Source organism: Chaetodon trifascialis, chromosome 23 (genome assembly GCF_039877785.1).
Source record: "Chaetodon trifascialis isolate fChaTrf1 chromosome 23, fChaTrf1.hap1, whole genome shotgun sequence".
Lineage (NCBI taxonomy): Eukaryota > Metazoa > Chordata > Actinopteri > Chaetodontiformes > Chaetodontidae > Chaetodon > Chaetodon trifascialis.
Window position 1 is genome coordinate 13,670,381 of NC_092078.1, and position 70,415 is coordinate 13,740,795.

General features: G+C 42.9%; 7 protein-coding genes and 1 pseudogene across 13 annotated transcripts in view; 5 read left to right on the forward strand and 3 right to left on the reverse strand.

The window, feature by feature from the left end:
* Positions 1–5,304: 5,304 nt before the first annotated feature.
* wrap53 (WD repeat containing, antisense to TP53) lies at positions 5,305–18,206 on the reverse strand. Its single transcript, XM_070992778.1, has 11 exons — positions 17,985–18,206; positions 17,058–17,515; positions 16,720–16,912; positions 15,684–15,779; positions 14,859–14,967; positions 12,809–12,897; positions 10,402–10,625; positions 8,926–9,137; positions 8,345–8,448; positions 8,022–8,165; positions 5,305–7,272 (listed from the first exon to the last, which is right to left on the reverse strand). Exons 2-11 carry the CDS (start codon positions 17,338–17,340, stop codon positions 7,047–7,049), a joined length of 1,680 nt encoding a protein of 559 aa, XP_070848879.1. The 5' UTR covers positions 17,341–17,515; positions 17,985–18,206; the 3' UTR covers positions 5,305–7,046.
* A 4,228-nt stretch (positions 18,207–22,434) lies between these two features.
* gigyf1a (GRB10 interacting GYF protein 1a) lies at positions 22,435–45,087 on the reverse strand. 6 transcript variants are annotated; one of them, XM_070992945.1, is made up of 25 exons: positions 44,833–45,087; positions 40,823–41,439; positions 40,656–40,719; positions 36,984–37,113; positions 36,704–36,799; positions 36,392–36,509; positions 35,463–35,571; positions 34,822–35,021; positions 31,863–32,092; positions 31,565–31,685; positions 31,251–31,436; positions 29,912–30,066; positions 29,652–29,817; positions 29,280–29,446; positions 28,483–28,586; positions 28,123–28,223; positions 27,954–28,027; positions 27,669–27,806; positions 27,099–27,314; positions 26,752–26,972; positions 26,375–26,532; positions 26,008–26,174; positions 25,467–25,511; positions 25,169–25,313; positions 22,435–24,143 (listed from the first exon to the last, which is right to left on the reverse strand). In XM_070992945.1, the coding sequence occupies exons 3-25, from the start codon at positions 40,688–40,690 to the stop codon at positions 24,076–24,078; spliced, it is 3,150 nt and encodes a 1,049-aa protein (XP_070849046.1). In that variant the 5' UTR covers positions 40,691–40,719; positions 40,823–41,439; positions 44,833–45,087; the 3' UTR covers positions 22,435–24,075. The 6 variants fall into 6 exon arrangements, with proteins under 6 accessions (XP_070849046.1, XP_070849045.1, XP_070849048.1 ...); XM_070992944.1 differs by having other exon boundaries at positions 25,467–25,514; XM_070992947.1 differs by having other exon boundaries at positions 29,223–29,446.
* On the forward strand, positions 44,566–48,602 carry LOC139351184 (endonuclease domain-containing 1 protein-like). Its single transcript, XM_070992950.1, has 2 exons — positions 44,566–46,696; positions 47,221–48,602. The coding sequence occupies exons 1-2, from the start codon at positions 46,256–46,258 to the stop codon at positions 47,839–47,841; spliced, it is 1,062 nt and encodes a 353-aa protein (XP_070849051.1). The 5' UTR covers positions 44,566–46,255; the 3' UTR covers positions 47,842–48,602.
* A 1,432-nt stretch (positions 48,603–50,034) lies between these two features.
* LOC139351812 (endonuclease domain-containing 1 protein-like) lies at positions 50,035–51,081 on the forward strand. The gene is made up of 2 exons (XM_070993818.1): positions 50,035–50,310; positions 50,468–51,081. The coding sequence occupies exons 1-2, from the start codon at positions 50,035–50,037 to the stop codon at positions 51,059–51,061; spliced, it is 870 nt and encodes a 289-aa protein (XP_070849919.1). The 3' UTR covers positions 51,062–51,081.
* Positions 51,082–52,359: 1,278 nt separating this feature from the next.
* Positions 52,360–53,774, forward strand: LOC139351813 (uncharacterized; annotated as a pseudogene).
* A 555-nt stretch (positions 53,775–54,329) lies between these two features.
* Positions 54,330–55,208, reverse strand: ufsp1 (UFM1-specific peptidase 1). The gene has a single exon (XM_070993513.1). It carries the CDS (start codon positions 55,103–55,105, stop codon positions 54,368–54,370), a length of 738 nt encoding a protein of 245 aa, XP_070849614.1. The 5' UTR covers positions 55,106–55,208; the 3' UTR covers positions 54,330–54,367.
* A 526-nt stretch (positions 55,209–55,734) lies between these two features.
* Positions 55,735–58,001, forward strand: LOC139351031 (zona pellucida sperm-binding protein 3-like). Its single transcript, XM_070992663.1, has 8 exons — positions 55,735–56,031; positions 56,245–56,372; positions 56,509–56,612; positions 56,735–56,912; positions 57,026–57,143; positions 57,366–57,457; positions 57,628–57,746; positions 57,913–58,001. Exons 1-8 carry the CDS (start codon positions 55,735–55,737, stop codon positions 57,999–58,001), a joined length of 1,125 nt encoding a protein of 374 aa, XP_070848764.1.
* Positions 58,002–67,747: 9,746 nt separating this feature from the next.
* epoa (erythropoietin a) overlaps positions 67,748–70,415 on the forward strand; it is a 7,657-nt gene continuing 4,989 nt past the window's right edge. Inside the window, exon 1 of one of the 2 annotated variants that reach the window (XM_070993655.1) lies at positions 67,748–67,863. In XM_070993655.1, the coding sequence (XP_070849756.1) occupies positions 67,785–67,863 (79 nt within the window). In that variant the 5' untranslated portion in view covers positions 67,748–67,784. Of the gene's footprint in view, positions 67,864–68,178; positions 68,309–70,415 lie in introns of those variants that run through there. The other variant, XM_070993656.1, reaches the window with a different exon arrangement.

The following is a 70,415-nucleotide window of genomic DNA, read 5'->3' on the forward strand; positions in this document are numbered from 1 at the left end:
GACCTCAGACAGGAAAACATGCACCCTGATGGGAATGAAATTCACACGGAGGGTGGTACAGAAATGCGTGTGTGTGAAGATGTGGGTCGGTGTCAGAGCACGGCACCCTCGCCCGCCTTGCAGTTGATAGATCTCAGCTGCACGCCTTTATCCTTCAGCATCTGTCTGTCCCTGTGAGCTTCCTCCTCCTCCTCACACGTATACACACACACACACACAGAGTGCTGCGGCAAAGACTCCTCCGCTGCCAACACACACACACATCCTCGTATCTTCCTGTGGCAGAGAGAGACGGGGGGTGCGGGGATTAAATGAGGACAGGTGAGGGGTGGTGCAACATGTGATGTGCAGATCACACATATGGATCGTACAGAGCGACTCGCTGACTCTGCATCAGTAAACAATTTGTACCTGTCAGCTGATCTCCCTCACACACCAACCTACATTTGCATACTTAAGCAGCCTGTGTGTGTGTGTGTGTGTGTGTGTGTGTGTGTGTGTGTGTGTGTGTGTGTGTGTGTGTGCTTCTTTCGCCATCCTTAGGAGGACTTTGCATTGACTGCAGACCCCCTCTAACCTCTGATGCCAGCCTGTCTCTTAATTTATCTAAATCTAGCTGTAATTCTACCCTTAACCTCAAATCTTAACCTAGAAGAACCTTAACCTTGCAGCCGCATAACACAGATTACACTGCATGACTTGCAGGTACAAGTGAGTGTGTTTCTATAGTCACTGGCCAGACATCCTCTGTACAGGAAGTAGCTTCTCATCTTCATTTCAACCTTCCTCCAGCTACTAAGAAGAATAAATTTACACTTAGAACAGTGCAACAGTACAAAAGTGACATCATGACTCATAGTACGCCCAAGCCTAACCCAGATATACTGCTGAGCTGTGTCCCCTAAGCAGATTTTGAGTATGTGGTGTGTTTGCAGAAAAGTGACAAAATTAAGAGCACTCAAAGACAAGCACACGAAATCTGCTTTTTTTTTTTTTTTTTGGACACAATTTTGTCACAGTGGAATGCACAAAACTTGAGAAGCTGCTCACACCTGGAGGAAATTCAACAAACATTCCACCACAGGAAACAAGAAGGAATTAAGTATTTAGATTGTGAAGCTTAACTGGAAGAGGCGTTCCAAAATCACGTTTCATTGGCGGCCTTCTCTCTCATCTTGCAGCTCCTCAGATCATCCCTTCGGATGGGTCCCAACCTCCAAGTGCTCCACTGCTGCACACTATGACAAGTAACATGGAGTCGGGACACAGCACTGATTTTCAGTCAGACATTAACAGCAATTGCAGTTAATTGTATTTATCTTGTGTCCCAGGAGTGAAACCAGGTACTAAAAGACTGGCACTGAAATCACAGGCACGAGTGAACCCATTTACTAACTTAAATCCCTGAATTCTAACCTTTAAGTGGCCTCTTATGAGGTGTAGGCCACCCACAAGGTGTCTGCTCAGGAGGATCTTCCTCATCTTCCTACCTTCACGAGGACATCAGGTGCAGGAACACACTCACAAACACGTACATCTTTCCTCGCTTGGACTTTGGCCTTCATATCCTCTGCGTGTCTTCCTCCCCCTCCGCTGCCTCCCTTTTCATTTGAGCAACAGGGCACCTCCATCCTCCTCCTAATCTCCTCCTCCATCTGTCTCCTCAGTTCCTAGCAGAGCTCCTCCGACCTGGCCCTTTGCTCCACCTGCTCCCACCACTCTGCCTCCAGCCCTCTTAACCGCTGACTCCTCCATAAACCTCCCCTCCAGCCACTGTGGAGAGGAGAATGAGGGAGGGAGGGTGGTTACGGAAAGGTGTAAAGAATGGACAGAAGCTGGGACAAGAGTTGTCCATGCAGCCTGAGGGCAGGTAGAAGGATGGATTTCAGCTCCTGCTGCTCTACCTTTCCCCAGAGTGCAATTACTCAAGCAATTACTCTCCCTGGGCATCACACACCCCACTAAACCGCCAAGATCACATCCAATCTGTCAGGCCCGGCTGGGATACTGGATGCTTAACATACTTCAATAGGCTCACCCTCATGATAACTAGCTATGGGGATCGCCAGAGGGAATGTGTGGAGAGCAGGATGAGATGATGAGAAGAGGATGAGGTGAAGGATAGAGGGACGGTACGGGCACACATGCAAGCAGGCCAACGTGTCTTAAGTTGATATTCTATATGTATTACAGCTTATGCATTCGTGAGCGAAATACCAATGCAGAGCTACTCTCTTCTGCCTGTCAGCCACAGTAGAATACGATGATACGACACATCTTTTCTCTGTGCTAATCTTCCCAGCTATTTCAGATAGATGTCCATGTGTGTGCCTCCACATCTGGAGTGAATAGAAGAGGATCAGACTCCACGGTGAAATGAAACCTCTGGTGCTGTGCTTTTCCCTGGCTTCAGAGCATGTGCAGGAATACAGGTGCCAATTATTTTCACATCTAATGTAAACCAGAGAACAAGGACACGTCAATCACCGTCGCTGCCTTTTGGAATGGAAATGGGTTGTATTCATAGGAACGCGGCTATTTTGGCGGCTGATGAAATGGGCTGGTAGGGACTTATAAAAATATCCCTGCAGATTCAGGCTTTGTAAGGAAAACCTCAAGTCATCTGAACTTCAGACTGGTCTGTCTATAATGAGCAGAAAATGTGGCGACGTGAACATTACATTCCACTACAGACTGTGAACAATAGGGGGGTTTCATTTTTGATACATGCTCATGAAGACATTGACTATTCGAGCGCCTATCCAAACTGGTGTTCACAGAAGAGGCCACTGATCATCGGCAGGTAGGAAATGCAAGTAGCCTGACACTACAGGAATGCAGAGACGCTGCTAAAACAAGACCGTCTGCAGCCATGCTGATGGCTCTGTGAGGCTGCACTCGTGCACGGCGAGCTAAATGCTAACATTTGAATGTCAACAGGAAAGTAAGTCAAGCAATGGAAGCCATGCTCACCAACTTAGCTTACCATGTTAGCATGCTAGTAACAAAACAGCTACATTTTAACTAAATTGTGCAGATTGGTTGTTTAATCTAGTTAAATTTTAGGAGTCGTCACATTTTTTATGTGGAATCTTAATTTGCAATGCGTAGCTGTAGCAGTCAAGTGAATGTTGTGCAGAAAACGGTGCACTATTTCCATCTGAAATGGAAATAAACTACAAATCACATAAGTGCAGTACATAAGAGGGGTAGGCTGCTGTGTTACTTTTGGACTTCAAGTCAGGAAGCTTCTTCTTCTGCTCTGTCAACACCTGGTCTCTCAACTTTGTGAAAGCTGAAACTAAATTCTTAAAAGCCGTCCTGTGTGACCCCAACCTCATGCTGCTCCGACCGGGCTCAAACAGGATGAAAACCTGCCTCATGTCTGGGATTTCAGGGGCTAACACTGGAAGATAATCCCTCCACCTTTTGGTGTTGGAAATAGGCTGATGACCAGGATGATGACTGATTAAGTGATAGCAGGTAAAGCCCACTATTGCTGTCAGTGCAACCTAATCTGGGAAGCAATGTTCAACAAGGCACACAGAAAATATGCAAAGATTTTCTGATGGTACACCTTGACTCCACATCTTTTTGGTTGAGGTTGAGATCTGTCTGCCTGCTTTCCATTTTGTTCAAGCTCCATTTTTCCTAAAAGCCTGACCTAAAAAGTGAGAGGTGTAGCACATAACATAGCAGCTGTGTATATGCAGCACATAACCCATTAAGCCTGAAGAAAACTGAATGCAACAACTCCACTGGTGTGTCAGAGCCGGGTCAGAGTGAAGCCCTGTGCTAAGCGCCTGCCAAACACATCCAAAGCCTCCCCAAGATAAAGGAGCCGTCCCTTTGACATTTTCAGAAATGTCATGTATGACAACCTCTAAAAGCTACAGCAAATCTGTTCTCCCCGCTTCATGTTCTAAAAAGCCTTTTCCCTTTCAAAGGCAGCATGAGAGTGACAAACCAGAAAGCGGTCTAGACATTTTAGCATCTCCAACTTCAGAGCCGTGCGCTCCTCTTTTCCTCCATGCTAATTCAGCCGGGGTCACACCGCTGAGTGTTTGCTTGAGTGCTTCGCTGTGGGATTAGGAGATTCAACAGGCAGACAGCCATTTGAATAATTGTTTTCAAATGTCTTTCTTAATATCAAGATCCCATTACTTACTATTCTGCACACTCTCTGGTGATGAGCGCTGGTACTGTTAAGTTTGTGCGTGCGTCTGTCTAATGGAAGGCACTTATGCAAGGCCATGGAGACTCACTCAGGACGCGATGTAAATGGAAGCACAGAACACAGAAACACACAACACTTGATGTGGATTGGCTCATTAACTGCACAAGTGGAAAGACTGCACTGCAGCCACCTTGGAATGAAGATAATGGCTCTGCTGTCATCTGTGTGACAGCAGTACGGTTCGGCAACATGGCTCTCCGAAGGCAGCGCAGATACACATACAAAGATCATTCTGACAGATGCTTTTGAAGATAACGATTGCTCAATGTTATCTCAAGAATTGCACTGCTGCCAAGGTGGATTAGCCTCTGATGGATCATTAGACAATGGGACTTGAGCACTGAAAACCACTACATTTAATACTGAAATCAATACCTATCATATGCAATTAGCGTTTGCTTGCAATAATAAAATGTAGAATACTGAAAGTCTGAATGTGCAATAGAAAGCAATGAGTTAGACAGTAAAAGGTAGTGGAAGTACAGAGGTGTATGATAATCCTCTGTAGGCGACCCCCTTTCACATTACATGTAGTAATTTCATTCTTTCTTAATATACAAATTCGGATTACAACAGGTTTAAAATTTAAAAAAAAAAAAAAAAAAGTATACTTTTTGTTCAGAGTTCATGCTCGAACACTTTGAGCCGAGCGTAGCTGCATCCGCTTTCCTTTGATCACTGCCAATCAAGTGACTGGACATGACTCTCACAGTTCATACGACAGAACAAAACACGAGCTGCCTGTGGATCCTGCCACTGTCTTTGTGTCATAACCAGCAGCAAGGCGCCCACAGGTGACCAACACCACACACACACACACACACACACACACACACACACACACACACACACACACACACACACACACACACACACACACACACACACACACACACACACACACACACACACACACACCTTACTCTGATATTTATATTTGTATCCAAAAGCAGACTGTCACACACACACACACACATACATTATGGCAAGTCCAGACCATCAGACAAACAAGCAGCAATCACTACACCGCTGGATTATCTATAACACTTGTTTGGCTTTTTTTTTTTCTCTGTTCCCAATTTTCCTTCCTGTTGTCTTGCTACCTACTTTCCTCTCTCAGGGCGGAGACGGTCGCTAAGCAACCGGCACAACACAACAGCGCAGCTCTCCAACTTGGCTCTCCGCTCGGTGTGCCCCTGTGGTTTCAGACAATCAAATACATGAGTGTGCGCGCATTCGTACAGAATGTGTGTGGGAAAGGTGAAAGCTATGAATAGTTTCCATCTCACAAGCAGAAGCCAAAAGTCCCTTTAGCTTCTTAAGAGCTGCCTCTTGACTTGGATGTAACATCATCTTGCATTCATTGGGGATTTATGACAGGGCATCCAACTCTGGACTGCCTGAACCAGAAAGGACAAAAATGAATAAGGCTGCGAACCTGTGATGAGATATGCTTTTAATTCACTCCAGCTTGAAGAAAACCACTAGAAATCCACCTGTTGTTGACACAGCCATCCAGCTGGAGATATCCTTACGCTTCCTGGTAGAGCAAATTTGTGTCATATTGTGTGCTAGTAGCTACACGATTGTAAGTATAATTACTTGGCAAAAAGTTGGAGTTCCAAGACGTGAAACCTGGATCAGCACAGGCTTCAAAATGAATCGATTCCTCAGTGTCTAAAAGTTACAAGGCATAGCTTGGAGAAACCCTACAGCAAAGCACACCCCACTGATGGCAACACAAGCATTGAGCAAATCACTGAAGTACATTATTTATGCAATTATTCAAACACAGTGTGTTTTTGTGCTGCCACATCACCACTCACAGAGGTACAAATGTAATCCGAGCACAAATAGTCAAGAAATCAGTCGTTTTCCAGGTGCATCCGCTGCTAAGACTTTCACAGATCGTTATGAGGTTACAGCAATCGAGCTAGCCGCTTGCAGAAAATACATTCGGAAAATGAGGATGACCATCATGGCTTTACAAAAATATACATTTGTGGACATGCACTGCGCGACCCAACATTTGGTGCGTTCAATAGTTTTAAAAAAAGAAGGTAAAAACAGGAGATCATCAGTTTACAAAAGCAAAGCTCAGGAACAAATGGCACTTACTGTAACTATAGCAGTTTGGAATCTCTGGGGCAGCATTATGGCCACACACGAGTAAACAAACACTCCCACAGATACAACTCAGATCTGAGATCCGACACTGGGCTGCTTCACGGCGCTGTCAATCCAACCAAATTCACCCAATTCAGGGATAAAACAAAAAAGGGCAAAAAACGTTTCATAGGTGTTTTTTGTCTTGGCTGCATTAAAAAAAAAAAAAAAAGTTCTCTCACTAATTAAATAACAAAACTCAGAAATATTGGGCTCCATTCCTTATGCAACCCACATCTTGTCTCAACCTGAGTAAGATTTGAAAGAAAACCTTTGCTTTAGCGCTGACCACAGTCTTGCCACTTAGTTCCGGTTGTAATTTACCAAACCAGCATCATAACAATGACACCCTGAAAATCTGTTCTGTAGTCAGTCCTTTAATATTTTACTCTACTGTGGTCTGTAACTGTTGTGAGCTCGCAGGTGATATGTTAAGAAATTTACTTGGGCTGTAAATGTTTAAGGTAACCGGATGTTTAAAAATGATCCAGAAAAGCTCTTCAGCCTCAGGTCTTCATGTTGCGGATGGCAAAGAGAATCGGACTGACCCATAATCAGCTTTATCCGAAGCAACCATTCTCCACATAAATATCACATGGCAGGTGTAACACAATTTATGTCAGCTGGCTGAACTAACAGGGCGTCAGGCCTCTGCTGTCTCCGTACTCTGAGCCTGGTGGCCCTCTGCGGCGGGGCCGAGCGGCCCAGCCCACCACAGGCTCAGGGTGTTGTCTTGTCGGATCTCCTGCGGTGACATCACAGCTTCACCCCCCTCGCCGTCGGAGGCCGAGTCACCCTCGCTGTCGCCGGGCCACGGGAACTGTCGCTGCCCGCTGGAGGTTGCCAACAACGGCATGAAGGGATGAATACTGTAAAAGAAAGAGGGATTCAAGAGAAGTTTTCTGGAATTTTGCACTGCAACTTTGCACCTGTTATACATTTAAAATACATTTAGACGTTAAAACTAACATGTAATTAGAGATGCAGTTCACAGACAACTGAATTTACTGAGGTTTAAGTCCAGATTCTAAACGTAATTATAGCTCATTCGCTGCCATGATGCATAATTTTCAGTTCATCAGCCACTTCATCTCTTCTACACAGACACACCAATTTAAGATTATGTGAATTGTTACTAAGCAACAGAGCACGCAGGAGCTGTAGTGACTGCTCTCACAGACCAGTGACACTGTATGTTGTGGCATGTTAAAACTCTGAAATCGAAAGCCGCTTCTTCTCTTACGCAAAATATTCTGGATGATTTGTTTGTATCTCTGCTTTTGTGTGAGTGATTGTCAGACCCAAACAGTACAGCGCAGCAGGACAATCAGGCAGGAAAACAGCAACACAGTCGCTGAACATGATTGAAGGACCTAAATCTGATGATTGCTTACTTTCTCTCTGCTATTCACAGCTGGTGTTCTGTTTGTACTCAAGTCCAATAAGATCTGTCTCTATCAGGAGCCTTTGTTTGTGGCTGTTTGTACCATTTTCAACAGTAGTAAGTTGTAGTCCAGCTAGTCGGTCATATATAGCATGACCTGGACAAATGAGAAGCTCAGGCATTTACATTTTAAGAGATATCTATTGTACAATGATTGCTGATGGGATCTCTTGCCTGATGCCGTTGGTGCAGTCCCAATGGGCCTGGAACCTGAGCTGAGGCTGCAGTAGCTCCTCATTACCATCAGGAGGAGCTGTCTGGGTGTCCCATACTGACACCACTCCCTCTGTGTCGCCACTCAGCAGGTACCTGCCTGACCTACACAGAAACAAACGACAGCAGAACATGTGTGAACAATCAACAGGTCACGGGTGATTACTGATCAGTACTGACACACCTAAAACTGGACTGATGCTCATATACATACCATGGGGTCTTAAGGGCAGTATCAGTTCAAGCTTGCTCACACACACATCCCTGAGTTGAGTTAAACTTACAGGTCCAGGTCAAAGTAGATGCGCTGATTAGTGGCCACGTTCCTCTTAAGCGAAAACACAACCTTGCCTGGCTCCCTCAGGTCCCAGCACAGGATTTCTGGATCCTACACACACACAGACACACATGAATTTCTTATTGTAATCATACAAAATACACATCGACAACCCACAACAATATTAGAAAGACAGCTTTTTATTGTCGCCCTGTCATTCATACTATATTCATGGTGGTGTCTTAACTTGCCTTACTGTTGATAATTGGCTAAAATAATTGTGAAACACATGAATCCTTTTCACTTTGACTTTCCTGGGAATCCCATGAAGCCTAATCAGACTCTTTACATGCTGACTCATACCACTGAGGCAGTAACTTAGCATATCAAGCTCCTATCCAAAAGCGTTGCTTGTGTAAACCAATTTCCCAATGCAACAGAGCAAAGTCATTTGTTACCTGCCTAACACGCAAATCCTACTGACGGTGTGTGTGTGTGTGTGTGTGTGATCATTCAGACGAGGCAGTATTATTACCCTCAGGTCTCCTCTCTGCATGCTGCTGTGTGTGTGTGTGCTCATATGTTCACCTTGCGCCCGCCGGTGTACAGGTAGTTGCCGTCAGGGGAGAAGAGCAGATGGGTGAGCCCTCCGTGGTGGCGGGTCGGCAGCAGAGCCAGCAGGGTGCCGTCTTGGCAGGAGTAGAGGCCAGCGCAGCGGGAGTAAGAGCCACAGGCGTAAACAGACTGGCAGGGGCTGAAGCCAAAGCTGGAGATGATGCCACTTTGGCCCTGCTTCTTCACTGCAGTGAGGACAAGAGAGTGGCGTTTGGCAAGGCCGTCGGCCTTTTAAAAGGTTCACAAGACAAAACTCTCAATCACCTCTACTCAAAGTTGACTTTTTGCCAGCTCATACATTACAAGAGGAAAACATGTCTCAACAATGCACATTTAAACTCACATCTGAGTCATCTGGTTCTTTTTATGCTGCACTCTTTTCCCAATCATCCTCTTTCTTGCTCTTTAAAAAAGGCTCTTAGCACGCTTTTTGGGCACAAAATAGCAGAAGCAAGGTTTTGGCAAAGTCCTCACATGTATCACATAACCTGTTTTTGAGAGTAACCACACATTTCTGTGTAATTTGCAGATATCAATTATCAAGCAGGGCTGACGGAGCCAAACAAACATGAAACCGTAGAAGGCAAGGTTCAACCGCAGCGAGATGTCGAGCTGCCAGTGTAGCAGAGATGAGAAAAAAAAAATCCTTATTTCAGGCATTTTGCATTTGTTACTAAGTTTTTTTTCTTGCCGAGACATGAAGATGCAACCCCTGAATTGAAAAATAAGACCTACTGATATTTCCCAGGATCATTTTGGTGTTAACTTAAAGACAGACACTGGTTCAGTTCATTTCAGGACGGTACAAAAACCTGCCAGCGAACTGAGACACTTCTGAGGTGTGACGGAGGTTAGGAATTCATCACAGTAAACATTTAGTTCCCTTTGTTTTGTTTTTTGCCAAAGGTACATAATAAAAACTCTCCTTGTTGGTTTGTTGAAAGAGACTTCAGCCTGTGAGATGTGACAGCCAGCTGTCAGATGGCAACTTTCTGAATACCGGAGACAACTGACTTCACATTATTCTTTTCACACTGTCCCTGTTTACTTATTGTCTTGTGGGTTTGATTTTACAAGAACGCGGGCTGTGAATGCGATTCTTTTTAGAAAGTATTCTTTATTCTTGCATCCTTGAACAACAGGGAGAGTTTTCAAAGCAGTCCCTGCTCGAAATAATCAACGTTTCGCGCAACTCATGATTCATTGTTTGTTAAAGTTAATATTATTCAGAATAATTCATTACCATGAAGATAAACTCCATCTTAGTCCACTTTCCCCTGCTTTCAAGACGCATTAACAGAAAACTACATGGGGGCACAGTTGAAATGGCCATCAACTTCTGATGTAAAGAAACACATTGAACACGTATTAAACACTATATCCTTATGCTGTAAAGTATAACTGATTTCTAATTAATCAGCTAAATAACACAAGCTGTTAATAACCGACCTATGGTGGGCCTCTCCTCACAGTCCCTTCCAGGACGCTCCGTGTAGAAGACCCGGACAGTTTTGTCAAAGCCGCAGTAGAGCTGCGTGCCGTCGGGCGAGAAGCAGAGAGAGTGGGCCGCTGTCAGCTCATCCAGGTGATTGTAGGGTCGGAAACTGGCTCGCACCTCCCCATAAAATGCATCCCACATGTGGACCGGGTTGTCACGGCTACTGCTGGCTAGACTGGGGAAAGGAAGTAAGAGGCCAGACGAAAAGAACGGCAAAGAGGGGGAGAGCGTGAGTTATTAAGACGTATGGGAAAAGCACTGAGACAACAGGGAATAGAGAGTGACTAATGCAAATTATGAACCAAGGATGAGTAAATGCTGAGAATACTTAATGGAGTCAGTCTTTATTGTCCCTGAGGGTTTGTTTTTTTTTTTTTTACAGCAAGCAATTAAGAAATTTCTCATTTTAGACTTTCAACACATAAGAACGTTTAGTAAGTGAGCATACTGTGACAATCAGCATTTGTCTATAAAAATTACCCAAAGTAACGAGCGGAATAAAACAGAGGTGTGCCTGCATCCTCCAGGATAGGAAACCGATTCAAATGAAATTTGAATGAGATTCTTTTGAAATATACATTATGTATGCCCAAAAAAGCATCGTGTTTGATTCATTTTCTTGGCTCTGACCTCTACTGCACCACATCCACCTGAATGTATCAATGCATCAAAACAAATACACAGCTTTGTGCCACGCCTCATTATGGAGACAAGACCACAGCACATTCTTATTGATTCAAATCAGGGCCAAAGACTGAGCCATGCCTTTTTAACTCTAATTACTGGGTGCTGAACAAATGCCGAAACATCACTGCGGCTCAATTAGACAAAGGAAATTAGCCCCTACCGCTGGTGCCGTGTTCTGTTATGGCCCTTCTGAGCCGCAGCTTTATTCCAGTGCAGGGAAATGCCCAATTATAATGCTAGACTGCTGCTAGCTTGGAGCAATGCCTAGAACTCAGTGCAACTTAACCGAGCCATAACAGGGGCCCTTATTCCCTCTCTACAGGAGGGGCATCAACAACACGCGGCTTTTGGCAGACGGATAGTTCAAGGAGCGCAGGGGGAGGAATGAAAAACAAAATGGGAGATGTGAGAAGAGGGGGGAGAAGGAGGGAGACGGAAAAGGCACCAGGAAAACAGGTTTGCTGTGAATGCGTTTAATAATCACAACCATAATCTTTTTACCTGGCTGACCCAGCCCTTAACAATTGACTCTGAGCTTGTCAGACCACCTGCTGTTGCTCTGCAGGAGCCCTTCTCTGATATGTGTCAGTGATCTGAAGAAGATGAAGCATTCCTGTCACCACCTCCTGCTGTCATCCTTGTGACAGACAGGTCTTTGCACGGCTTTGGCACATACGCACAGGCCTCTCAAGTGGTTTATTGTCCACACGATTCATTTGTTGATCATTGTGCTGTTGACACAACTCTCATCTTTGGACATGCAGCTCCTGACACACACTGCCTTCCTCTTACACACTGAAGACTGTCTGGTGTTGGGGTGGAGTGGTGCCAATGCTGGGCCTTGATCAGAGGGATCTGTCGGAGGGTGGAGGCTGTAAGTGCAGCATGATGGGAGCTGGGGGAGGAGGTATACACAGTGGAAACTGTTGGCAACTTGACCTCAGCTCATTAGCACGGCCCTACCTCTCTCGCCACAGAATCTCCACGGTGACGGCTGGGTGCTTCTGATGTTGGTTCAGCTTCACAGTGCATGGACAAACACGCAGTGATGTCACAATGACCACATTTTCAAAGGATGGTCGAGCACGCGGGTGCACACACATGGCAAGAAAAAAAAAACAGCAAAGAGAGGACAGAAAGAATCATGAAGCCCTTTAGGTGCTGTCTGGACTCCGGAGAGCCGTTAGTGGGCTGCATCATGCTAAAAAGCACCGTGGGCCTCAAACAGCCAAGCAGATTGCGACAGAGGTAGAAGCAGACAAGATGAAGGCCACCTCTTCTCTCATAATGAGAGACATCACAAAGCTTTTACAGCATCTCTCAACGCTGGCAGCCGGCTCACACAACGAGTAAAAATACCACAGGGATCAAAGAATGAGTCACAAGCACACAACAATACCCTCTACGTATTTTCAGATAGTCTATTAGACAGGCTCAAGCCAAGCGAAAATCTTACACACACACGGGCGCACTAACCATCCAAGATCTAGATTACGAACACCAATCACTGACTGACACTGGCCTAGATAAACAACCCAGTACCTTTTCTGTGTATACATCCTTCACCATCTGGCAGGTTGACCTTCAAAGTGAACTTTAAATGTCTCATCTATCCAGCTGTTAAGAGCCGAGGCTCAGGGCACGGTCTGGCAAAGATCGAGCTCAACTCACAAGCATGTGTCCGGGTCCAGAGAGTTCATCTTGGGGTACCAGCAGTAGTCGTAGATGGTGTCTCCCTCTGCCATCCTAAGCACCGGACTCTGCCACAGAGTGCGAGAAAGGAAAGGAGACAGTCAGGAATGTAAGGACGGCAATGCATGGTACTTACAAATTGAAATTATTTATGGGGTCCATCAGTGCTGATGCTGGTGCTGAATAGGCTGCTGGAAGAAAATATCACAGGCTGTTCCCTTATAGTGAAATTCAATATCAAAAGCCAGTGGCACCGTGTGAGAAATGGAGCAATCAAAGCTCAATTTTCTACCCTTTTCACAAACAGTCTGTGATCTCTGTAATGGGACGAAAATGGATTATATTTCAATTATTTTTGTTCAATGATCCCAATCTACCAGCCTGTAATACAATTAAGAGGCTGGCTCGTCACTCGATATTTTCTAAAACCTAAATGTTTTAACCTAACTGTTAAGTCTTTGGGAACACGTTTTCTCACGCTGCTGCCTTAAATTGATTGAAATGTTTTGTGTTTGTTCTCAGTTGATGGTAACACACCATAGATGCAAAAATTACGTTCAACAGCAACATAGTTGTGGCCTCTGTATAAAACGGTCAAACAACACAGTGTTAATACCATTTAACTGAATTCAACTTCATCATCAAGCCAAGTTTTGAGGTTGAGAAATGGCATTTGGAACTGTAAAGCTATAAAGAATTCATTTCAAATATGCTCTATTTGTAGAAGCATAAGACGAATTTTTGATAGTGATTTATCTAATTTCCAGAAACTGAACAGAGTCCATTTGTTGGACACCTGTCCTACAAAACTCAGTTAAGACAAACACTGGACTTGTGCACAGGCTCCAGCAATTACAGCCAAAAAGTGGCCTGGACTTGGGCCTGATGGGGGCACTAGAGGAACTGTTTCAAATTTGTATCCAGGCATATTGAGGGTTTATGTATCTACTGAGCAATTCTGGTCAAGACTCACAATACTGGTCCGCTCTAAAGAGGTAAAACCTTTCCTGTTTATAATTCAACAGCTTTTAATGGAGAGGAAACCAAAGTCCTCGATATTTATTGTGATATTTAATAAAAAAAACCTTTATTAATAAATTTGTGCATACAGCATATTATATTCATATAAAAGTTATTTTTAGCTTAAAGTGCTTCTGCTTTCCTTCCTTCACAAATTAAAATAACCAGCCATGACTTAAGCATGACTTGGGATAAAATGTCTTTCGCAATAAATGACTGAAGCGTGTACAGTTTCAAAACAAAAACAATGCAGCAGTCAGGAGCAGTTTCATAACATAATTAAAAGAGCTGTTCCATCGGGTGACCACATCCGCGATCAGTTAAGGTTCAAGGTCAGTTAAGAATTTTATACTTTGGCTGCAGCTTGTTTACTAACCTCTGAATTCTATCGTTGTCGACCACAGAAAATGACCTTAAGTCTTTATGCATCTTGTTATTCCTGCAGTTCTGGGACTGTTCTGGAGAAGCGGGGCTCCAAATGCTTCTTTCAGGCTCCTTTGGCCTGGCTGAAGCTTTGTTGTTTTTGTAATTTGAGTTTTAGCAGGTGGCAACGTGCCGAATGGCGTCTCATTTTCAATGTGTTTCCTGCAGCGTAGTTGACCGCCGCCTGGCAGTATATGCAAGTTGTTTTGCATTTCCTTTTAGCCATTGTCAGTTCTTGAAATGGGAAAACCAAAATGTTGCCACATATCAGCTTTATAGAGCATCTTTAATCTCTTTTCCGTTATTGGCTGATTCATCTGTAATTTTCTTGTTGGGTTTATTTATTTATTTTTTTTTTTAGCAGTGCTTGGTTTGCATGCAAAGGATGATGGGAGTCTGTCTTGTTGAATACTATGACTGTGCCCTCTGCTGTTCAAACAAAAACAATACAATCTTTGACATGGAGAAATAGTAAATAATCATGTAACGTCATGGTAGATAGCATCACAGTCCCAAAATTCAGGAAGTCGTTACATCCCTAGTTGCCAGCATTTGCACAGGCAGTACATGATGGTAAGATGCTCACCATTTCAGGAAGCAAGTCCCAGTTGTAGCTGTAAATCTCTGGAGGGAGGTTGTACACACGGAGCACATTGTCCGCACTGTTGGTCAGGATACAGGAACCGTCAGGGGCCCTAGTTTAGAAAAGGTTGCAGGTTGAGGAAAAAGGTGGTCGCACTTGCAGCTTAAGTAAATGACAGAATCAGAAAAACTATTTCTGATGCTTTTTATTCAATAGATTCTTGTATTCTTTTTAAATATGCATTGGACTGTTCCTTAACAATTCCAGAAACTATTTACATTAACACTAACCAGGGAGGTTGCATGTGGATTTCACATGGTTAACAGATCAATGTCACCTTAGGCCTGATGCTTTGGCTCCATTTATACAGACTCACAGAGATACTGGACAGTCTCTTGTGTGCTTAGTCTTTCATTGACACAGGCAAGCCAAAGTACAACAATCAAATTCAACATAAATGTCTTAACTGTTCTTGACTGAGAAATGGATTTATCTTGACTGTAACATTAAGATTGTTCCAGGCAGCCTCACTTATACCTAATTTATTGTCTGCACTTGTGTTCCCACTCTGGCCTGAGATTGAAAAAGACAGTGGAAGTCATTTTCCTAACTTAAATTGTACTGAGAGACAATAACTTCCAGGACATCGATATCTGTCCTTGATCAGCCCTCGGGCACTGAATGTACAAAAGTAATTGTCTTCTATTTATGGTAATCATTCTAATGACTCACAAATTCAATAATGATGTTATAACGTTTATACCTAGCACCTTCAAAACCTCATCCCTATGGTGGATTATATGTCATGTTAATTTTAGAAGAGATTACCATTTGCAGCCTTTGAGGTAATTCTCTGGAAGGCTGGAGAACTCAGTCCAGGAACCGGTCAGCATCTGTGGGTTCTGGGTGAAATCTAGGCCAAGGCTGGAAGCAAGGCAGAGAGAAGGGCAAATCTTGAGTTAATGAGCTTAAAAGAAAGGAAAAAACTATTACACAACAAACTGAAAGACAATATCCCATTTTAGTGAAATGCCCAGAGCAGGCAATTACATATGTGCAAATAGCTGCGAGTGCACAATTATCATCAATACTGGGATTAAAACAAGTTGCACACACACTTCCTTGCAATTTATTGCTTGGCTTTGGCTGAAGAAACAGAAAACAGAGTCTAGTCATTTCAGACTGAGAGTGTTCTTTACATGTCTCACTTTTTTAGAAGGCCACAACAGCGCTTTTTTCATTTTTATTGTACATATGGTTGATTGCATTGGTGTGAGTAAAACTAATAATCACTTTTTTAAAACTTGACTTGTCATCAGAGTATGTTGCTTCATGGGTGTCTGTATTCAAGACTCATAGTTTGCTTTGCTCCTCAGTGGGTGTGTACTGAGGAGGTGGCGTGCTCCTGGTGAACTTTAGATACATTAAATAAATAAAATATCAGCTAATAATGACCAGAATGATCTTTTAAGATGATTCACTGATAGCAAAAGAATTAATCTTAACACAAAAAAGTGGAAAAAATGAGCCACAATCATTTGTGGTGGTGAACACACTCCTGGCCCATCAAAGCACAGGATTAAGAAGCACGAGCATTTTGCAGTGCTCTATCAAGATCCATTATTTTCCCAGACTATATGGTCATTTTGCAGTAACCAAGAACTCTTGCTCTGCAGGACACAAACAACATATTCTCTCTATTTTGGAAACATATGTGTTTAACACATCTTCATAATGATCACGTAACGCCACCTTCCACAAAATCCTGCTTGAAATAGCTCAGTTGACGGCGTGTCTACTATCTTAACCCCTGGGTCTATGGAAACACAGGTTAAAAATAAACCTGACTTCTTCCTCCACTTACTGCTGTCCTTCACTGGGGCTGTCGGCAGATCTGTTACCGTTGTGCTCCTCCTCTGGTTTCGTCTCTCCTTCTAAGGGGGCATCATGCCCTGCGTCTCCATTCTGATGGTATTCTTCTTCACCTCCCCCACTGACAGGCACCTCTTCCCCTTCTCGACCTTCCTCCTCACATTGTAGTGGTTCCTTTCCTAGCACTGAAAAGTACATTTGCGTAGAGTAACTCATTAATCTTCAAGATAATCCTGAATCTCTGACAAACCAAAGTCTTAACTTCAATGAAACTGATTTTTTTCCCCTTTCTTATATTTCATTTGATACATGCAGCTGCAGATACTCTACTTTGTGCTGGTGGGGCTGTGTCTCCCTGCAGCAATCCCGCCTGTGCTGGTGTTTCTTCATGCATCATGATGGGCTTTTCAACCTGCTCCAGCCCCTGCTCCTCCTCGTTCATTCTGGGCCGCTTGGCGGATGGAGGTGCCTGTTCCACTGAGGTTTCACCTACCTCTATGCTGTCACCTTCAGATAAAGTTGATGCCTGTTGAGGGGGCTCATTATCTGCTTCTGATTCCTGGCCTGCACCTGCTGCACCTCCACTTTCACCACCTCCAGCTGTGTCAGACATCTCTATTTGTTTATCAGTCCTTCCTGTCAAGTCCTGCACCTGGTGTCCAAGTGCCTTGTGTCTGGTGATTGGCTGTCAGACGTGGGTGAGGTAAGTGCTACTGGGATAGTGCTTCTTCCTGCAGTGTGGGTGTTTGAGTCTGCTGGGGGTCGAGGACATCACAGCACCCACTAGCCTAGAAAACAGTGAGGCAGGCAAAGATGAAGGCAGGGTACAGGGTAGGTGAGACCAATTATACAAGCCGATGAAAAACATGCAAAAATATAAGAGCACTTGTATAGAAACCTAAACACAATAGCCAATTGAGAGACGTAAATGTGACGTTTTTCTTCGGAGGAATAAATAACTGACGCCAAAATGTACATGCAAACACCCCACAGACACCTGTGGCTAGTCGTGACGTGCCAGCCACTCCAAACTAGCATTAATGTTAATTTTGCTAAGTTCACGCTTACGAGGGACAAATTACATGACAAACCCTGACGCGTTTTACTCCATGAATACTCCGCTGTCGTTTTACACGTAGAATAACGCCTGCATATAAGGCAAAAATGCTTAAATTTCCGTTAACCGTCGGTCCACACCACAAACAGCAATCACCCCGCGTTAGCGTTAGCCTATGCTAACAGTCAGACGCTACCTACCTGTGTTGGGGCTTGCCTGGCCTTTGGTTCTGCTCGCAGTTTGGCTATAAACACTTTCCTCCTCGACGGCGTCAAAGCGTCGCCTAAAACCGGAGAGTCCCAAGAGTACACAAAATTATTCGACGTCCTTCTACTTCGGCACTCTGTGCATCTATTCACCAGTTCATTGCGAGAAGTTGTAAACACTGTGGGCAGCCATGTGTTTCAAACTATCGCGAGAGTAACCCTGATGACGAAAAACTCATCACAACACAGGAAATGCCAGTAATGTTTTTCATGATGTTCACACCTTTCGACTTGTGCACTCGCTCACAAATGTACTCCATTTATGAAACAAATCAAAAACAAACACTGAGTCAAGTCACTGCTAAATGCTATTTATTTAGTATTTATTTTGTTCTTCAAACAAACAAAAGCCAAACTATTTACACATCTTTCAGTTGTTCTTTTCCAAAAACAGTTTCATTACATGTATGCTGTTATTTTAACAACATTCAAAGACTCATTAAGCAAAGGAGCTGAACTGACTGGGATATAACTTTCACAAAATCTTTTAGGCCACTACTGTTGTAACCACAGTCACCAGAGCTAAAATAAAGCAGATGTTCAACTTCATAGCGCCATGCAAACAGGCCGTGACAGGATCTTTACGAAGGTTGCAACCGAACTTCCAGAGCTTTTTGAAAACACAATTTTGTAGTTTACCTAATCCTAAAAGCACGTGTAGTTCAGTAAAATAAACTGCAAACTACTTTATCGCATAACATTAGCTTTTAAAATGCCAAACATAGGTATTTTTAAAGTCATTCACAAATAAGAAACTTCTCAGTATACTCACATGGTCAGAGTCAGTTTCTTTGTTTTGGTAACCCACTACAACAACATTAAACTTAGTAACCATTTAGTATTAATTCAATAGTTATTACATACTGGAACCTACTGTGGCTACCTCAGCTTACAGTTAGCTATAGCAGGCAACTAACCACCAAAACCTAAACTGATAATAGTCAATGAATATCAGTTGCCATTTAGATTAAAAACTGCATATTCTTTAGTTATCAAGGACACAAAAAACAACTAGCTGACTAAAAGCATTAATCTCTCAAATCCAATTAGATATACATACATGGAACAAGATACTTTCCAAATAGTCCACAGGTGGAATTTCCTCTAGGGTAACACACAACTGACTGGTTAATTTCTCATCCATTCGCTGCCATCAGAGATGGTCAGCAGCAGTACCAGGTGCACAAGGCAGAGGCAGTCTGGCCCAAGTTTCAAGTTTCAAAACTCATGGTTTAGTGTCAAAACCCACAAATATCATTCATGCAAGCTTCCTCTTACAACCATGCTTCTAATACAAGCCTGATTTGACATCTCAAAACTGTAAAAGTAGCTTCCACAAACATTTAAGTCCCTTGGAGTGTAACAAATTAACCAACTTTTGTCTAAACGTGAGGCGGACCTGTCACTCTGGTTCGGATTTGCTTAGTGCAGTATATCCAACAATAGTTATGGAACACAAGTTTGTGCTTTAAGCCAATCCTGTGAATTCCACCCAGTCAGCTCAGCTCCTGACAGTACAGACTTCAGCCCTTTATTAAGCCTGCACCTTCAGCAATAATCTAAACAGGAAATCTGAACAAATCCACTCTTCATTTTAAGGAAACCAAAAGGGCAAAAAAAGCCAACCACCAGCAAAAATCAGATAAATCAAAGAGCTGCTCTATTCTGTTGCTAACTAGTAAATATCATGGTGGTACATGTATCAGGTTAATACAGAACAGACGGTTCTGATAGCCAACAGAAAACGACATTGCAGAAAGCTCCTTTCTTTCTTTGACTTTAGAGGCCAGTCAACGAGGTGATTTCCAACTTAAATCCATCATTTAGAGAACATTTTCAGTTAGCTGTTCAGGACTGAACTATACAATTTAAGGCATGTTCAACAAAGAAATAAAGCAAAACCCACTATGAGAGAAAAATCGGAACACAAACTTTTACATTATTTACACAGCTCAGCGTTTATACTGATGAGCGTTGATGCTTGTGTGTGTCTGTGTGTTTGGATATTGGTGTAGCCCTGCTGTGTGTGCAGACATGGTTCAAGAGGAGAGCCAATGTATACTCGCTGTAGGTGTATTTATTGTAGGTGTGCATGTAGTGTGTCTGCAACTCCTTTGGACTCTGGGATCTATGTGACATGTAGTTACGTGTGTGTTTTGTCATGTTTCAAGGTCTTTTTTTTTGTACAATTCTTTCAGTTCATCCAGTTCCACAGCTGCAGGAATTCCTGGTGACTTAGATGTAATCCAGCCACGTCTGCCGTATCCCAACCCAGCTCTCAGTCTCTGACATTTGGGCAGGAGGGCAGGTCTTCTGTCCCGCTGGCGAGAGGACCTCCATGCAGCCACCTGAGAGTTTCAGGCTGAGGTGGGTGATGACATCTGGGCAATACGTGCCTCTTATCTTCTTCCTTGCCGGAAAGCGCCTTATCAAATCCAAAACCTAACACTTCCAACACAGATGGGATCCATGGTCGATAAACCTGTAACGTCATCTGGTAACTGTCCAACTGATAATGCCAACAGCCTGCCCAGTCCGAGGTCAAGACAGAAAAGTTTCTTAGGGTTTAAGTTCAAAAAGGACATGTTTAGGGTTAACTGGTTCATGGGTTGGCTGTAGATTGGATCCTCCTTGCAGAGGGCAGCAAATAAAGCACAGCCAGACTCCTGTGAGAAGATAGACAGAAGAGAGACCATCACCACCCCACTGTCAGAAACAAAGCGCCACAAGGTTTACCAGGAGTAAATGGATCAAATGAAGTCATTAGCACACAGTGTGCCAAAAAGAAATTAAGCAAAAGTATCTTACCAATGCCAAGAACTCTTCCTCTTGCAGTCACTCTACAGCTCTCAAGGCAGCCGTCGGATCGGGAGATGAAGTGGAGGCGTCCTTGCCAACAGCTCTTTGAACCAATGTCTGCCTCTTTTACTGTCACATTGATCAAACACGCTTGGTGGGGTTCTTCGAAGCGACTGCAAAATCCATGTTGATAGTAACTATCAGTCAGTCTTGGAGCCACAAGTCCGACACCTCAGTCCATGTGGGCTTCCCTTCCACCCCTGCTTGTTTCAGGGTTACTGGCAAACTCACAGCGAGTCTATCTCAAACATTATTCAAAAAGATTGATTTTTTTTTTCTGAAGAACATTCATTCCATATAATCAATGTCTCATGAATTTTCCTTCATCCATTTGCAAATTTTCTTTCTATTCTGAAAGGTAATACAAAAATATGGTTATATACAGGAGGTGGGAGAAGACGGGCTTCTCGAGTCTCTTATTTCAGTTTGGGAATATCTTTTCGGTGACTTTGTCAAAGTCATAGCAATCCTCCTGTTGTAATTGTGCTCCCATCCCCACAATGGTACCTCACAGCTTGAATGAACAAAAGTGCATAGGTGAGTTGGTGAGGGCAGGGTGTGAGTGCACATGAGGGTTGAGGTGAAGACAAGTGCACTAATCAGGTGTACTCATATCGCCCTCTCAGTTCCCTCTAGGGTTATGCAGCCCTGCACTCCATTCTCCACAAAGAGCCCCTCCTTGATTTTCACGCCTCCGCTCCACGGTCGATCGAGTCTCAGGATCCACGACCACACACAACGGTCCAGTTAGAGGATCTTGTCCATGTTGTTGTGACGCCTGCAACTCTTCCTCAAACCAACACCACTCAATGTCCATATGGCAGAAGCGCACTTGCAAACCCCACCCGTCTTATGTGGGAGCAAAACAAACAAACAAAAAATTTAAACAAAAACAAACAAACAAAAAAAAACTGCACCCACAGATATCAATGTGGTTTGTAAACAACCAAAGCTCCAGTATGGAATAGAAAGAGTCCTTTCTTTAATTCTTAGTCACTATTTGTACGACCAGAATTGTAGAGGCAGTGTGTTCAACTGTATCCATCCCAAGTTTTTTTTTTCTTCTCCACTGTGTAAAAAAAAAAAAAAAAAAAAAGTCCTCGCTAAACTCTTTGAAGCTTTTTTGTATTTTGTTTCCATTTTTGAAATCTTCTGAGGAAAAAAAATAATATCTTGTATCAGCACGGGTTTCTTGTCATTTTTTTGGAATACATTCAATATTTTCTTAAGAAAGAAATAATAGACACACTTCACATGGCGATAATGAAACAAAAATGAAAAACAAATTAAGGGAAAAAAAAAAAATTAAAACACACAACAAAAATAGCAGCCCCAAGTGCTCATTATCTTAGTCCAAATACTTTTTAAACTTTGTATATAATGTATATATTCATATATATTTTTCATTAAAAAAAGAAAACTCGTCATTATCAAATTGCAACAACGAATAAGTAACACAATATGCTAACATTTCATGCACCGTTCTGTGCACTCGCACATTAAGATGCTGTATTTTTTTTTTTTTCAGAGTCAGAAACTCGACACCTTTCATTCACAAGTTCGAGAGCTGACAAAAGGCAACGTGATCACACCCCAGGAAAACAGACTGGACTAACCTTCCGATGGATCACCCCTAGACTGAACTAGAAATATTTACGATATAAACTTACATACTTTACATACACTGTGCTGAGCACTGACACACATCGCACTCGCTCTCAAAAAAGAGTTAATGTCTCAATGGCCACGCACCCTATCAAAGTTCTTAGGCACAAATGTGCATTCATACACATACAAAAAAGCACATGTATTCAAAATGAGTACCTGTAGTCTTAACTCATTTCTATGAACAGTAAATGAACATGTACACTGAAAACACACACACGCACACACATACGCACGCAGTCTCATTCTGATGCACACACAGTAATGTCCCTCATGATTTGCCCTGTCTGCTAGTCCTCACAGGTCTAGAGACAGCTCCCCATGTGGAGAAGCTAAGGGAAATAAACTAGTGGTGGTCATCATGTGATGAGCGCAAAGCTAACATTTACTAATGTATGCATTTCTATTTCGTCTATCTGGGGATGAAGAGCTGGTGAGAGAAAGGATGTGTTGTGCAATTGCCCTCTCTCTCTCTCTCTCTTTCATTCATTCATTCACTCACTCACTCGCTCAAAACTTACACATCAAGTCCCTGTTTGGAGAAGGGAAACGCACACACTCTCTAAACATGAGAATACAAAATTACCATTTGAACAAAAAAGACAAAAAATGGCCTCTTATGTTTCATACGTGTTGGTAAGCAACAAAAGAAAGAAACAAAAACATTGTGCAGACTGGTATATTACTGATACAAACCAACCATCACACATCAGTCGCTCTCACGGTCATTCATACACATTCACAAAAATATTCACTTCTATAACTAACCCCATTTGTTTGATTTTTTTTTGTTTTTGTTATTTCTTTTTTAGGCAAGTGCAAATCTTCAAGTTTTTTTATAATCCATTTTTCAATAGCTTTACTTTTTATATAAACGTAAAAAAATGCTAAACAAGAGAAATATCAACAGTGTTTGTCTTTTGAGAAAGGATTTGCTCTCTGATAAGGTTTCAACTAAAAGGTCCCACTGACTTTGAAAACCTAACAGCCCGACCGTCCACCCCACCGACTGTTTCATCGCCCCCCTTCCAGTTCCGATGCGCATGCACACAGATGTGTATGTACACATGCTGTGCATGCACACTGATTCCCAACACACACTCGCACACACACGCGCGCGCACACACACACACAAAGGAAAAAAAAAAAAAAAAACCTATTCAAATCCCATCTCAATAAAGTGCATTAGTTCAGTATAAGGTGCTTAATCTTTTGAGTGCCAGAGGATACCCATCTTCCTTTTAACCTCATCCCTCCTCACCCCCCTCTCCCGTGCTCAAGTGATCAACTGGTGCAGCAGGGAGCCCTTTGTTTTCTTGCCAGAGGGAAGGGAAGAGTGGAAGGCGCAAATCCAGGCGCCTCCACCCTGCACCTCCCTTCACGCTCGCTCAGTTCCTACCCCCCACCCCCCGGTTCCCCCAGCAGTGCACATTCGTCATCAGGTTTGTCTGATTAAAAGACAGAAGGCCTCAGGTAGCTATTGCTGCTGCGCTGCGTCACATCAGTAATCCTCCACCATCTCCATCTCATTCAGGCTCAGACACTCGCCCGCATTGTGGAATGAGTACCCTGCAGGGAGGAGGGGGAGGGCAGTGATAGCAGGAAGAAGACATGGAGAGAGCAAAGTAAGATCAGAGGCTGGGACACAAAGTGTTATACGAGCTGGCTTAAACGGTGTAGGCAGGGGACAAAGACACAAGGCAGAAATCATTCAGAAGTGCTCTGTTCTGGGGAGGCTAAACCATATTTGTAAATATGAGAAGACGCAAACTCATTGCAAACCAGAAATATTACATTTCCAGTTGTTCAATAATTGATGGTAAACTACTGGTCACATCTAAGCCCAGTGGGTGACATGCATGGGTCAAAAAGAGTGTTAAACAGTGCAATATGAATGGAAGTGTGTACACTGAATTTTACAATCCAGATTCCAAAAAAGCTGGGATGCTGAAAACGTAAATGAATTGTAAATAAAAACAGAATGCAATCATATGCAAACTGCTTAGCTACAGTGGTTTTACAAAATGCTCGCAAGGACACGTAGTAATATCCTTTATAGAGTCATGTGTTTCACACTTGCTTGTGACCACTGAGCCTATGTTAAAAAGGAGTAGGAAATTTGTTTTGCACAGCATCCCAAACTTTTTGGAATCGAGGTTGCACATTGAATATAATTTTATCCGCTGATGCTTTCTTAACTGGTCAGTTGCGTGCACACACTTACACTACCTCAACCATGCCTTAGAGCTCCCTCTGTTTGGCTGCCCTGTGCTGTGATCATGTCACTGTGTGTGACTCACTGCTCTGCTGACAGAACAGTATACGGGAAATACTGACAGGTGGTGTTGTGTTCTTGCACCGAATCGCTCATGGGCACATAAATAAACTTCAGATATGAGCCCACCCTATGAGCACATCCTACTCACTACCTGGAGAGGGTGGAAACAAGCCATCATCACAAGGTGATGCAATACTTTGTGCTGCTGCTTCAGAAAGCTGCACTTCTTCTTTGCTGCTCGTACAGCTAGCTATATGTACTACTTACAGATGAATGAAGCCAAAAGGAGGAAATATTAAATACTAAGGTCACATACCTAAGATGCTGGGGTCAGAGTGCAGCATCATGGGCTGTTTCTTCTTCATCTTTCCCCCCTGGTTGTCATAGAGACCAGCCTTGCCCATGTGGTTGGCTTGAAACATGGACTGCAGGGTGCTTGGATTCATACCTCGCATTGAGTCCTTAAGAAGAAAGGAAATTATAGAGGCGGGAGAAAAGTGAAGGTGGGTTAGTGGGGCCATTGAGAACGGTCCTGAGAAGTATCAGCGATGACAAAATGAAAACAAAATAGTGTCAGCAGGAGACACAAAAAGACAATCACTGTCTGCATTTACCTGCAGAGGGAAGTTCATGTTCAATCCAGCCACGTCCTTTGATAACTGGGACACATAAAGAGGAAAAGAGGAGGAATTTACGATGGGTGCAGTGGAACAACACATTGCAAAGGTCTGTCTTATAGCTTACAACTTTTTTTCTTTAACATGGTGTATTACAAGCCTGACTTTCATAAAAAACATTTATCATTAGGCTCTTATCTCTTTATTAATAGGCAGTTTAATAGGACTCATTTCACAGCACTTCCTAGTCATGGTTTGTCATGATTTCTAATGTTTTTAAGTACACATTTCAACTGCAAGTACATTGTTTCTTTTTGTGTATGGTGCAATTTAGTAATTAAGTCTCTAAACCATTTACTAAAATACCAAACGTCAGGTAATGAATGGGAACTGTATTCCTTAATTCAATTATACGATTATGATGTTACTTAAATTATGGGTACAGGCAAGGAAGTGGACAGCCACCTTCCTTGTTAAATTAATTATTGAGAAATCTATGCTGTGTAAAACTTAAGAGGTCTTTTGAGCTCAGTCCAACCTGCTGCTGCTGCTGTCTCTGTTGGTTGGCTTTCTGTTTGGCACGTCGCTCCAGAAACTGTTTGGCGAACTCTTTGGCTTCCACTGTGTCCCCTAGGTAGGACCGGATGAAGTCCAGCACTGCATAGGGAGACTCCACCTCCTTCAGGTACGCCACAATTGTGGCAACTTAATAAAAGACATAAAGTTTAAATGACAAGCAATGCAATGCAGAATTATGGGAAAAGATGTGGAGATAAATGTATGTTTTATGAAAATGAGAATATCAAATATGTTGCTTTTTAACACATAGCAATCAACTATATAAGCTGAGGGTGAATTCTCCTCAGGCTTGACATTGCTAAATACGTAAAAGCTGAGCAACCTACCATCCAGAGAGGAGGAGGAGTTGTTGGCAGAGGTGTTGAGAGCGTGCAGCATCTGTTCACACCAGGTGGTGAAGCCGTCCTGAGGCTTCATGCCCTGCAGCAGCTTCAGCAGCTTCTCCTCCTCTTCCGTCCGCTTGCGACGCATCATGTACTGATCACTGCAGAGGACATAAATGGTTCAATGTACATCAAATATGTTGATAAACTTAAAGATATACGTGTATAGATTCATATTGCAATGCTATTTGCCACAGTAGGGGCAAAAATGGCATCATGGGCAGAGGCACAGTATTTTTAATAGGCCATCCAAAATTTCCTTTGAGATGCATACTGTCAGTGAGCATTTATGTTTGTTTTTTTAATCTGATCTCGCATACCTGAGTGAAGGACTGCTGCGGCTGTTCTTCAAACCCATGTTGTTGTTGCTGTTGCCACGGAGGCCAGATTGGTTCTTCACAGCCTCATCCCACATGCCCATACTGCTTGAAGAGCCTCCACTGCCACTCTTACCCTCCATACCTCCAGGCCCGCCCCACATACCAACACCGTCCACCCACTGCCCTCCCATGGAGGAGCTCCCCATCGACATGCCGGAGTGCTGGAGACGGATTGAGAAACCATTATGAAAAAGGGCAGGTCATTTTCTATTTGCATTCTCAACAGTGGGCTCTATGACTTTCTGTATGAAACATAGAAACATATAGTTTCAGTTGCTGAAACTCACGCGGTCTCTCTGCTGCTGGGCTCTCTGTTGCTGCTGCTGCTTCAGGAGCCTCTCTGCCTCCTGCTGCATTTCCAGCAGAGCCAGAGCCGGGGGCTTTCCTGCCTTGGCGAGCCCAGAGGAGGGAGCCCCACTCCAACCTGAACCGCCTGCCCCAGGACCTTGCTGCTGGGGGGCCTGCTGCAGTAACTTCATGATCAGTTCCTGCTGCTGACGACACTTCAGGAAGATATGACAGAGGTCAGCGCTTTCCAACAGTAATGATCAATTATTACTTGGTGAACAGCATTTAAAGCCACTGTGCAGTCTTTCTTACTACATTCACCTTCAAACTGTTATATTTAATATGATGACAACCATCTCAGACTTGCTGACAGAGAATTTGTAAACTCAAAATTGAAACACAACTGCACCTGGAAGATTTCACTTTTAATGAGCCAAGTCTTAGATGTGAAAGGTTGAAAATTTCTTACCCCCCCCCAAAAAAAATCCCTTGTAAAAAATATAAAGAGGAAAAAAGTCTCAATATTTGCAGCCAGGGAAAAAAACAAGTATCTCCTTCCTCCATCTCACCTGCTTGCGTCTGAAGAGCTCCTCCTCCTCCCTCCTCTTCTGCTCCTCCTGTTGCCTCCTCTTCTCCTCCCTCCTCTTACGCTGCTCCTCCTCCTCACGCTTCGCCCTGAGTTCAGCGTCTCGCCTCTCCTGCTGGAGCTGAAGGCAAAACATCAGAAATCAAACAGAGTAAAAGGCACAAACTGAGATTAGAATAAGAAAAAAAACAACAACTAATTGTTTAAAACATAAAATGCAGATCGCGAATTTGTGTTCTAAGGCTGAAAATCTGACAACTGAAAGCACCTTTTGAAGCTGTTCGAGAGTTGGACCCTGAGTAGAAGGATTCATTGTTATGTCCCAAAGACTGGCTTCACCGCCTACATGGAAATAAAATGAGGTTATTTTAGCATCATTGGGTACAGTGTTCCTGTGCTGCCAGTGCATGCACAACCACATGCAGTCCTTAACGTACCTGACGGCTGTGAAGCTGAGGTATGCATGTCCCACATGGACCCTGTATCTGGCACTGACATCGACCTGTTCATCGAAGGCATCATACTCTGCTCACTGCACCTGAAATATACAAAGCAAAGGCAAACAGAAGTTAAAGATCGAATGAAAAATCCCCTGTGATGCAGGGACTCTCTGAAGGGTAAAATAATGTCCCTGGAACTGATTTAGGACAATGGTGCTGCTGCCGTCCTCCAACGGAGTCTCTTGTCCCCAGAGAAAGTTCCAGTGGCGAAACATGGCTTGGGACACGAACACAAATTAATGTTGACTAGTCCAGACATGTAAGGCGAAACCTACATCTCCTCTCCCATAGGCCTACCTGTTAATGAGCTGGAATAGCTGCTGCTGTTGGAGCTGCTGATAAAGAGCTGCTGCTGCTGCCAGCTCCTGCTGCTTTTTCAGGCGCTCCTGGTCCAGGTTTCCCTGAAAAGCCGAGAGCAATCACCAGTCAATATGATGCATCTTCAGGAGCCAGGATACCAAAATACAGCTTTTCATACATAGTGGGCAAAGTCCAAGAACTGTGGTAAGTTTTTACAAGGGTATTTTTACATGCAGCCATCAGGGAAACTGTCCATTCTTTATAACCACATATGTTGCACAACAAACTAGTCTGGGTGTCTTCAGCACACAGAGATATGTCATAAATTGACCATATCGGAGTTATGTGTATCTACAGTGTATGTATTTATGGTGTTGCATTACATCATTAAATGCTGGTATGGAACCTGCCCTGTTCTGCTCCACTAATTTGAAGCTTACATGCATCCAGTGACTTTTACTGGAGCTGCTGCATATGCTTTTTATGACTATATGGATATCTCTTTCCCACTTCCTACAGGAGGAGACTGAGATATTGGCTGTGGTGCAATTAAAATGGCAACAAGATTTGTCTTAACATCAAGCAGGGGGTGATTTCAGAAACTTTCAAATGGAGCCCGTTATGTCAAACTGAATTTGAATTAATCGCTGGTCTTTTACCGTGACCTGTCTATCAATCTTCCCTCTCCTCTGCATCCTCCCTTCCCCATCCTCTACGTTGGCTGAGCTCTGACTCACAGTCCCGGCGGGCCCCCGGGTGGGCTGCGGGCGCTGCGTTGGTGGTGGCTGTCTCACCAGCAGGGGCGGCGGGGAGGGCCCTGGGGCGAAGGGCACGCGGCCCCACATCTTGATGACATCCCCGAGAGGCTGGAAGCCCTCGTCGCAGCCCCGCTTCACCAGCAGGGTCATGGTGAAGTAGCCAGCTTGGAACCACTCGCACATCTCCACTGTGGTGAATGGGCCTGATTATGGGAAGAATGGAGACAGAGGGAGACAGAGGGAGACAGAGAGATGAGGTTACAATGCTAACTCTGTGATTATGTAGCTGACTTTGTGCACCACACTTAAATGATTTCACAGAATAGCAATATTTCCAAATATATACTCTATGCTTGCATGTGTGTATGAGTGTACAAGTGACCACAAGGCCACAGTGTGCGAGTGTACCCTGGATCTCTCCCTGTGGGTCCTTGTAGAACCACTTCATGGCAGCCTCGTGTGACAGTGGCAGAGCAGCTGCCGTGTTCCTGCTCTCCTGCTGCTGCAGAGCCTGGGTGAAACACTCTTCTTCCAAAGAAGTGTCCTGCAGTGATGCCACCATCTTCTCTGCCTCCTACACACACAGAGAAAATGCGATTCCTGTTACATTTGGAATACAATAAGACTTCTGAGACAGCTGCTTGAAATGTGCCTCCTGTTGTTCCTACCTGCTGCAGGTGCTTCATGCCCTCGTCGTCCTCTGTATCTCCTCCAGATGGAGGGAGGGGAGGAGCAGCAGTGGAAGAGGGAGGGGGAGGCAGACTGGAGGAGGGGGCGGAGCTGGGGCTCAGCTGGGTCTTGGAGCCCCCTACCGGAGCCACGTCTGACACAAAAACAACATTAACAAACATTAGTAAAACAATGGGCTCTATTTTTAGTTTTCTATTTATGGGATGATGATGTTGGATGTTGGGGGGTAGAGCCACCTACTGGCTCTGTATCTGATACAGCAGGAACAGCGGGTTCAGTAAACAAGATATTAAATGACTGGGGCTAAACATATTGTATATCAAACCAAAATATCAACATGGCTGAATTTCCTCCCACACACTCACTGTCCTGAGACGAAACGTGCTTGGCTGAATGCAAGAAGCCAAAAGCTCTACAGTTACAGAGCCAGGACAAAACTCTCAATGCTTCAAATCAGAAATGTGTGATTCAAGAAAGAAGTATGACTGGCCAAGTGTTTGGATAGTGATGGTTAGTTAACTCTTTATGACAATCATATATAGTTCTGGCTGCTCCAGTGCTTCTAAAAAAAATTAATTCAAGTTTACATTCTCAATTTGTATTTACTGCTGAAAGTCAGTCAATGTGGCATTCATCAAGGCACCAGGGGCATTATTACAGAAACTTACTAATTCCTACCATATTTTATCTTAGGGTAGGAATTTAGCTATTACAGAACCACCTTAAGTGAGTAATTTCCTAAGTTAGGAATCCTAAATCAGGATGGCGTGGCGTCTGAAGCAATATCACAGAGGTCACCTGTGCTATGTGCAAGTGAAGTGAGACAGCTGTTGATTTTACATTCTAATCAAGGATACAGGCAGTCTGGTGAACATTCCAAACGCAGATACAGGCATGACAGGACAAGTGCCGATGGAAGAATTGAGTTTACAGTTTTAGTTTAGAGTTAAGACACAAGATGTTACAGCTACGACTGTTTTGCAGTTGAAACCTCAGCATTGTCAAGGCTATTGAGACGCTGTGTCAAACCTATATAAAACAGAATGTGATAACTTGTAAATCCTTTTTGACATACGCTCAGTAGAAAAAGAGTACAAAGACAGTATACTTAACGGTTTACCTCAACAACTTCATTAATTTTTGTAAATATATAATTATTCTGAATTTGATAGCAGCAAGCAAGTTGGGACAGGGTAACAAAACACTGGGAAAATTGTGGAATGCTCCAGAAACACCTGTTTGGAACATTCCACAGGTGAACAGGTTCATTGGTAACAGCTCTATCTTGAACACAAAAACACACAGAATAAGGTGTACCTTCACTGGATGTGCTGCTGGCCTTGACAGGGTGGCTGTTGTTGAGCTGAGGGATGTCCGCCACTGGGCCGGTGTTGCTGGGCCGAGGCTCCAGGAACGGAGGGGTGCAGTGGACTGGAGGAGAGGAGGAGGGTGATGCTGGCTTTGTCTCACCATCCCCTACAGCAGAGACACTTTCTTTACTCTCTGTTGGACAAGAAGGGAGGATAGGAAGGAAACAATCATTTAGTAGCGGGCTCTGAGAAATGTCACTTTAGTCTGACAAATGGCACAGTAAAATAATCAAATCAAGAAAAGATTAAGTCTTTCTTTACCCTTGTCTTTGTCTCCTTCAGCACTGTTCCTCTCCGTGTCAGCGAGGCTCTCCTCTTCTTCCTCCTCTTCTATCCCCTTAAACTCCAACTCCTCCTCCAGGATTGTCTCCTTGCCACCCTTCTGATAGAGGATGACCAGGAGAAACAGAGGAAATGAAAGAGTGTAACAAATGCTACTGAACAGTCATGAGAACTGATGGTAAAATAAATATCGTATAGTTCAAATACAACATGACCCCGTTTTGAACACCATTTCAATGTAAAGACTTGACTTTAACAAGAGCAGAGTCATACACACCTTGATAGGCATGAAAGCTCCAGAGGAGTCAAAAGTGCCCATCTCCCCGTCCTCCTCGTCCGTACACCACTCGGGCAGGCCGTCCCTGTCATCCTCTAGTCCGTCACTGCCTGCGCGCCGGCGGTTACCACTGTGACCGTCAGAGTCCCGGAAGTCAAAATCAAACTTTCTCCGACGACTCTCGCCTGGACCGGCATGGTCTCGCCAGCCCGCTGAGCGAGGACCACCATCTGAAAAAGAAATGGAACGCCATCAGTGAGGATACTGTCACAAGTAATGATCAGAGGAGTCATGGAAATATCAAACTTAGTAAGTTTCAACTACAAAAAGGTATAGAAACAAACTTTCATAAGAGAAACACATTGCCAAGTCACAGCAGTTGTCCTGACAATGATGTGGGTCTGTCTTGGGATGTGTTATAGCTCACCTCCTGTCATTAACAAGCCTCAGTTTAGAATTAAAGAAGAGTTTAAACGTGTTGTTAGGAAAAAGTCATGTGGTACCTTATCTTACCTCATCTCTACGGAAACTGTGGAGGCTTTAAAATACAACTTGTTTCAGCCAAAACCCAACTACTGCTATAACTGCTACAGCTATTTCTATTAGAAATTGCTCCAATGCCACTAGATGTCAGTCTATCTACTGCGAAAGGGAGACCTGCTTCATGCATTGCCACTGCTCAGGTTTAATGGCATGGAGTAAGGAATAGTATAAATCTGTCTTCATCTCAGGCCATTTTGATATCTAAAATATCATCAGCTTTCACCATGTACTGTGTTACATGGCCTTACTCTCACTAAAGTGTGAACCACAGATAGTGGTGGGTGGTATACCGGTTTCATCACCGTCACTGGTGTCACGTTCTGCTGTGACATGGATTTTGCAATGCCATCATTGCTTTGATGTTTTAGCATATTAAAAATAACGTGCTTTACTGTGGCTGTGATAACATATAGGTGAGGACTACGCACATACCCATAGAACAGGAGTTACATCAAATAACTACTATTTTTAATTGCTATATACCCTGACTCTAGCACTATGAAGATGTGAAGGACAACATTACAAGTAAAGTGCGCCAGTCTTCATCTACTCCCACCATCTGAGGAAGTGAAGACCCAGTGGATTAAGTTGATGGAAATGTCCCAACAACAACACAACTCTTAGGCTACATACGTGAGCTACTATTTTACTTTAGACTGCTTCGAGGACCAACAGAAAGCAGGATTCACTTAAAAACTGAAGCGCAGGGATGAACAGATACTGACTTCAAACAAACACACAAGCTTTTGCCATTTTTATATTGTTTTATGGTTTACTTGACTAGCTTGTTTAAGCAATGTTGGAGTATTAATTCTGAAGGGAAGTCAAAAGAAACTGAGTGAACGTTGAGCCTCATTTGAAGTAAAGAAGAGTAGCAGCTTGGACATGGGAAACTGCTTTTTCATGTTGCTTTTTGTGTCGTCTCACCCGGGCAGACCCAACTTTACCTTTCACACTGCAACACCACAAGCTTAGCTGGTTTTGCTGCTACATGAAAGCTCCCTCTGCTGTGTGTTGCGTCAGTTTGTGTGTCTGTTGCTGCCGTATGTGATACACATTTCCCTAACACGCTAACTATTGTCAAAGTATATTATGTTGGAATGTATCTCTGTCAGTTTTGGGCAGTGGCAGCGCTAAAAGCAGCAGAGTTACCACATTAACTACATTTCTCAGTAACATGGTGGTACGTTTGCAGTTTTATATCAAATAGCCTTTTGGTTCAGCTCTTTTATTGGTAAAGTAGTGTGGCAGCGTCCACACAAGCTACATTTTTCCAAGCATTTCTGAATCTCAAATGCAATGGAGTTTTCTGCTGCAGTCTGAAATAAAGCTCCTAAGGATCAGTTAAGTGACGCCACCACCATACGTGGCCATTAATGTGTAGCTGAGAGAAGCACTTCCATATGACAGTGACATCATGTACCAACCCTGGGGCTGATGCCAACAACGTCTCTGCTGTAGAGGAATAGAGACACTTAAGTTTACTTGATGGAAATACAGCAGAGGATAAGGGTGGAGCAGAACTGATCCCGAGGGAATGGGGATTTTTATTCTTTTTCTGTAGTGGTTTGAGTTATTCAATTTTAGGTTAACAGTTTGTCCTGCAAATGTGCCCAAGTCTAAACTGAGCGTGCTCGACACCTGCTTTTTGTTATCATGTGGAGCTCTTGTTTTTTTTTGTTTGTGTTTCTGTTGCCAGTTTTGAAGCAGTGAGATTTTTTCTTTCCTAAAATGTGTTACCTCGTATTGAGTTGAGCATTACTTTTATTTCTGTAATACTGTGATATAATACCGTCACTGTAAAACACAAAACAATACATTGTGCAATTAGACTAATTTGAATGGCCTTCCTGCCTTTTTATTTCTTTAAAGCCAGAGTATTATAGATTACATAAAAACCAAACGGGCCCACTTACAAGGATCATGTATTAGTGAATGTGCTCCAGGTCATGATTTAGGCTTCAACAAAAATGGTCTTGTATGGTTTGAAGTTGAAGTACATTATAGTCAGAGCAAACTTTTTGGAAATAAGATGTAACTCTATGGAATAAACACGAGATACTTAAGTCAGTCAGTAAAAAGCGGGTAAAAGCTGAAATGACTCCAGTTTAGCTACATTTCAGGAGAATGCACGCTTGTTTTAACAGAACAATTGCAATATATTAACAGAGAACTAGGTGTTAAAAGCCTGAGACCAGCAGTTCATAAATCCACTCTAAATTGCAGCTAAACAGAGCTAATAGCAACAGTCCCTCCATAGTGGTGAATAAAATCATATCAAACTGTCCATCACGCATTTTCAAAGAAAATAAATGATGAGGCCTCTGCCTTTTCTCATGTATAGCTTCATTTTCAACGCAAACACGAGTTTGAGGCAGCACTACCGTAAATACATAAATGTTTGTATTTAACATACCATCCCTGCGGGGTCCAGTGAGTCTCCAGTTGCTGCCCGGCTCCCCCTCGTCCTCGTCCTGTTCCTCCCGGAGGGTGCGCCAGTTATCGCTGTCAGCCCTTGTGTACTCTTTCCTCCCTGGACCCCCGGGACCTGCAGACTCTTCAAAGCCAGGACGCCCCACCTCCCGCCGCAGCGGCTTCTCAAAACGGCGCTCGCCCCTGAGGAAAGGAGGGAAATTGAGAGAAATTCATATCAGTTAAGTGATAAACAGAGGAAAACAAGCCCAAAACATTAACTAGTTTGTATCCTCGAGAAATATGTCCAGCCAAAACTTGCATCTCATCACACAGACAGAGATTCACACGTTTTAACCAAGCCCATGACGAAAAACTACTGAAGAAGTATGACAAAATGATACATTAATTTAGTCTAGGCGGATAAGAAAAGTTGCCTGCAAAAGTCAGATAAAACATCCCATGAGAGCACAAATCTACAAAAATACCTGAGAGGATTATTGAGTTTGTTACACCAGATGAGTTTCTCTCAGCAGTGAGGATACACACCTTTACTACTTTACTACTACTACTTTCAGCACTCCTGTGCTCGACTGACCCATGATTTATTTGACCTTCAGGTAGCATGTGTTGGGTTTTTCTTACCGGTCATCCCAGCTCTGGCTGCGGTGTATCTCTCGGACACTGCGGCCAAAACCCACCTCCGCATCTTCAATACTTCTTTGGTAGAATCCACCTTCACCACGACCTCGTCCTAATTTCAAACACACACACACACACACACACACACACACACACACACACACACACACACACACACACACACACACACACACACACACACACACACACACACACACACACACACACACACACACACACACACACACACACACACACACACACACACACACACACACAGATGAGATGTTTTAGCATCAACCATTTGGGATTGTTTCACTCTCTGCAGTCAAGTGTACTCATAAGTCTTTTCTGTTGAATCAGCCTGACAATTTTTCGTTTTTCTCGCGCTTTTCTAACTTTAAATTTCTTGCAGCACTGTTTAATTAGCTTCTATCCCCTTCAAGCTGCAATAAGCCACACACACCAGCACACACACTATGATGAAAGCCACACAGCATCATTCATCCAAGTTGTTTCCTTGGCTGTCCTGAACCGGACAGCGAGTGTTTACATTGGCCATTCATATGCGCAGAGTGCGGTGTGTGTGCACAAGGTGAGTTCATAAGCCCTGGTGGTTTTAGGCAGGTGTGGCTAGACAAAAGAAGGGCTATGTAGACAGGTCAAGAGGAAGCGTGCTTCATCAAGATGGTGGCAAAAAAAGGGAAATAAACACTTCAGTGGCTAGCTTGAATAAACTGCCTTACTTTCGCTGGATAACAGCCATTGTAGTTTCAGCCAAGGCTTTTGGGCAGCATTTCTGTTGCTGTTGGACTCATGTTAGCTTTAGCACAAGTGGCTGTGGATTTATCATGAGTGCACTTAGGCTGAATCAATGCTGTAATTTATTCTTTATTTCGTTTTATTTCTTTTTTTTGGCATCTTGTTTTTACCTCGACCGCCTCGTGTGGCCCCACGTCCTCGGACCACTCCAGCTGGGGCGGCCCCACCCACCCCTTTTCCCATGAGCCTCAGCACTGCCACACTGTTCACAGACATGGAGAAGTTCCTCTGCGGAGAGAGAGAATGGAAAGAGCAAAAGGGAGGAATGTGAGGAATGCGAGCTCACATCCACATTTGTCAACCAACAGAACAGCTCGCTTTGCAACTGAGGTTGTATCACGTTGAGATATCACACGACGAGCTGAAACAGTCCCACATTTGCAGGTATCAGTGTATTTGTGAGTGGTGTGTTGGTGGCACACCTGCTCCTCCTCGGTGAGAGGCACCAGTGCCAGTGGCTGCATGGGCTCATCTTGCAGAATAGCAGCAAACTCCTTATCCTGCATGTCCTCTGGGACCTAAAACAAGAACAATGGGCACTTAGAGGATAAAACTACAGTATCACTTACCGTTACTTCAGAAACAACCAACAAACAGACGTTCATTTTTAAGGATGGGAAAGTAAGTGGAAGTTCAAAAGCAATATACACGATGATGAATCATACAGTCCTGAGAGAGACTTTGTGGAGTTTTGCCACCAACCTTGTTGTCTTTGATATAAAGTGCTAACATCTCCTCTCGGCCGTAGCGGTACTCGGCCAGCTTGTACTTTGGCATGGCGGGGGAAGGAGGGGGGGATGTCACACTCCCCCCACTGGACAGTGCACGGAGCCTGCAGGAGGAAGAGCACAGGAATCATTAAGAATTACCTTAATCTATTATTCAGCATCACTTTTTTCTTGTATGAATCTCAAACACACACCTGGATTTGAAAGGAAAAGGAAAGGAAGGACTTTGGACTTTTTGCGACTTTGAATATTAAACAGTATCAAATACATAAGGAATCACTAATAAATAGCTTGATATTAATTCCCTTGTTGGCACAGACTAAAAAAGAGAACTATTGTGCCATTGCGATATAATTCCTTTTAATGTGAATTGGGAGAAAAATGTCTAATAGCATCCATCTTGCAGCAGGGAAAAAGGAATTTACTAAATGTTCTGTAACAAATCAACCATCCTCCTACGCAGGTCTCCCTGAATACACTTGGCTCAACACACATGATATATTAGCTTTCCAATCTCAAGATTTCATTTTAAAAAGCTATTACTAGCAGGCCAGATTCCAAGGCCTGCTGTTTAACAATGGCTCCATTCACATGCCTCTACAAAGTGTGTCATTGACTCACAGCCTCACATCAAAACCATATGCAACTCCGAGAGGTGTAGAGGCGGGTGTGGGGTGCAAGAGGTAAAGAAAAGCACCATGAAAGGCCGGTTGGTAGTATGTGGCATTTCAAAGAGGGTTAAATAAATAAATAAATAAATAAATAAATAAATAAATGGAGCAGCGACTAATATGCATAACAAGAGAAGAGCTGAGGAAACATGCCAGTGGGTGGGGTGCTGAGAAATATTTTTGCATAATTGTACCCACTTCACTTGAATTTACCTTAGAAAAATTTAGCTTCCCACCCTCAGAGGACAGAGCATGAAATCTAAAATATCTTCCACATACTTATATCGATCATAATCTAACAGAGCAAAGGATGGCCTGTTAAGAGGATTTTCACTTTGAATTCTACCACTATGACAAACAGCATACATGCCAACTCTACTGCCAACAAAACCTCAAATAGTCTAAATAATTTTGTAACGCTAATAGGCATTAAAAGACTTGTAAACACGCTGACCAGACAGCTGTATGTGGTGAGCACATGAACTGGCTGCTGCATAGCTATATTAAAAAAGGGTACAAGGATAAAAGTGGGCTAAAAGGGCCACTGAGAGGAAAGCAGCTGCAGATGTGTAAAGAGAGAAATATTCTGCGAGGCTGGCCAAGAATGCACACAGCAGTCACAGCAGTCCCCCTCTCCATTAATCGTTACACAAACACACACTGCAGAGGAGGCAGACAGACAGAGATGGACAAGACTCCGCTGTGACAATACCTCCAGTTTGACTTCAGTCAAACTTACAGTTTTGCCACAGTTGGTGGCACAGTGGTTACAAGAGAAAGCATTCTCTGCAAGCCCCAACTAAAAATATTAAATTGCATATACGAAGCCACTGAACCCATGTGGACAGTTATAGTGATGTGCTGCTACACATTTCTTCCCCTTTGATGGGAGGACATATAGACAGTGACACTGGTTGGTCTCTTATGGTGCAGACACACTGGATCTGTTGACAGGCCCTATTCATTTTCTAGAGAGCAGGAGATTCAGCCTTGTAGTGCATGATGGACAAGGCAAGGCAAAACAATCACGACTTGACCTCTGCTTTATGCACAAGAGTCCGTCGAGCGCTCACAAAAAAATCAGATCACACTGTCAATTCGGAAAGTGCTGAGAAAATATGCATCAAGATTCTGAGCATTGTCCATTTCTCGCCTGAAATGAAACATACTTTAGTGTACCGTTTAGCTGTGATAAGAAAAAGTTTGTGACCTGGCAACCATATTGAAAAAGGACGAGCCAAAACCAAGCACTGCCCAACTTGCAGTCCATCACCCACCAGCTGGACCTTGCAGAGGTTTGAGACCATCCATCACCCAGTTGGTGTGCCGAATGATTGAGTCTGATATGCTGCCAATCAGTGTGGTAGAAGACAAGGGATTCAGAAAGCTAGTTCTGTACCTCGAGCCCAGGTATGTTATACCATTGAGAGCCATTGTGACTAAACGCAATGTAATACTGAGAAGAAGGATGAGCTTAAAGTCGAGATCTGACCATCAACTACTGGACAGCTCTTACATACCAAAACTACATCACAACTACCTGGCAATTCATCAGTGCTGACTGGGAGCAGGGTTTCTGTTGTCTGATAATTACCATTTTTGTTACTGGGAAAATGCGTTGAAATCTATAATACTTAAGTCTCTCCCTTCATCATGTTTGATAAAAATAGTTAGATGTGAAAATTTGGGCTCTACACACTATTTCCAAATATTAAACAGAAACCCTGACTGGGAGATGCAGTCCAGTGTTGGGCTGTTGGACGGGCAGAAACAAAATTAACTGAAACTGACTGTAGTTCAAATGCGCCCTTGCCAAATTCTATGAGTTTGTACCATTAGACTACATTGACTAATACAGTTTCATTTTAAAATGCAAAAAATCTCCACTGAGATGAGTGTTTTACCACTGTATCAGAAATAACCTCCGTCTAGACTGAAAACACATATCATATGATGATTCGCATACACTGGACATGCATGTGCCAGTGCTTGACGTTTGCCTCAGGTGCATGTAAGGCAGTAGTAGAATGACAAACTGTAGACTTTAAATGCACAAAAGCTGCTAGCATAGACAGCAGGGTCAGCAACAGCTGTAATTCAATATCCATGTTGAATTAAGGGCTGGTAGCCAAGGATCATAGATGTATACAAAAAGTCTACAATTTAGGTGTTTGAGAACACTGAAGTAGTGTGGATACGGGGTGTAAACATATCAAAAGTTATGTGTAAAACAACAACGATAACAACAAATGCAAATTATGCTTGGACGTAGCCTCAGTCCACAGCAAAATGTACAGGTAACAACTAGAAAAGTGGGAAAAATAAAATAAAAAAAAAGAAAATCACAATTTCGAAGAGCCCAAAGCAATGTCTTCAAAACGCTTGTTTTGTCCGAACAGTCCAAAACCAAAAGATGTTTCATTTACTCCAACATAAAGAAAAGCAAGCAAATCCTCACAAAGCAAAAACGCAAAAAGCTGGACCCAGCAAACATTTGACAGTTTTGCTTAAATAAGTACTCAAAGCAATTAACTGATCAGCAAAAAAGTTGCCAATTAATCCTCTGTCAAACGACTAATTAATTAACTAATTGTTTCAGATCTTCACAAGTTGGGGCAATTTTCTCAAGAAATATAGTTTGGACAATCCTGATCCCAGTAGGACGACTCCTATTTTTTTTAATCAACCCCCTGACCTTTCCTTTAGTGCCACCATTGGTCCAAAATGTCCAATTTAGACACAAAATAATCTCACAACAAACACAAATTACCAAAAAAATCTAATGCCCATGTTTACCATCTAGACATAATAATGGCATGTGTGGAACAGGTGATAGGGTCAAAGCTCGATAACAAGCAAGTAAAGTAGACCTTGAGTGAAGTCATATCAAAAAACACATCTCAACTCTACATCTCTATGTATGCAGTTCTACTTTAAAAACTTGCTCAGTAATGTAAAGAAATCAGAGCACTTACCATTCTGGGCCGAAGTTAAGAGTCTCAGCAGTCATATTCCTCACGTCCACACAGAACTGAGTATCTGGGAGGAAAAAGAAAAAAAAAATATCCAGTTTTATTTTTTTTTTCCAGAAAAAAATGACACTTAAAGGAAATGCACAAGCAAAGGCATAAATGTGCCTTACCCTGTCCAGATGATCGGAGCAGGCTGGACTGGGCTGGACCAGGCTAGAGCTGGCTTGCTTTAGTTAGGCTTGGGTGACTAGAAGGCTGAGTGGTGCTTAAGCTGTGGTCACAGAGCTCCCCAAACACACAGACACAAAGAGAATAGCTGCCAGTTTCAGGTGCTTGAGGAATACCAGGTTATCAGGTCCTAACTAGGTAAGGAAGGGGGTTTGACAATAGTTTGGAGAATGGAAGCTCCTGCTACTCACAGCCGAATAAGGTTGTTAAACATAAAAAAAGAAACAAAAAGAACCTCGGAAATTAACAATGGAACAAAATAAAACACTCTTGCTAGTAATAATGTTTTCTTTTTTTTGTTTTTACAGCAGTTATATCTCACATTAAAGTTAAAAATATGAACTGATTCATCAAAAAAAGGTAACGCAGGAACGAAAAAACAGCCAAAAGAATGAAACAGGCTGCTGGAACAGCTGCCAAGAGCAGACGCGACTCGCACTCCTCTTCCCCTTTCTCTCTCTCCCCCTCTGTGCCTTTTTCTCTCGCTCCAACTGAAATGTGGATTGACGGAGACCCTCCAGGTAACTCCTTTATTTCCTGTCCTCCTCCCTTTGCACCACTGAAAATAAAGCAGAGTTGGAGAAAGGGGATCAGAGAAATTGAACGACTAAGAAAGAGATGGAAAAATAATGTTAGAAGTGTACACTTAATAAATTAGCTGCCGGTGACTTATTTTCACAGCTTGGCACTCGGCCTATACTGTGATAGGAAAGGAAGTATAATTTGATTTTGCGTTGTGTAGCCATGACACACTATTTTTGCAGCGTGCCTCGGACTCACTGAAAGGTACCAGCCCCATTTGATCGATCCGTTAGAGCACACTGAGCTGAGAGAAAACCACTGTGGTATTACTACACGAATAAATGAAACAACAAACTATTTGTAGTCCAGTGCTCAATCATGGCCCAGTGTTGCTGTTGCTCACAGGAATCTAGGAGTCTATTTCAGTGATTTTGTGAACCAGCTGTCTCGAAAACCTAGCAGCTGGTTTGGGGTAGTTCCTGAAAATGTCATGGCAACCAAACCAATATCCAGGCAGTTAGTTTCAACAGTTAATGCTCACACATAGTTAGTGTTTCTACGAAGTGAAAGACCTGGCATCCTTATATTAAAACATTTTGTACAACTTCTTTCCTCTTGCCTTCATGTTACAGGTGTAACCCACCTTACTTTAAGCAAAGTTAATAAAGATGGCTGTACAAGTGGGGATGACAAGCCCACTACCACAGCAGCAACAACCCAAACAATCTGTGGTGTGGTGAAATCTCTATATTCATTTTACCAAGTCCTAATTCACTTAGCTGAATTTCTGATTTAACACGTATCCTTCAAAAACTGCATGAGTGGGCGATATACCATCATATCCAATGACAGCGATCCATCTAGCATTAGCTTGTGCTGTTATTCAGACTTCTGGTGTATTTCAGTTTTTAACACTGTATTGTATTTTTACAATCTGCTCTTGGTTCCTGAGCTTTGTAGGCTAATTTCAAGGAAAAGGAAAAAGCCTAAAGAACGTATCAAATGTAAATTAATATAACCTTCTCTCAACCAAGACAGGAGCAGGTTTTTTTTTGTTTTTTTTTGCGCATGAAATAACTTTACATATAACAATCTGACCATATAAATTCAAAATAAAATCATAATTGAACCATAAAACTAGGGAACTAAGCGTATGTTCACATGAATTTGAACTTAGGCATTCTTGTCCTTTGGATCAACGCTGAGATGATATCAGGGGACCATCAATTCCAGTGACTTGAATAAAACATCACCAGGAGATGTTATCGGGGAACCCAATTACAGTCACCCTTTAAGTGATAAAATAAATGATTGCTTAGAGTTGGATGATACGGTAATATACAATGTTAGACAATAGAAAATTGTTTTCAGCTGGTGATTTTGTCTACTGTCTATATGGAGGCATCGATCTATTTAATAACTCTGGCTGAATGAACCCACTGTGAGCAATGCTGCAACATAGGACTACTCCTGATTGCTACATTGGACTTGCATAATTTTTGTGACATACATTACATTTCAGGTGATGATCGAAGATTTGATCTATATTGCCAATCTCTACCAAAACCATCAGTGCTGAGTCAAAGCCTCTTTGGAGCTAATAATTGTTGTCACCACTGTCAAAATGACAGAAAATACTGAGACACTATATGACAAGGCTCTGATCTCAACAGTAACTGTGACAGAATCACTGTAATACACGGTTTTACACTTTTGTTAGCATTGCCAACATACCCCTTTATTTAATCTTAAGGTCCTTTGATATGTTGTATGAAGTGGAAAAGCAAGCTTTAGCAGTGATTTTGTAGGTTCATCATTTCCATTGAATATTTTAAAAATGCAACATAAAAAACAAGAGATGTTTTTGAAAAATGCTGTAATCTTTTGTGTCGTTTACTGCTAGTATTGGAATTCAGCAATGTATCATGCCTCACTGCTAATGGTCAACACTATGTAATTACAGGAAATTCAGTACAGGACTGCAGTACAGTACTTTAGCATACTGCAATATAAATGTTAAAGGCAACCGACAAATAGAAAAATAAATGCTGACAGAATTTATATCTGACTACCCTTTGGGTATAAATCATTTTCATTTTGGGTTCATCTGCTGGAGATGCAGTTAGCCCAATGTGTGTGTGTGTGTGTGTGTGTGTGTGTGTGTGTGTGTGTGTGTGTGTGTGTGTGTGTGTGTCTGTCTGTCTGTCTGTGTGTGAACTGAAGGCATGTCAATCCCTATAGTAACTTTAGTGATACAGTTGCACTGTATTGTAGATTGATTAACTCTTTCAGGCTACTGATGAGAATGTCTCCTAATAATCTGGGTATTATTTAATATTACTATTGTTCACACCCATTATACTCAAAGTAATGTTCTGTAATTTAGTGAGCATTGTGGGTTTAAACGCAGGAACTTTGCAGCTATTTACAAGTTCAAAAGGCAGCGAAGAAGACATTTAACATTAGGATGCGTTTATGGCACTCATGAGTGAAAATCTAAGAGATGAATCAACACATAACGTTGGCAGAATCTCAATAACGGAAGAACACAATTTGACAGAACCACAAGCTTAACATCTGCAGTGACTTTGGTTTCAAAATACTAACATCTTTAGTCTGTCGGACCAACTTTAAACTGAGAAAACTGATGCAAGGTCACGGAGAAATAACGTTGCTTGCAGAATATTAAATCTCTTAGGCATTTGAACATTTGCAAGTATTGTGCGCCCCCAAACGTGGCGGGATAACGATTTCTAGCTGCGGGGATTCACACTGCAAAGCTATGGCAAAGCTGGCATTCAGAGTACAGCAATTTTTAACTTTACCTAGCTGAAATTGTTTGGTCGTAAAGATGGCTAACGTATAGGCATAATAGCTAGGGTTGACATTAGCTACCGTTAATGGTTGCGAGCTACATTAGCATACTTTGTTCGTATTTTAAGCTAACTGGCGTTACAGCAGTTCGATTAGTGGGGAAATGAAGATAAATGAATCCTTACAACATTATTTTCTTCACATTCTCATATTTCTGTTGCACAACACAGAATGGTTTACTAGCTTCCTACCTAACCTAGCACAAGGTATGCGTTGATCGTAAAGGCCTTGGCTCGTAGGTTCAAATGACACTAGATATGATGGCGGAGGGGGGCGGAGTGTCGAGATCAGACTCCCCGGCCTGCTCCGCCAATGTGCGGACGACCACCTCCACTCCGCGGTCGGTGTTAAGATAACGTTAGTGCTAACGCGATATAAAGAAAACAAACACAATGACAGAAACAACACAGTTTAAGCCTCAAAATAACTTAGTACAAGTGCCCTGCTCACGATGGATAAATCCCAACCGTTGGAGCTGCAAGAGCTGAGGTTAGCTTGTTAGCTCACGTTAGCAAGCTAGCTAAAAGACAAGCTGCAAAGAGGAACCATGGCTTACCTTCACTGTTTATAGCTACCAGACTGGTTGTCTGCACGGCGTGTCTACAGCCAATATATCGTATGCATTGGTCTCTTTAAACACTGTAAACGTATTCATTCGACAGAATCGTACTTTCAGAAAGTCGCGCTCTGTGTTTTATTTATTATTTTTCTCTCTCCTCCAACGGTCGCAGCTGCGTATCAGTATGTGTCTGCTGGCTCCCAGTCGCTGCTCTTCTTGTTGTTTGTGTTTCGGAAACATGGCCGTCCGTGTGATACCACGTGACTGGACATTGACAAGCGACGAACCAATGTTGTAGCAGGGCAAACACACCCCTGTTTGCTAACCTGAACGGTGATGTGTGCCGCACTTTGCAATGGCGTGTTCAAATGCGGAGCGTCTGAGCTGGATGGACTTAATTAGCCAGTAAGATGAGGCGCGAGGCCAACTTCAGCATGACACTGCATTGAAGACAAACGTCCACAGCAGTCAGCTCGATACATATCGGCGAGGCAGCAACGTGTAGTCACAGCGTGACGAAATTAAGTTCTCATAAAGTTGTTTCGCAGACTTTGCAATCAATAGGATCGCGCTTGAAATGCATAATGTGATATTTTTAGTTATTAATTATCAATAACCTTGAAAGTGGACTGAATGACTAGTAGGGCATGTTGAGTGGCAATGTCGAACTGAGCATGTGCTATGGGTTTGTGGTTGGCAGTATACGGTTTCGCCAGTAGAGGGCGCCATTGAGTAACTTCTGCATAAACACACAGTAGTAAATGTACACGTAGCCTGCCAGTATGAAATGGGGCCTTTCTACTCATATTAGATATATAAGACTAAATTAACACTGAGAACGTATTTATCGGGTTCTCAGAAAGGAGAATTAGGTTGGATGGACAATGAAATCAACAAAAACGGGGTGATATGTCATCAGTTTAAAGTCACCTCATTGTTATGTGTGTAATGTTAGTTACAAGAAAGTGTAAATGAGCACCCACTTCAAACCAATGAGAACGGCATAGAGAAAAATAGAAATTTAGAAATCTCCCATGCAAAATAACCACAACCGTTCCACCATTGTCACATGTAGTACAAAGGTGATTGACAAAATACATTTTCACAGCCTTTAATGTCACTTGTTTCACCTGAAATGACTGTATTGTCTCCTAATTTGTTTTTAAAATCATCAACATCTCACAATTAACTGTTAACACTTTTTTTTTGCTCTGATTCCACAGCTGTTGTACAGACAAATAAATGACAAACTACCTAAATTATAACAGCCTGACAGAAGCCTGTGCAGTGATGCAGGGCTGTGCAGACACCGTAGAAGAAGATAAGTCGACGATCCAGCCAATAGACCCACTGCGATGTGCTGCTGCTTTGCATGCTGAGTCTCTGTCCAACATTATACTTCATTATACTTTACTAGGTTATGACAGCACAAGACGAAATATTATGTCTCATCACCACATGGATTTTTTTTTCATTCCAAGTGGTGTGTGACAGGACATGTAAATCCCCAGATGATGAGGAAATTAACTGCTTTCATATCATTTTCATCTGGTCTAGTTATGTGATGTTGGATCTGTTTTGCACCCACGTCTTATCCTTCTCCCTTCTGATGGCGTCCACCCTGGTGAGTGCCAGTGTGTCAAGCAGCTTCAGAGACTGCCGCCATTTTTTCTACATGCAGACACCACCTGTGGGGATGAAGGGAACCAGCCCGAGGAACATTTGCCAGAAGTTTGCAGACAAACTGCACTACGCCACCTTGTTCGACAGCAGTCGGCGCCTTCCTCTCTTCTCAGCCTATGTCTTTAAGAAGTCTGATGGGAAGAGGAGGATGGACACCCCATGGATGTATGAGCCACAGGTACAGAGAGCAGCACTGATGTATTTGGCTCATTTGTCACTTCATGTTAAGCCTGGGAGAAGCTGAATGTTTTTTTGGGCAATAATGAACTGTCGCACAGTTCCTATTTGTATTTCACTAGTTGCTCTTGCAGTAAAGATCAGTGAGTAAGTTTGCTATTAAAGACCCAACCGCACAAACTTAAACAAAAGGAAACAGAAGTAGTATTGGAGACAGATAGCTTTGCAAAGGCACATTGTAAAGGTTGGATTTGAGGTCACTCCGGGCTGCCATTTTGCCAGTTACTGGAGGCAGAGTTTGGTAAAGAAGACAAAGCCTGTATGGAGCTCATGCCGGACAGACAAGCAGCAATCTTCACCTGATGGGTCGGAGTCATGCACATATTTAAAGGAATAGTTTGATATTTTGGAAAATCAGTTGTCACTTGTATGCAAAGAGTTTGATGTTTGTAGGCTAAATATGTAACTGGACTGACATTTGGAATACAGTACAGTCATTTTCTCAAATTCCTCTCTTTTCCCTAGTTGGTTTCTGATGATGAGAACAGCAACATGAGAGCACTTCCCCTCACTGAAGACGCTCCCCCTCTGATTGAGGACAGCCAGGCTGTGTTGGAAGACTACACAGATGCTGTAGAATACAGACGTGCTCCACTGAATCCTGACCTGCACCAATCAGAGCTGGATGACAAATCATCCACCTACACACTGACCAATGTAGTCCCATTGATCACAAACTTCCTGGAGACTTCCTGGAACCCGTACTTGGACATCATTCGCCGTCGCCTCAACAACTTCTGCCACGGCAAATCTTTCATGGTGACAGGGGTGACCATTTCTGGGGCGACTATCCAGCGAGAGAACAGGGACCGCCTGGCAATCCCAAAACATGTATGGCTGGCTTACTGCTGCCCGCGGTTTGACCGTAACTCTCCGTATGAGGTGAGGTTCATGTTTCCTAGTTATGGGGGCTATGCGTTGAATGAAAAGACCGACCACAGTGTGGTGGAAGTCCCTCTGAAGACTCTGGAGAGCTTCCTGAAGAGCCAGGCAGACATAGACAGTGATCTGACTATTTTCTACAAGGGCTGTGTGTCAGAAAACACCTTCAAGAAGAAGAGAGACGTGACCGCTGTTTCAGTATGATGGGACATCTTGAACTGGATGCACAGTCATGGATGAAGTGTGTAATGTGTACCAAGTGTATAAACAGCACTAACTCATGCAAGTTGGCTTCACATGTTTTTGAATAAATTAAAATGGAATTATATTAAGGAGGCAATGGTATGGGCCATGGCACAATTGACTAATTAGCACCACCAAAGGAAATAAGGTGATACTGCACAGTAAAGGGGCAATGTACCAATTTAGTATCACACCTCTATGAAGTTGGGGAACATACAAGACATGGATAATGAAAATAATTATCAATATTGAGGCAGCAGAGTCTGAGATCTCCTAAAATACTTTTCCTTTTATACTTTATTATCAAGTATTCGCCAGATCAATTTCCCATTATGCAACTGTAACGCATAAAAGTCATGTATAAAGAGAAGCAGCTCTTGATTTGGCCTTGGTTATTTGGATTTCATGCTGCAGATGTTCAAACCAAATGACATGATCCTGAAATACTCTACCTCATTCTGGCTCTATGTGGCTCACTGCTGTCAATCACTCTCCATACAGTATATGGCAGCGCTGCCTAGATGAAGCTTCAGTATGTAAATGTTTAGCAGCCTGAATTTTTAAAAGAAAACACTGAGATGATATGATCTGAGAAATATGTACCCATGCATTTCACAGCATGATCAGTGGAGGCAACATAGGCGAGACATTGGGGAGAGTTGAAAATATGCTGTTTGTGAATGGTTTATGAATTTCTTACATTAAAACTTTATTTATTTCTCAGAATATTTACTGTGGATATGTGTTTTTTCCCATCCATCCATCCATCCATCCATCCATCCATCCATCCATCCATCCATCCATCCATCCATCCATCCATCCATCCATCCATCCATCCCGCCTATCCCTTTTGGGGTTGCAGGGGGGCTGGAGCCTATCCCAGCTGTCAGCGGGTGAGAGGCAGGGTACACCCTACACCCGGTCGCCAGTCGATCGCAGGGCAACACGCAAGACAAACAACCATTCACACTCACACCTAGGGGCACCTAAGTCACCAATTAACCTAATGAGCATGTTTTTGGTCTGTGGGAGGAAGCCGGAGTGCCCAGAGAGAACCCACGCATGCACGGGAAGAACATGCAAACTTCACACAGAAAGGCCCTGCCCGGAGATCGAAAAACCTTCTTGCTGTGAGGCACGCGCACTACCTGCTGCCACCGTGCCGCGGGGTGTTTTTTGCCATCTTTACTAAAATTGTGAAATTGTAAATAAAGCTCACGAATTACTGACAATGTTTCAGATCAACAAATCAGATATGATTCTCATCCCCTATTTTGCGGTGAAATCGTCCTGTACTTATAACCTTGTCATTGTTTTCATAAGTAATTTGAAAAATTATGTTTTGCTCTTTACTTACATTTCTCCAGATATCTTTGTATTTACATTACAAGTTGTACTTTCTGAGGAAGGCTTCATTTCCAATGCACAGGCCAAACATTTTTAAAAGAGCAAGCCAATGGGACGAGAGCTTTTGGACAAGTCAGTGACTGCCAAGAAGTTTATACCCCTCTGTGAGCAATTTAACAGCTACATAATGATCCTACTGTTTGAATAAGATTAGTCAAGTGCTATATGGGGCCTGCTAAACCCTGAAAAGCACCAGTCCAGCTCAGTGAACAAGCTTTCTACCTACACTCTGACCCCTGGATGCTGATTCGCAGCCCACTCTGGGCTCCCAGTAAGTGAAAATCACAATGGTGCAGTTGATGATATCAATATATTCTGTACCTGCTTCTCCTAGTGCTTCATTTATGATATGTCACATTTCTAATGAGTGAAATATTGAAATCAAAGATGCTGGTATCTCTTAAAACAATCTAAATGTCTTAAAGAACTTAACTAGAATTATACATACATTTTTTTGTGCTTGACTGCAGGGATATGTGGGTTCTAAAAGGTTTTAAGATGACTTTCTACCTTCTTCCCCACAAATGAGGGTAGTGTCTTTGCTATTGGCTATCTGCAGCTGTCCCTCTGGCTGTGTGGGTGGATCTCCTCGTTTTACATATTGAGTCCTGATTACAGAGAGCGTGAAACCTGTGTTAACTATTTTACTGAGCTCCATGTGCAGATACCGAGACACATTCAATCATTTGCAGAAGCTCACAGAGACAGGGTGACATCAAAGCCCTGACTATGGCATTTTGGGTGCACATGGCTTTCCTGTTTGTCAACATGATAACATCGGAAGTAAGAGGGAGAGTGGAAAAAGAGCTGTCTCCAGAGTGCAGAGAGTTTCTCTACATGGCAACAGCACCGACAGGGCTGGGGCACCAGTCCCTCCGGTTCATCTGTCAGCGATACAACAAAAAGCCACGCTACGTGACGCTGTACAACACTGTGGACCACATACCTGTCTACTCTGCCTACACTTTTAAACGCTCGGATGGGGAGAAATGTGTGGATGTCCCTTGGATGTATGAGCCTCAGGTAAAAAAAGAAGGTTACAAAAGTACATTTTCTCTGCTGAAATCATGTTAGTATACTTGTGCAAAAGCTTCAGTTCATGCAGATATTGTGTAATCACGTTCTACCATCCTGTCTTCATCCTCTCATTTGCACTGGGTCTGTCTGTCTGCCTCCACAGTTGTCCACAGTCTCTGATACAGATGAGATGCAGCCTTTCCCACGTGGTTACATGCACAGGAATTTTGAAGATGCCCAGGCTGTTCTGGATGATTACACAAATGCCATCCTTTACGAGCGTGGTACCCTTAACCCAGACGAGCACCAGGACGAACTTGACGACAAGGCCTCCACCTACACCCTCACCAATGTTGTGCCGGTGGTGCCCGACTTCAACAACAGAGTCTGGGACAAACAGGAGCACATCGTCCGCAAACGGCTTAACAACTACTGTCGCGGAACAGCTTACATCGTCACAGGCATCACCACCTCGGGGAGGATGATCCGCCGGCAAAACATCAACCGCATTGCAGTTCCCACCTATTTGTGGTCCGCTTACTGCTGCGTTGATTACGACCACAACACACCTTACAATGAGCGCTACAAGTTCCCATCTTTTGCCCACTATGGCCTCAATGAGGCGGAGAACAACGAGGTGGTGGAAATGTCCGTCCAGAAGCTGGAGGATTTCCTCAAGAAGACAACCTTTGTAGACCAGAACTTTCAGATCTTTTTTGGTGACTGTGTCCCAACAGCGTCAAGTATAACTGAATAACTTGGTCATGCTCTGTCTTTTCTTCTTCCATAGATCTTTTTCACTGCAGACATTTTGACTTTGTCACAGTAAGAAAAGCCCAGATGATTTTACTAATGGTGGCTCTGTTCTGTTCAAGCGTTTAAGTTGTGACACTGTGTGACAACAAGTCAACATGGCAACATGCACAACACCTGGACCCTGAAGCAACTAAATGGAATTCAGCCATGATCCATTATATTTACACCGTTGCTTTTCCTTCTGTTACATGCCAAAGTGTCCTCTGTGTCAGAAGTGTTGGAGGAGTTTCATTCAGTCATAGAAAACATGGACTTTTTTATCACTTGTAACAACACAGTGATCAAATTGTTCAACACCACTCTCACTCTGTTTTGAACTCTTGATTTAGAAATAACTGGACATTAATTTCACTGAAATACAATTATGTACCTACTTTGTCTAATTCCCACAAATAAACCTTTGCAAACTGGACTTAAACTGTCTTTGAAGTTTTGACAGTGATGTTGTATGGATTGCTTTATCATTCAGAGAAGTGACACACTGAAATGAAAACTCTTGGCCGACTCTGAAATTGAAATAACACTTTAAGGCCTTTTTTAGATTTCATACCTCTCACCTCATATTTTTATCTTGTTCCTATTGGCCTACATGAAATAATCACATGCTGTTGTAGTCCTTATGACATATACTATAAACTCTACATCTATTCATACTGAGTGTGCTGAGACTAATGAGGATGCTCTGCAGAGATTCAGGACTTGTGTTTTTCCCCTTGAAGGCCAAAGTTGAAACAAATGGCTGCTTTGCATCTGTGTACAGTAACTGTAATGTAAATAAGAGCTCTGATCTCCAGCTTTTCTCTGACACATGGACTGACATTGCAATACCTTCAGCTTCAACATTTTTTACTTCCTCTTACCTTACTAAAGCTATTTGTGCACACCTGATGGAAAGGTCTCATTCTTTTCACAAGAGAGCATGAAGTCAGCTCCATTTTCTCCTCTGCAGCTCACAGCAATAAAATGCTCTTGTTACTTGATAACATTCACTGCTTTTGAATTACTGCTACAACACTCGTGGCACTTTGAATATATGGAAACGACTTTACAATGGCAGAGCAGTTTGCTCGATGGACGGATGAGGCAAGAGGGGAAGTATTACGACTGATAGAGGTGGGATGTGCTTGTAAGAGGATAGTGGATTTGCAGGGGTGTGTTCCGGGTGAGAAAAAGACATATGAGCAGAGGCGGCTAAAGGGACACAGAAGTTGCAAGATTGAGTGAAAGAGACCCTCCATGATGATACCTACATCAGGAAACTGTGCCTTACTGCTGGCAGCTGTCATGACCGTGCTGACCTGTGTGTTGCCGCACGGGGCCCAGGCAGGAGTGGTGGGGGACTTCAACCATGCCGAGCGCTGTAAGGACTCGCTGTACATGGGCACTCCACCCCGAGGCTACCTAAGCAACTCCTTTAAGAAGATCTGCCAAAGGTACGAGGATAAACCCCGCTATGTCACCCTATACGATGCCCACAAACACATCCCAGTCTATTCTGCCTATACATTCAAGAAGTCAGATGGGGAGAAGAAGGTAGACTTCCCTTGGATGTTTGAGCCACAGGTGAGTATTCTTTCAGTCTTAATAGAAGTCCAAATGCTAGTTTAGATTTAGTTTCAGTTCAAATCCAATGAAGGCAGGTGTACTTAGTATACCATCTGTCTTATACTGTGCTATATTATAGTTTGATGACATGTCACATGTACATCTATTCTTTACATTTCTGATTATGTCTTCAGACACAGAAAACAAATACTCAAAAATATTTAATATGGTCACACCTAACGAGCAGTTTGGAGAGCCGGGCCAACTATATTGCTGTTGCTGCAGGCAACAAAGCAGGCTTGAGATAAGGAAGTTTATTAGCTATGAATGATATTTCAGTGAGATACTGTTGCCTTTATGCTCCAGTACATAGTTATGCCATTTTGCATTTGTCAGTTTCAAATGTGTTTGTGAACTGTCTGAATGTGAAAACATCTCATTGAAACAATTATTGCCTGCTTTAGCTTTTCAGAAGTAACACAATTTGCAATTATATTGTGCTTCTCCTGCTCCCTCTCCCTCTGCAGCTGGCCTCAGAAAAGAGCAGCAGTAACATGGAGTCCTTCCCCCAATCTTCAAGCATGCATATGAACTTTGAGGACAGCCAGGCAGTGCTGGAGGACTACGCTGATGTGGTTCAGTATGAACGTGGCCAGCTAAATCCTGATGAGCATCAGGCCGACCCTCTGGACAAAGCCTCCACCTACAGTTTGACAAATGTGGTACCCCAGATCAGGGAATTCAACTTGGGTCCCTGGGCGGAACACCGGGACGTAATCCGCAAACGTCTGAACAACTACTGCCGTGGCAAAGCCTTTGTGGTCACCGGGGTCACCACCTCTGGGCACACCATCCGTCGCAACAACCTGGACCGGGTGGCTGTACCGGAGTACATGTGGTCGGCCTACTGCTGCACGGAGTTTGACCAAAATGCACCATACTTTGTGCGCTACAAGTTCCCTGTGTTTGGAGCTTATGGCCTGAACGATCGTGTCAACAACCACATGGTGGAAGTTCCTCTCAAGAACCTGGAGAAGTTTCTCAAGGGGAGGATGGATGTGGACAAGAACTTTCAGATTTTCTATAACGACTGTGTACCAGATAACTGAGATGAAGTGGGTGTGATCTCTGTTATAATTTAAGTTTAAAGCGTGTTACCCCCTGTAGGAAGATTTGGGGTTCCTGCAGCTTGAGATACACATGGAGCTAAGATATCTTGTGAAGTTAGATTATATATTGTGCAAAATAAAATGGGGAATTCGGTTGTGTCTGTCTCATTAAGTCCAAATGTCCACTTAATCATTATTTTAATGATCAATTACTCTGTAGATTAAACCTTTGGTCTGTACACTGTCAAGAAATATTAAAAGACTACGCATCACAATTTCCTGTGACAAATTGCTTGTTTCATCAAAGTGACATCATAACCAATCGCGCTATTTAAATCCCAATCAAGAATTTCTGATCGTTGATTTTAATTTGCATATAGAGCAATAATGAAGAAACTGATCATCAAATCGTTTTACCAGTTTATTCCTCAAATATGTTGCAATTACCAATTTCATCCACAGGATGGCACTACAGCGCCTTTTACATCACACTGTGCAGTGCAAGTCTGTCCAAAGAAAACACTTCTTCCACATTTTTCTGTGGTTCATAATCACAATTAATTCGTAAGTCTGAAGCAGTATAGGTCTGTCTGTCATGTTCTCTGTTTAGCAGTCTGAGGCAAACACAGATTGTAAAACGAAGAGCGATCCAGAGATGACACTCTCCTCCATGCCACCCACCCCTGCTTCTGCAGCTCAGTGTTCTCCAGCTGGCATCCATAGTAGTGAGGGTCAACAACTAGTAAATAGCTCTCCTTATCCCCTGTGCACACCCCTAATATCCCCTTAGAGGAGTTGTCCCTGTCCCCTCCCATCATGACTGGAGATCCGTGCTTGTCAAAGTGCTGATGGAGCTCTTCCACTGCAACACGCTCCAACTCTGTCCCTCCTCCTCTGACATGCACCAACTTACAGGGAACATCATAGAAATAGTCAAGAACCAGAGAGGCTTCAAATGTTCCGATCCACTCCCTGGAGCACGAGAAGGGGCCTGGTTTGTCCCCCATGGTGACCAAGGCTTGTTGGATTTCTGGGAGGCTTGGTGGCGGTCTGTGTCTGTCCTTCAGTGCAAAGCAGTTATGGCAAAGCCAGGAAGCCATTGTCTGAACGGTGCGGTAGCCACATCCCCAGCCCCTGTCATCCTGTCCATCACAGCCATAGTGGAAGTAGAGATAGTCTCCTCTCATCAGAGAACACTTCACAGGATCAGTGAGTGGATTGGGAAGACCGGTGTGGACATTCTTTGATAAGGTTTTGGTCCTCATAATCTTTCCTTCTGCAGCTCCACTTCTCCCCCAGTCAATCTCCCCAGGTTCCACCTTCTTATCCATTTTTACAAATTATCTCAACAAGCGTACATTTCACATTTAACTTACTGCATTTTACTTTACAATGTTCCCAGCTGTTCATAACATGGATTATTTTTCCGACAGTCATTTGTTGCAACGTGAACACCTTTCCCTTCGGTGCAGCGGCAGTAACACTTTAGTTCCGCCTTATCTTCGTTCCCACTGATGATGATGATGCATTCAGGAGCTGTTCGTCAGCTCCGTTTCATTCTTGAGAAGGCACTTTGTTGTTTGGTTTACTCGTTTGAAAGTTAATTCATTTTGAAACATCATTGAAATGTTTTACATTTCGACATCTTTAAAAAAGTCTGCATTTTTGTGGTCTAACTGTGGTAATACGATACAATAAAGCTGCCGTGATGAGCAGAAAATGCGCACTAACAAATTCAACTTAATAGTTGTGCATATTTTGTAGATGACAGCATTTTATTAAAATAATAATGAAATATAAATTTAAATTGCAAGTTGTAGATTATGCTATTTATTTCTACGGGTTTCGGACTTGGGAGGATTTTAGTAGCGAGTCCTTGAAGATAGCATAAACATGTCAACACACCTGGCTGTAATTTATTTTACGCTAGTAAAACGCAAGCTTTTTTGTCCTTCAATAAATGGCGACCGATATAAATTATACACAATTCGTCTCCTTATTCGTGTTTTTGTTGTCTGTGGGCGGCGTTTCTTTCGCTGACAAAAGTCTCGGACTTGAAATAAAATGCGGAGAAGTCGAAATGAAACTAACCGTAAAGCGACAGTTTTTCGAGGACAGACGTGTTCCGTTCAAAGCCGAGTATCTTCGACTTGGGACAAACTCATCACAGCAGGGGTCGTGCGGACCAAAGAGACCGACGCTTGAATCGGAAATGGTCATTTCTGCAGGCCTGAAAAAGTGCGGGACCAAGTCCACTGTAAGGAAAGGGGGGTAAAATGAGAATATGTGACAATATCATGCAGTCTTGTAGCTACAGCACCACAGATTATTACATTATTCGACTTCCGGTATCCATTTATAGCCTAATTCAATACATTTATAATATACATTGCCTTTGGTAGCAGTGAATCTAAGTACCTTGTTTTTCATACATGGTTTCATTCATGTCTTTATCATCGCTGCTGTCCAGGTTCGTGGTGAATGGCTGGTGTACTCCAACCAGCTGGTGCTGTTTCCATCCGTGTTTCCAACTTCTGCAGGTAGCGTGATCGTTAGAGGAGCAGCTACTGTCACACCTGTGGAGTGCCATTATAAGAGGTAAAGTGGATGTCATATTACTGTGTGAATCGTTGTGCCTGTAGCTGCAGTACTAATTTTCCTTGGCTCTTAAGTCAAGAGTTGCAGTCAGCTGTCACCGGCTCTTTGTAAAAGCCTTATATTTGTGTGAGCACAGAAAGCAGACGCTGAGTGCGGAACCATTAACCCCAACCTGGCTGCCCATGACATCCACCGTTGGTGTCTTTGGCCTTCTGCGCTTCTCCCTTCGCACCATGGCAGGTGAAACCAGCAGCTCGTTCAATCTAGGCTGCATCAGTCGGAGAGTTCTGTAACAGTGATCTGTGGCTATGTGGAATTCACATGTGATTGGGATTTTAAAGAAAGAGTCTGTGCTTATGCAGGTGGATGTACGTCTTTGCGTAGTTCCTCAGTGTATCAGCAGGGGGAAGCAGTGTTTTTAGAAGCCAGCGTGAAGGCCCCTCTGCACCCTCCTCTTACTCTCTATGTGGACTACTGCATCGCTACACTGAAGCCTGACCCTCTCTCCTCGCCAAGCTACAAGTTTATAACTAAGCACGGGTAAATCTTTCCCTCTGGAAAAAACAAACAAACATTTATTTGCCTCACTTGGAAGGGACTCTGTGTTGGACATATTGTGTCTAGCATCAGCATGTTTTGCTCCTCCATTACAGATGTCTTATTGACAGTTTATTGCCGGAGTCTTCATCAAAATTCCTACCAAGGGAGCAAGACAGTAAACTATGTTTCAGTGTCCAAGCCTTCCACTTCAGCCAAGAGCCTGGGGAACAGGTGAGAACACCTGATTGGACAAAAGCTGGTTCATTACGTTCTGACTGACTGTCACTGGAGTCATCGTTTTAGCTCAAAGGGTGCTAATGTGTCATTTATTGCATCTACATTGTGAGTAATTAACGTGTGAGTCTTTAATTGATCAAGGCCTAAAGATATTTCTCATCTTGTGGAAATGAATCCTGAAGTTTGCTTTATTTTTTTTTGGCTTTCCTCTTCCAGATGTTCATCAGCTGCCACCTTCGGGCAACTCTGAAAGAAAACTCTCGTAGCCCGCTGAATAAGGCCTGCTTCTTCCACAGGCCCACATTCAGGTTAGGCTGCCAAACTGATGGCAACCTTCAGCTGTTAACTCAGTTAATCATGATTCTTATTTGTGATTTTCAGCATCAGCGCATAACGTCCGCTGATGTGGCGCAAAGTGTATTTTACGAGCTGGGGCATCACGGCCGAGGTGTGTTATCAGGATGTCTCTGTCGTTCAGCTGGCGTGCCACAGAGGGAGACCCTGCTCTGTGTCAGTGCTGTGACTCCCATGACTGCTTCAGACAGACTGAAGAGGAGAGCAAGGACCACACTGGACACACGCATCAACCAGATACAGGTTGCTCGGCCCTTTAAAAGACAAATTTGCACAATTTTGAAGGTTATTTTTAGCAGTTGCACTAAATGCTAATGATAGCATGACCATAGCAGCATATGTACTTATTGTATACATAGCCTGTGCAGTTATATGGTCACTAAGCCAGGTGTGTATGTATTTTTGATAGAAAAGAAGCATGAGGCAGACGCAACAGTCGGGCCACTTCACACCCTGCCGCGCTCCCATTGGACAGGCCTTCTGTCCGTCAACCACTAAAGAGCCTTTTTTTCAACTTTACATTGGGTTGGTAGAAGGACTGTCGAAACCAAAACCAAGTGTTTGACAATAAAGCATCCATCACATGTTGTCTTTCTCATGACTCATCGTAAAAGTTGGAATTTGAAATGAAAAGTTGGTTTAATTTTTGTATATTCTACTTTAATTTGTGAATGATATGTTGGAGTTACCATTATGGACAGTAGGGGCTTTTTTTTTTTTTTTTTTTAATTATCTAAACATTTTAAAATGTCTTTGAGATGAAGACAGAAGTCCTGTTTATAAATGTGTGTCTCATCTGAGACAGACCAGGTAGTCTTCATCGTGATTGGAGATTGGGTGGTTTTTCACTCAGCCATGAAAATTGACAGCCATGAAAACAATCCCATGAGGAATTTCCACAAAGAGGTCGAAGAACTACAATGGGACTTAAAATATCTCTGAGGCAACAAGCACACTAGAATAAACAGACATTGGCGTAAGAATGGGACGGCTACACAGCCATGCACTGTATGTGCTTTACATCCCCGTCTGCATTCGAAACACTTGTCCCGTGAGAGGAAACGTGACAGACCAAATACCCTGAAAACTATTCTATTTAAAAGAGGATCTAGAGTATGCTCGCCTTTCTAGTCGAAACTGAGCCCTTACATTTACTTCTTTGAATTTAGGTTTCTTGGGAAATGTTTTAAGGTTGGGATTTGAACAGTGAGTGAGTGACTACTTAGATTTAGTAAGATCTCTGTGTCGGGAGAGTTCAGGATGCATTGGTTGCGCTTTAATATTGTGCTAATACACAATATGAGCAGTTCAAATGGGAAACTTGGTAAGTTTCATGGCAAATGGCTCGTGCCATTATATTTTTGCTAATGCTCAACATTCGAAAATTGTAACTTATTTACACATGCTTCAAATGGAGATCATGTCCATCCAGTTTGATTTATCGGTTGTACTCTCAGAGCTTTTCATACAGATAAAACCAATTTTAGTTTTCGCCATCCAGATTCTGCAGTGTACAGTATTCTAGCAGCCTCCCTGACTGGCCAATGGAAATGGTTATTAAAAAAAATCACATCTTAATCATATTTCAAACATTGGGCACGCTCACCTCCTCCCTTGTATCACTTGTGTTAGCTATGTGTTTAGTGCTTTCCTCTGTTGTTGTATCAAAAGTTCTGACTAATGTGTTACACTGGAGTTTGTGATGCAAGTGTTGGTCTTGGCACGGTCAATCAGGTAATGTTTTATGTTTGTGGTTTGATGTCTCCCTTAGTTGGCGCCTCTCAAAATAGAAAGGGAAATGTTCCAACATTCAGGTCTTACTAGATTGTTGAAGTTCATTCTTTATTATTTATGGGACAAGCCACTTTGTCTGAGGAGAGATTAATGGCTATCCCCTGCAAACTGCCCCAGTGTGCAAGAGAGATCTTGGCCTGATGGCGCTGCAAGGATGAAGTCAACAAACACACAATCATCATTGGACTGGATACTACATGAGCATGCACATGCTTTAATTACATTTAACCAAGACTAGAACTTTTCCCTAACCTTAAGCAAAGCTCTTTTGCTGCCTAAATCTCATACCATGCAGAACTCAGGATGTGGATCCCTGAGTCCTGGGTTTGTATGCCTACTATCCAACCCAACAACAAAGTTACACTTCCTTCAATCAGCAAAATATTGCCACTGAACATAATCCATGGAGGCACTTATGTTTCCTTCATAACGTACTGCATGTGGCAAAACAAATGATTATCATACGCAAGCATCATTTGTAGGAGACAGCCTTAGACAGCCTTTTGTCACACCTGAGTCGTCCAAGTCATTGCTGCTGTGAGCACTGTCCATGAAGATTCTGGCATCCAGGTTGGTCAAAGGCAGCTGGGTGTGTTTAGCTTCTTGAAGACGTTTCACTTCCATTCAGAAAGTCCCTGGAATTCAACAACTGTCGGGATGTTCACACCTTGAGTGTGGTCAAAGTCACATGTGGGTTGTTAATCCAGCTGCTATGCCATTTTACAAGGCTGTCCCGAAAATCTCTGTCAGTTTAAGACCCATCCACGCCTTGACTCATGTGACTCTCATGACTTTCTCATGACAGTCAGGTAAATGCGCTTGTCCCAGCAGATTGCTTTGCTGGTTCTGGGGTCACTCCTCTCAGGTGTTTGCTTGGCTGCATTAGCTGTGGTCCACAACGTTCCTATTCTGGGCAGAGGTCGCAACAGTTTTATTGAGCAATTGGTAAGAGTCTGAAATCAGGTAACCATAGACCGAACCACAACTGAATTTTAGTAGAATCAGGTGTTTCTCCCAGAATGAAAAGCACAGTCAGCGATAAGTATGGTGAGAGATAACATACCTAATGGGACGTGTGTTTCCTCACAGTGCAGCCAGGCAGATGTGTGGAGCTGTTCCAGTAACAGAAAAAACAAGGTTGGTTAGATAAGAAAGCGAATGGCATTATACTTGGTGAGGTTGCATTGGTTGCATTATTGTTTTCTATTGGTGCGAACAGAGAAAGGTAGAAAAGAGCAAGGCCCAGGGGAGATTCTAAGCCTTGAATCATGCTTTAGTGTTTTCACTTCACCTCCTGTGGCTTTACATTTTGCAAGCACATATATACACATAATTGTCAGATTATCATTTGATGTTAAACCAACTTTGAAGGCCTATGACCTTTGACATCATCATTCCATATGTGTCTTGAGTATCTGGGAACATCATGTGACTCCAATGACTGTTGTGTGATTTACACAAGCTGCCGCAAGTTGTGACATATTTCAGAAATGATTTTTCTGAAATAATAAATGGAAAACACAACTGTAAGTCGGCCGGGCTTCAGGGCCTTACTGGTGCAGGTGATAACAGCCGGCTGAAAATAGAAATGCTTCAAATTGAATGTGGGGGGTGGTGGTGGGGGTGTGTCTCCAAACATGCAAGATAAAGGCCATGCACATTCAAGTAAGTGGGGAATTACATATAAATATCCCATGTGCCATACTCACACTTGGCCTCAAGTGACTCCAACAACTCGAGTGACTGCCGTTACACAGCCAGGAGCAAGAACGATCCCACAGAGGGTAAATACCTGAAACTCCCCACCAGTCAGTTAGAAATGAGGAAGCCCCTTGGATGAGAGGTGAAATGTGTTCAGAGTTCAGTTGCCCTTTATTCCACCCTCCTTGGATCACCATGACCTGGATGACTGAGAATCTTCACAGACAACATTAAATATCTTATCATCGCACCGTATTCAGTAGAATGAAATGGTAGTATACTTAGACCCATGCATAAATGGATGGATGTGAAAGGTTGAGGTTGAATGTAAAACAAGCTGTTTCAAGGAGTACAGTCAGGACCAGCAACTCAGGGAAATAGCTGACAGGACAGCCAGAAGTGGGGCGGAAGAGCGTGTAGTGGAAATGACAAGTGATGAGAGGCCCATTGGATAGCAGAAGGTGTGAGGCTAGGGGCAGCTAGGCCACAGTGAATTCCATACAAGGCATCTTGACAACAGGGAAAAGGCCAGATACAAGAAAAAAAACTGACGATACAGCCAGACAATTACTGATAGGCAGCAGGGGAACAGGGAAATATCAAAGAGTTAAGACATAGGGGACATATTCCTGGGTGGCAAAGGTGAAAAAAGTGGTCAAGACTGAAACGTCTCAACTATTTAAAGGACCAGTGTGTAAGTTTTATGCAGATCTATCAGCGGAATATGGCAGAAATGGAATATAATATTCCTAATCATGTTTTCATTAATGTATAATCACCTGAGAACATGAATCTGTGCGTTATCATTACTTTAGAATGAGCTCATTTCATGGCCACAATAGGTTGTCCTACACCCTTGGGTGAGGCGAGGGGTATTGAGTTGGTTGCAATCTGCAGCCTCGGTGCTAGATGCAGTTAAATCCTACACACATTGGCAAGAAATTTTGTAAAGACATTCATGGTCCTGTGAGGATGAAACCTTCTGATTTGACCTGACTTTTCCTCCGGCACCAACAACAAGCTGACATTTGCGTTTTTGAGTGAAATGTCTCAACAACTATTTGAAGGATTTCCTCAAAAGTTGGACATTTCCCTGTCAGAAGGGTTTGTGATAACTTTTTTCATCCCTTAGTTTTTTCTGGCTTTTGTTGTTTACTGCTTATTAGTAAATGTCAGCATGTTGGCATGTGAGCATGTTAGCATCCTGGTCATAGCATGTAAGTCAAAGCAAAGCTGTGTCAAATTACAGCCTCCCAGAGCTGCTGGCATGGTTGTAGACATGCTGTTAGTCTTGTTAACCCAATGTTAGCCAGGGAAGTTGAAACAAATCCCTTTATATTCTTCAGGAGCAGTTGCAAGAGGAGTGGTCTATACACTTACACACCTGTTGCCTTTAGCAAGTAGTTCCGTTGTAGCATTCAGAGGATGAACTGCTTTACTCATGGACAAATAACAGAATCTGACCGTACAGAAACTCCATAAAACGAGATCCTGGGATACAATCCACACTTGCGGCCATCACCATGAGATCATAATAAGTTCAATAGAGTGATAAGACTCTTGTCACTGTGGATGTCTGTTAGCTGAGACAATAACTTCCGACCTCGTCAGTGTCTGCTGTCTTGGCTCCTGCCTTGGCTCCTGTGTCCCTCACAGTCGGTCCCCCCTATTCTTTTATGTCAGCTTCCTGTCTTGTGTCGCGCCAGAGGAGTAGACCTAGCTGGCTGCTAGCCAAAACCTGGATGAGAAAGCGAAACACACACACACACACACACACACACACACACACACACACACACACACACACACACACACACACACACACACACACACACACACACACACACACTCCAACGTAACAGTGGTGCAGTGCCTTTATATTGTTTGATTGTTTGCATCACCCCTGGCTGTCTCCTTATATTAACTAGTGTAAGCGAGGCACAAAGGAAGATCAATCGGGTTCACCCCCAACTTTACATCACCCTAAATTCAATAACCATGTCCCATTCCAACCAAGGAGTCACTGTGACTGGACTCTCCTACCCCCGCACTCCCCACACATCCCTCACCTCCCACCCTGATCCCCTGCCCTGGTCATGAAGCATGGCTCACAGCACGTACCTTGTCTCCCTCTCCTCTCTCTCTCATGTTGGCTCAGACATAAGCAAACAGCCCTTTGAGCAAACAGTGAAACAATCTGTCAACATTGTCTTCAGCTTAGCACTGTGGTGACCACTCGTATTAAAGCTGACTCAGAAGAGAAAGAGTATAGATATCAATATGTAAACTTCTAAAACAGTGTTTAGAGAATGACCCTCAGTTATGAGGAGAATATTTAAATATCTGAAAATCATAGCGGTCAACTTACATTCAATGCATCACATTTTTGGTATTTCATAATTTTGAGAAGGGAAAATGAATGATGAATGAAGCTTTATTGCTGATAGTATAAGACACAATATAATATTGTTAATTTCTTTTTGCAAATATTTGAAATCATTTTCAAGATTTTACCCTCACCATTTTTGTTGCATGCGCACGTGCTGTTCATGCACCTTACATAGGCTTATGAAACGGTATGCAAACAAACGTGTAAGCTTGATAACTTATCAGTGTTTCCAAGATTTCAGTGAAGCTATGTGTGTCACTTGACATTGCTCGTTGGCTGCGAGTAATGCATATGCAAACATACCTTCTTCCTGTCTGATGGAAAAGCCTCTTGGTGCCCCTGGAAGACATCCCCTCCTCTATGACACACACAGGGGACTTCCAGGAAATTTCAATACATTTCCTTTTCTCTGGCTCCAAAGGGGCCTTCAGGGGTCAAGGTGAGGACATGGGACATAAACATGTGCAGAGAATTACACTGCTGTATAACATCCTTCAACACATCTGCACTGAAGCCATGAATAGTCCTAATTGGATATTTTGAATACACAAGACATAATATTAACTTTTTGTGTAATGATATCTAACCACATCCATATGTCTAATAAAGTCAGTCATACCATTCAGACTCCTATGTTTGTCCGAGGCCTGTTTGTTGTATTGTATCATGAGGAAACCGTATTGGGAGAAAACTATTCTAAGAATGCTACCATGGATCAACTCTGATACTTCAGCTGTACATGAACAGATTTCTTAAAATACACTATATCTTCCTGTGGTAGATACTTTGCTTTGATGATAGCACAGATAAGTCATAAATCATGCTAATCCCTTCGTACCTCGGTCAGGGTCAGTGTCATTTAGCCACATTAGATTCTTTGACAGGGACAGTTCAGCTCATCTCGCAATATACTATGTATCAAGCATGATTTTGAATGATTGGGGGATCCCAGAGGAGGTCATGAGGGGAACATCTCCATATTGACCCCAGTGATGTGTGGAACCTGGAAGGTGAAAGTCAGATAAAAAAAAAATCCATTGCTTCTTATTCTGATTACAAGAGGGCCCCTTTCATTGTATTCAGCACCATCGTCACTACTAATCTTTTGTGGTCTGTGTTCATCAGTATCAGCCCAGCTCCTGCCTGTTCTCTTGCCGTTCTACTCTCTTCTTTTCTGTTATTCTGTTTCATGGACTCTGAAGTTGTTATTTTTATATAAGGGAGTTATTTTTCTCCCTTTTGAAGTACTCAATGCATGCATGTATCCTCTGTTGCCTTTGCACTGTAATAACTTTGTGCAACAGCAAAACTACTTTTATTGTACAACCAACACTGCAAGCACCAAGCTTCTTTCCAATGGCTGAATTAGGAAAGTGGTTCTGAAAAGTAATTGCCCAGGTGTAATGAGTCAAATGGTCTTCAGATTCTCAATATTTGTTCTACCATGACTTCTCACACGTTGCATAGATTTGATAAGAACAGTGTAAGGTGCCTTTATCTACATTTGTTTCACTCCTTTTTTCCAATTCAATTTGCACAGGTGGTGTTCAGCACAGCAGTTGGGACTGACTAGAAAATAAAGAAGTCAGTGAATCTGTATCCGCTTTCGCATTCGTGTAATTACTCATACTACCCAATACAGCTTATTTTTAAATGCCTACATGGTCATGCTTGTTCCCTGCTTAATGGATTTGTTGCTAGACACCAGCACTGCAGTAAAATCAGCACACGGGGCTCAATAAATGGAAGCCGCCACATTGTGATGCTCAAACCTTCTATGGACAATCGGCGTTCTCTAATGAGGGAGCAGACTTTGTGAAATGCAACACAAGTGTGTGTTTTCAATCGAGCTTTTAAATCATAGCTGAAGAGAAAGCATTGTTTCACACCTAATAACTCTACTGTATAGATGCACATATTCTTCTTTAAAAAGGGCCTCTTTATGGTCTCTGAACTCCGCCGGAGGGACGAACACCATTCTTGGAAAGATAATCCCTCACCAGCAAACTGCAAAAGCCACAGCGTATTAACCACATCATTTTTACAAACAACAGATCATTCAGTGAGGCTTCATGTCCTCCATACTAGCATCTGTGTTTTTCCTTAAATTTGTCACCTGTCACCAGTCAGCATATTACTGACCATACAGTGACAGTTTGGGCAACTCTGGTCAAAATTTGTTGCTGTGAATAAGTTAGCAGAAGGTGAACTGATCTCCAAAAAAGACATGAGGTTAAAGATGAAACATTCTCAGACCTTAATTAGCTTGTTAGGGCTATGGTTTGTCATTTGGAAAGGTCAGGTGATGCAAATTTCAAAGCTTTAGAAATACTCTGACTCCTCTAACCTTGTCCCAACAATCAGCTAAGAAACCAAGAAATCTTTCGGAGAGAACTGCTCATAGGGTTGCTAGAAGGCAAATCAAAGCCCCCGTTTGATTGCAAAGGTCCTTTAGGAACATTTAATAGATTGTGAAGTGGTGCTGCAACCTTTCCTCCATCCTCACCACAAAATTCAATGTCATATGTTTGCAAAGGAACATCTAAAACAAGGCTGATGCATTTTGGAAACAAGTCCTGTGGACTGATGAAGTTAAAATAGAACACTTTGGCTGCAATGAGCATAGGATGCAGAATTTCATAACAGAGCACCTCTCCAACTGTTGAGCATGGAGTGGATCGATCATGCTTTGGGCTGGTGCTGCAGGCAGTGGCACAGGGAACACAACATGGCAGAGGGAAGAATGGGTTCAATTAAATATCAGCAAATTCTGAAAACAAACATAACACCATCTTGTAAAAAAGCCAAAGAGAAACAGGATGCCCCCTACAACAGGATAATGATCTTAAACACACCTCAAATCCACAATGGACTACCACAAGAAGTGCAAGCTGAAGGTTTTTTCATGGCCCTCACAGTCCCTCGACCTAAACATCATCCGAATCTGTGGACAGGCCTCAAGAGCAGTGCAAGCAAGACTCACAGAACTGAATGAAAGTGAATGAAAATCCCACAAACAAGAACTGAAACACTGTCAGCTGACCACAAGAAGCCTTTACAAACTGTGATAACTGAGTGTGTAAAGAGGGTGTTACTGGGTGTTGCATCTGCTCCCTTTTTGTCATTTTGAAACTGTAAAAGAAATAAATGACCAAGGGTGCCTAAACTTTTGCATGCCACTGTATATACTGTAGGTTAAAGTTTAACTTGCTCTTTGTTTTCAGCTCACAACACAAACAACAATAAGAGACAGATCAGTCTAATCTTATCAGCTGATGTGCACTAAAGTGTGGGAGCAATTTAAAAGAAATACACAGTAGAATATACCATATAGATGGATTTCCATAGGACTTACTCAATAGTGTGCAAAAAATAAATGGTCAATTATTGTCCCTGTCTTGGTCATACCCATGATTACTTTGTGCCCTTCTCCCTGACTTGTACCATCAGCATTCACAACTTTTATTGGCTTTGTTGTCCAGCGTGGTCTGATGATGTCTGCAGGAATAGCTGAAGTGCACCACTGGTCCCCCTCCATTGCTCTCTTCTGTCACCATATACTCACATCTACTTCATAATGGCACGTGTTGGTAATCTATCTCGCTCTAAAAAAATAATGTTCCCACAACCTTGACACGCCTGACCAAAGACATTCAAGGGGAAAGTTTAGGATGATCACAAGCTGTGCTGCGTGTGTGTGTGTGTGTGTGTGTGTGTGTGTGTGTGTGGGTTGGTGGGTGGGTGTGTGTGCGCGTGAGGCGAGGTTGCGTCTCAGAAATTACAGGATGTACAAAATTGTACAACTAACATGCACATGTGCTCGCTGATCTGCTGCGATCAGGACACATATTTCATCTGAAAGTCACATTTTAACTTAAAAAGTTGAAGAATAACGTGGATTTTTGTCAAAGCTTGATTCTTGTGGCGCATCATTTGACCACTGTGGTCATTGAATGCGCCCTGGCATTTGAGGGATGTCAGTGATAGTCCTGTATTGAAAACACAATGACTCTGACAATCAGTACAAAATTGCTCATTTCCTATTTATTTGACTATTATTATCATTTACAGATCAGCTTTTCAAATAAGATATATGCTTCCACTGGAATGAACGTTTCTGAAAATGATCCGAACAATGGATGGGAAGTGTCGCCTTTTTTTGGGACAGTATTTACTTTTTAGACCAAATGTTCTATAAACAGGGATAGCCTATTATTTGGACAACAATGAAAGAAAACATTTTTGACTTAAGGGAGGAGGTAGTTGAGATTGTCATCAATAGAAACAATGCAACTTTAGTTTCAAAGTCATCAATAAAAAAATCAAACACCATCAGTTTTTAGAAACACCTACCGGATAAGTGCAGGAGATCCACAAAAGAGCTTCGTTTCCAATTAATGGGCAATAGACGGACCTATGGGCCAAACCGCGAGGACCCTGTGAGGGGCTATGCGGATACCGCTATGGAGTTTCCCAGTGAGTTATGGACATGCCTTCATGATTTTTTTCTCAGTACACCGGCTTTAGTAGTTAGTCTATTTTCACGCTTTACGCAAAGTGGGGCTGCATGCACGGGTTGATGTTTAATCGCTCGTCGTGGTGCGTAAAAAGGCGCGTCCTCTGTCCTTGCGGGCAATCACGTTATCGCTATATCCTTAGGGGAGGTAAATAAAAGGTTTTGCCAAAGCATAGCAGTGATGCAAAGCCTGGTAGGTGACCGCTCTCGCCAGCAGCACAGATCCTTCTGACACGGACCTACATGCCGGTCGGACTAGCGCCGGGACTAGCACACTTGTTTTTATGCTGGACTTGGTGGATTTGACTGGTGCCTTAACGTGAGCCGTGACACTTGTGTAATACTTTCACAATGTTTTTGAACGATGCGGCACCTGTTTGCGAATGTTGCAGAAAACGGGTAGAGGTAAGAGCGCTTGGAACATTTTCCAGTCTGGTGCGTCCCTTTGTGTGCATTATCTGTGCGCTGCAGTAGTCTGTATGCTCAGTGCTTTAAAGCACGTTTGTCACGTTGATCATGTATGGATGCAGAGTGCAGCTGATCAGCAGTCACATATATGTGAATGGGTGAATACTGAATTTTAACATTATTTAAAGCGTCTCTGGAGAATTCAGGTTTCTTTTAATAGCTTTCCTAAAAGTTGTGCTACATGTTCTAAGACTTATCTCTGCTTGCTTCAGGATTGCATTTAGTCACTTCAGCCCATGGAAGTATATTGTGTACTGCTGTACATTTGGCTATGCTGCAAAACTGTAATCCTCTCAATAGCTATTAATCATTTAAGCTTTAAAAGATTCACCTATAAATGAAGCCACGTCCTGTCAGGTGATGGACACTGAACACCTAAAAATTGGGGCTGTATAGACTATTCAGTTCCCAAAGGGCAATTTTTGAAGCTTATGCAAGGCATCATGTGGGTCCCGAACCTGAGTTGACCACAGCACTAAATCTGTTGGAGCGGCTAGTTTGATTCCCTCTGATGCTAAAGATACATTGTTTCCTGTTACTGTAAGCCACTGCAGAGAAAGGGTCTGTTTTTCTGTCTTGTTCACAGGGAAAGTGTGTCTTCAGTCATTCTCTAGCATGACACAGCAGACTGTTCAGGGTACTGAGTGGGAAAGCTGAATGTGCAGTTGTTGGCACAGTCGTCACATACTTACTGTATGTCAGCAGAAACTAGCAAAAGGTTATCAACGGCGAACAGTTACAAGGGATTCCAGCAAAGCTGAACAGGAAATGATGTCACACCTGTGTCATCTGACAGCTCTGCACTTTGTCATGGGGAAGACCCGTTCAAAATAGAGAGGAGGTCATGAAGCGCCCATCACCGAGGTGTACTTTAAAAAGTATGTCCTTGTCAGCCCTCTGTGCCATTTAATCATCAGCGTTGATGTCAACTAGTTGGTTTAAATTGCTGAGCTCTTTGTGTGCACCTGTTTGACATGGTTCGCTAAAATAGCACGTGTCAAAGGCATCATCTCACGTGAGCATCCGGCCACCTTTCCAAAGCATCTGTCACATACCTGGAGTGAAGCTTGCCATTATCCAAAGCACCGCCACTTGTAGACGATTGCTTCCAATTTAAAATAGCAACATGGTTTTGGCAGCTGAGGTTGGCAGACAAAGCTGTCTTAACTTTTACTTTGGCCACAATCCTGGACTGCAAATTCCACCACCTTGTTGAGAATGAAGAGAGAGAGAGAGAGTGTACACACAGTTTAGATTGATGCATTCTCACGTAGGCAATGGCGGAGGTGAAAGGGTCACAGATAACCCTCAAGCTGAGTCATACACCACATTTTGGGAAGCGAGTGAATGGAAAAGAGTGCCGTCAGTTCGTCCGTGCAGACACTAACTTTTCCTCTGAAACTGCTATATGAATTGGTATATGTTAAGTACACTTTGAGCACATTGTTGATGTGAAGTTTTGCTCTAGAATGACAGCACAGAAAGACCTCTGGGGCTTGTATAAACAAAGCATCATAGGAGGTCTGAAAAAGACCGTGAGCACAAAGATTTAAAGTTTGTGATTTACTTTGAAGTGGACAAATTTCTGAAAGTGTACCATTAAATGTACCAGAGTGTAAGTAAAGTGGAGCAGCCACTTAACAGCCACCAGGATGAAACAGGCCCAGTGTAGCAGGATTTATTCTTTGTGTGAAATGTTTCGGAATTAGTCCCATTCAGTATTCATTCCCTGCCATGCTTACGTCTCGCATTATGTATTGTATTTGCAACGAGCCTGATGAATGACTCTTTGAAAATGCATGTCGATAAATACTAGTTAATGTTAAAGACCTGGTGACACCATGCACTTCTTAGTATATGTGCGTTTATATTTACTGGACTGCAAGTCTGCAGGGATTATACATGCTTGCTCTGGGGAAGAGGGAGGCTGCAACACTATTACTAATACGCATGGAACAATTAGGACCTTGGGAAGTTGTGGGACACTGTGCACTGCTCTGCACACACAGAGTTTACAGAAGGTTTCTGTGAAACGGGGTGGTAT

Bases quoted from the DNA above. Each gene is read 5' to 3' on its own strand.
- ufsp1 (XM_070993513.1), bottom strand. From the start codon at position 55,105: ATGGATAAGAAGGTGGAACCTGGGGAGATTGACTGGGGGAGAAGTGGA.
- LOC139351031 (XM_070992663.1), top strand. From the start codon at position 55,735: ATGGCGACCGATATAAATTATACACAATTCGTCTCCTTATTCGTGTTT. The intron at 56,373-56,508 runs GTAAAGTGGATG...GTGTGAGCACAG, and splicing joins GTGGAGTGCCATTATAAGAG to AAAGCAGACGCTGAGTGCGG. The intron at 56,913-57,025 runs GTAAATCTTTCC...CCTCCATTACAG, and splicing joins AAGTTTATAACTAAGCACGG to ATGTCTTATTGACAGTTTAT.
- wrap53 (XM_070992778.1), bottom strand. From the start codon at position 17,340: ATGTCTGACACAGCTGGAGGTGGTGAAAGTGGAGGTGCAGCAGGTGCA. The intron at 15,780-16,719 runs GTAAGTGGAGGA...CCTTGCTTCCAG, and splicing joins AGCCCCAGTGAAGGACAGCA to CCTTGGCCTAGATTTCACCC. The intron at 7,273-8,021 runs GCAAGAGATCCC...TTTCTTTTACAG, and splicing joins GACTGCACCAACGGCATCAG to TATTCATCCCTTCATGCCGT.
- LOC139351812 (XM_070993818.1), top strand. From the start codon at position 50,035: ATGGCTTTCCTGTTTGTCAACATGATAACATCGGAAGTAAGAGGGAGA. The intron at 50,311-50,467 runs GTAAAAAAAGAA...CTGCCTCCACAG, and splicing joins CTTGGATGTATGAGCCTCAG to TTGTCCACAGTCTCTGATAC.
- gigyf1a (XM_070992941.1), bottom strand. From the start codon at position 40,690: ATGACTGCTGAGACTCTTAACTTCGGCCCAGAATG. The intron at 32,093-34,821 runs GTATGTTAAATA...TTTCTTTTTCAG, and splicing joins CACTGGACCCCGCAGGGATG to ATGGTGGTCCTCGCTCAGCG. The intron at 26,973-27,098 runs GTGAGTTTCAGC...ATCCGTCTCCAG, and splicing joins CCCAGCAGCAGAGAGACCGC to CACTCCGGCATGTCGATGGG.
- LOC139351184 (XM_070992950.1), top strand. From the start codon at position 46,256: ATGACAGCACAAGACGAAATATTATGTCTCATCACCACATGGATTTTT. The intron at 46,697-47,220 runs GTACAGAGAGCA...TCTTTTCCCTAG, and splicing joins CATGGATGTATGAGCCACAG to TTGGTTTCTGATGATGAGAA.